Source organism: Triplophysa dalaica, chromosome 3 (assembly GCF_015846415.1).
Source record: "Triplophysa dalaica isolate WHDGS20190420 chromosome 3, ASM1584641v1, whole genome shotgun sequence".
Lineage (NCBI taxonomy): Eukaryota > Metazoa > Chordata > Actinopteri > Cypriniformes > Nemacheilidae > Triplophysa > Triplophysa dalaica.
Window position 1 is genome coordinate 4,143,241 of NC_079544.1, and position 55,127 is coordinate 4,198,367.

The 55,127-nt window shown below is 36.1% G+C and overlaps 5 protein-coding genes across 5 annotated transcripts; 4 read left to right on the forward strand and 1 right to left on the reverse strand.

Annotated features, from left to right (window-relative positions):
• The first annotated feature begins 7,644 nt into the window (after nucleotides 1-7,644).
• LOC130416434 (gastrula zinc finger protein XlCGF7.1-like) lies at nucleotides 7,645-8,541 on the forward strand. Its single transcript, XM_056742271.1, has one exon. The coding sequence runs from the start codon at nucleotides 7,645-7,647 to the stop codon at nucleotides 8,539-8,541; it is 897 nt and encodes a 298-aa protein (XP_056598249.1).
• Nucleotides 8,542-16,551: 8,010 nt separating this feature from the next.
• Nucleotides 16,552-17,791, reverse strand: LOC130416450 (gastrula zinc finger protein XlCGF8.2DB-like). Its single transcript, XM_056742272.1, has 2 exons — nucleotides 17,063-17,791; nucleotides 16,552-16,810 (listed from the first exon to the last, which is right to left on the reverse strand). Exons 1-2 carry the CDS (start codon nucleotides 17,789-17,791, stop codon nucleotides 16,559-16,561), a joined length of 981 nt encoding a protein of 326 aa, XP_056598250.1. The 3' UTR covers nucleotides 16,552-16,558.
• Nucleotides 17,792-23,737: 5,946 nt separating this feature from the next.
• Nucleotides 23,738-24,874, forward strand: LOC130416467 (gastrula zinc finger protein XlCGF8.2DB-like). Its single transcript, XM_056742273.1, has one exon. It carries the CDS (start codon nucleotides 23,738-23,740, stop codon nucleotides 24,872-24,874), a length of 1,137 nt encoding a protein of 378 aa, XP_056598251.1.
• Nucleotides 24,875-30,112: 5,238 nt separating this feature from the next.
• On the forward strand, nucleotides 30,113-33,262 carry LOC130417702 (gastrula zinc finger protein XlCGF57.1-like). Its single transcript, XM_056743419.1, has 3 exons — nucleotides 30,113-30,240; nucleotides 31,549-31,682; nucleotides 31,829-33,262. The coding sequence occupies exons 2-3, from the start codon at nucleotides 31,628-31,630 to the stop codon at nucleotides 33,088-33,090; spliced, it is 1,317 nt and encodes a 438-aa protein (XP_056599397.1). The 5' UTR covers nucleotides 30,113-30,240; nucleotides 31,549-31,627; the 3' UTR covers nucleotides 33,091-33,262.
• Nucleotides 33,263-41,362: 8,100 nt separating this feature from the next.
• Nucleotides 41,363-42,866, forward strand: LOC130416483 (gastrula zinc finger protein XlCGF8.2DB-like). Its single transcript, XM_056742274.1, has 3 exons — nucleotides 41,363-41,417; nucleotides 41,713-41,829; nucleotides 41,914-42,866. Exons 1-3 carry the CDS (start codon nucleotides 41,363-41,365, stop codon nucleotides 42,864-42,866), a joined length of 1,125 nt encoding a protein of 374 aa, XP_056598252.1.
• Nucleotides 42,867-55,127: the final 12,261 nt, after the last annotated feature.

The window sequence follows — 55,127 nt, forward strand, 5'->3', positions numbered from 1 at the left end:
TAATGTCTGTGTGTATTTTATTCTCAAATTCAGAGAAATCTTCAGGACAGACAATAAAACCATTGCAGAACAAATCAAATTTCACTGAAGGAGACTCAGTCATTCTCTCATGCAAATATGAAGGACAAGTAAACAATTTACAATGGTATCGACAATATCCAGGATCCAGACCTGAATTTCTGCTGCTTGTTTTGGAGTCAAACAGTGTCGTACATGCAGATCCTCCTTTCCCAAGACTGAACGCTTCAGTGAAGGACAAACAAGTGGATCTGATCATCTCCTCTGCTTCAGTCACAGATTCAGCATTATACTACTGTTCACTGGTGCCCACAGTGACTGAAAGAGCAGACACACTGTACAAAAACATACAGGACAACATAGAAGAGAGCAGCACATCATCTCTGTGTTTATCTTCTGTATGACTGTAATCTAATATTACTGAAATAACACACAGTTGATCACATAATAACACACTTTTACTTCAGATAAATATTTCAGCAGTGAAACACACAGTCTGTGATATCTCTGATCATTTCTCAGTCTGTAAGCGTTACGGTACATATGGGGTTTATGGGTGGAGCTTTAAAGAATCACATCAACACAAACACACACGTGTCTCCAGCATTCATGTGCTGTATGAGGTTCAGAGATGATGTTTCTGTGCTGTCTGCTTGTGTTAGTAACATACGGTAAGTGATATACTTGAACACCTGATATATTATTTTACTTTATCAACAAGCTTTTATAGTGTATGTAACTTTTTCTTCAACTGTTGTTTGATTGACATTTTAACATCATATGATCTTGACTTCTAATCGAAGACTTTTCTTTTCAATTTGCAGATTCATGTTTTGCTCAGTCAATAAAACAACTACAAACTGATGAACGTGTCATTGAGGGGAAGACTGTCAATCTCTCATGCAGATATGATGGAGACACTGGAGACAGTTTACACTGGTATCGACAGTATCCTGGATCCAAACCTACATTTCTGCTTCTTATCTATGAGTCAAAAACAAGAAATGTAATGTACGCAGATCCTCCTGTCCCCAGACTGGATGTTGAAGTGAATGTGGATGATAAACATGTGTATCTGGAGATCTCCTCTGTTTCTTTATCAGACTCTATTCTGTATTACTGCGCCCTGAAGCCCACAGTGACACAAAACACAACAACACTGTACAAAAACCTCCATGAATATATCAATACACTTTGCAATATATAAGTGTATTACTGTTTTAATCAAACATTCACATCTAAATTGGAGATGTCTTACGTCACAAATGACACTGTTCTAGAGATCAGAGTTACTCAATTTATGTACTTTTTTTTATTGTAAACTCATTAAAACTGTTTTATAGGCTATAAGTGTACTACTATACGACACAAAAAATTAAAATTAAGTCATAATAAATTTCCCAAATATTTAAACGCACTGTATGCCTGAATGATCAAATACTCCACATTATATTTAATATTTACTCTTTAATTTAATGTAATGTTATGAAATGTACAACTGATGAACCAGCATGATAAGAAAGTCTAGATAGTTTGAAATGTTGTGTGTTCTTCTCTCAAAACATTATTCATCCTCATAGTATTGAAAAGGCTTTTTTTCTGAAATTTCTTTTTTACCATCCAAATGGGAAATTACATTTGACACTTTTAATGAAATAGCTGAAACAATCCACAAGAGGTCAGACTTCACCCAAAATGACAAAAATAAAATGAAAATCTTCAGTCATGTATAAGGTGGAGAGAAAGGTTAGTAAGATACAGACTTTTGTTCACTTAGTTCCTTGACAGATATGATTTTGCTGTTTAGTTTGTGGCTTATTTCTCTTACAACAGGTAAGACAAAAAAATAAGATAAACTTGGCTGGTAATGCAACATGTTGTTGATAATAATAATATCTTGTCTTTTGTTAAGTATTTTTTCACTTCTTCACTCATTTTTCCTCTCTCTCTTCTCTCTTTCTTTCTTCTATCAGGTGATGTCTCTAGTGTGGGAATAGCAGCTGTATCTCATGATGAATTTGTCTCAGAAGGAGATTCAGTCACTCTGTCCTGTATTTATAATAGATCAGGTGGTGTAGATACTCTTCTGTGGTACCGTCAGTACTCAACATCCAGACCAGAGTTCATGTTTCTGGTAAATGAAGCTGATTTTAAGCAGCCGGCTGATCCTGTAATTCCTCGAGTGTCTGCTAAAGTAAATGAAGAGAAAACTGGTGTTTCTCTGGAGATCTCCTCCACTGTATTCAGTGATTCTGCTCTTTATTACTGCGCTCTGAGAGCCACAATCACACAAAACAGAAACATGATGCACAAAAACTCATGAACAACAAATAAAACTATAGTGTCTGTCTAATGTCTGTGCAATGAGCACAATGAGTCTTGTTTGTGTATACTTTGATTTGTGACTCAACACAGCCTTTAGAAAGCAAAATAAATCTGCAAGAACCACACATTCTTGTTGTTACGCTTGATGGTGACTATGATCATTGTGCAGTTATGTAGTTAATTGGTAAATAATGTTCTGATTATAAAAACAAGAGTCAATTAGAGCTCAACTAAACCAAACACTGAATATAATGGAGGTTTGATGAAATTTCTACATCTTTTCTACATCAATTGTGGATGCAAAGATATAATAATTCAATGTAATTAACATTGACAAATAAACTAATTTTAACATTGATTCAGTGGTTGTTTGCTATGTGGGAAATGTGTGTGTGTGAGTTAACATTGAGATGTGGGTGGAGCTTGACTGACATTTATTTCTGATACATTCTTTCACTTTGTTTCAGTGTAAACATGATTTCTCTTTGTTATCTACTTGTGCTTTTAGCTGTTCTGGGTAAGTGTGATCATGTCAATACTGGAGTTACTGAACATGTAAGACTGTTATTATATCTATTCTGTGTGCATTCTGTGTTAATGTCTGTTTGTATTTTATTCTCTAATTCAGAGAAATCTTCAGGACAGACAATAAAACCATTGCAGAACAAAACACATTTCACTGAAGGAGACTCAGTCATTCTCTCATGCCAATATGAAGGACAAGTAAACAATTTACAATGGTATCGACAATATCCAGGATCCAGACCTGAATTTCTGCTGCTTGTTTATAAGTCAAACAGTGTCACACATGCAGATCCTCCTTTCCCAAGACTGAATGCTTCAGTGAAGAAGAATCAAGAGGATCTGATCATCTCCTCTGCTTCAGTCACAGATTCAGCATTATACTACTGTTCACTGGAGCCCACAGTGACTGAAAGAGCAGACACACTGTACAAAAACATACAGGACAACATAGAAGAGAGCATCACATCATCTCTGTGTTTATCTTCTGTATGACTGTAATCTTATATTACTGAAATAACACACAGTTGATCATATAATAACACACTTTTACTACAGATAAATATTTCAGCAGTGAAACACACAGTCTGATATCTCTGATCATTTCTCCATCTGTAAGCGTTACAGCACATCATTTTTGCGGGAGCTTTGAACAATCTCTCACACACACAGACTTGTCTCCAGCATTCATGACATTCAGAAATGTTGTTTCTGTCTGCTTGTGACCCTTTCTGAATGTTCCGGAAATGTATTCGACACCAGAACTGACAGGACAAAACTGGACAAAACAGGACAAAACATTTCTAGCAGGGAAATGGCGGTGTGTGTGGGGCAGATCTGGGCCCAGGCATATATTGGATCAGAACTTTATATTGATACCTGGGCTTTAACATCAGTTTCCTCAATCAGTGTAAACAGACGTTGCAAAGGCCATTCACACAGTCTCTGTGTATAGATTGTGATTGTTGTGTGGGTGGAGTTTATGACTCCAGCAGAAGAAAATCAAAGACAGCACAGTAACATTACTTACACCTTCATGAACACAACTACTAGTCCTCGTCTAAAATCCAAACTGGAAATGATGTTACTCATATTTTATGTTTTAATATTTGTCCTAGGCTATGGTAAGTGCTATTATTCATGCTTTATACATCAGAAGGGCAAACTCCAGTTAGAAGTCCTTATTAAGTACATTGCTTTATTTTCACACTCTTTGTTTTATAGGTGAAGCTAATGTGAATCCTATCAGACCAGACAACACATCTGTGTCTATAACTGAAGGACACAACATCACTCTGTCCTGTAAATATGATGGATCACCTTACAGTCTTCACTGGTACCGGCAGACGTCTGGATCAACACCAGAGTTTCTAGTGCTAATAATGGAGTCCAATAAATATATCACCAAATCTACTCCACCTCAAGCATATGAGCATCAGGCTTCATGATAAACACGTATATCTGGAGATCTCCTCTGTTAAAGTCACAGACTCTGCTCTGTATTACTGCGCCCTGCAGCCCACAGTGACACAAAACACAACAACACTATACAAAAACCACATCTACCTCTGCCTTTTAATCTTTAAGCTTCATTCACATTCTTAAGAGAGGCCACCTTTCTCCATACATCAGTCTTTCATTTTCCTTCTTTTTACAGGGCGTTGAGTCACAAGAAATACACTTCAGGCCATATGTGCCAATGGGTACATGGACCAACATACCTTCGTGCTTGAAATAAAGCTTCCAATAAATCCTGACATTCTTTGGAATCTCTAACCAAACAACTCTGTGGATTTGTGGTCTGTGTTTGTTTTATTTGAATAAAATAAAACCTATATATTTAAATACATTTAGATGAAACAGTTAACCCAAAATTGCAATTCTATCATTTATTCATCCTCCTCTGGTTTCATAAACACTTCTAGTGAAGAACAAAAACTACGCCAGTAGGTGTTTAACAAACATTCATCCAGGAGGTGGAGCTGTCAGATTGTTTGTAAAACAAAACACAGTTATAAACTAACACACACACACATAATCATGTAAAGTAGAAACTGTAGATCTTGACAGGTGTTTTGTCAGCTATAGATGCTGCTGCTTTTCCTGATGATAATTTCTCTTTTTAAAGGTTGGTGAATCAACTATAATTTCCAGATAGGAAGAAACGCATGTTCTGTTCATAAGCTTTACATGCTCCTTGACTCACATATTCATACAGTTTTTTACGCAGAATGTTGATGCAGATGAAGGAACACAAATTTAAATAGAAAAATGTGACACTGGCTGGCAACTAACGTACACTACTGGTCAAACTTTTGTGGACACTTAGGGAATTGTAGGAAATTGTAGGAAATATGTTGTAACTTAACATGAAGAATACATTTGAACTATTAGACCTTTTGACAAGAATTTGCAGAAAAGTGTTTTCTTGTGATTTTATCAAGCAGCTTTTTAACCCCATAATAAATGTTTTGTGAAAGTGTGTTAGTATTATTTGTCTATTACGTTGCAGTACTTTCCAATTTTGAAAAATGGAAATTTGCATTAATCGTGAAAGAATTAATCTCATTATTTATTAAAAAAAATACATATCACAAATATTGCTTCTTAAACTTTTTAAATGTAATCCTTTGACAAAGCACAAATGTTCTTATAAAAATACATTGCACGCATTGAATGAGAACATTGAACCGACACAATGAAATCAAGAGTCAAGAGCCCAAATAAAGCAAACACTGATCACAGTAATGAGAGTTTGTTTAAATTCAACATTGATAGCATTAATTAACATTGATAAATCATAAATTTTTAACATTTATTCAATGGTTTATAGCTGTAAGCTTGCTGTCTGGGGGTTCCCTATACATTCAGAGAATGTTCTGTAAAGGTCCACCAAATAACGTCTCCACACCCTTTAAAATACTCCACATCGTGACCATATCGGAACGTTCTGGGAATGTATTCGACACCAGCAGGGACGTTCTAAGAATGTTCTCAAAACATTTCTCAGGGGGCACAAACCTAAACAAATGAAGATAAACTTCGGTAAGTGAAAGTTAAGACAGCAAAAGGCGGGTAAGATATGAAGAAATGTTGCCTGAGGGCGGAGCTTAATGTAAAGATGCAGAAGAATTAAAACTTAGAAAGGATGTGAGAAGGGAAAAGCAGATTCTTGATTCTTCTTCAGAGATAAACCATCAAGATTGCTTTTTCTCTCATCGTTTTTTATTGACACGTGTTGGTAAGATAAAATTGCTTTCACCTCAGAACCAAAGCTGTTCTTTTAGGCCCGCTTTTACAGACAGAGCTTAGCTCAAGCCCGGACTAACGCTTAGTTAAATTAGGATATTTAAGTTACTTTTATCAAAATCACATTGTAAAAACATTACTTGAGACAAAACAATGCGTCTGACATATTTTAAGGTGATTTATTTTCACTAAAGATAGCTCAAACATTCATTTTATTCTGGGACTAGCCTTAAGTCTAATCTAATTAAGTCTAGCCCCGCCCCCGGGGTAAACCAATAAGATTGTTAGTCCCGATCCAGTTAGTGAATATATAATCAGAGGTGTCTGTCTGTTTGTGTTTAAAAGAGAAGACGAACTGATTTAAATCATCAGGACAAACACAACACTAGACACGGACAACGAGACTGTGAGACCTGATGGATAACAAGACCTTCTTTTAAACAGGTTTGTTCACTGTATGTATGTTATGAATGTGATATGATGTGCTCTGAATGTTTCTGTCTCACTTACTTCGGCAATGGGGCGTTTACTAGAAATAACATGAAATACACTTTAACTACACAAACAACAAAACCCATTACCTCATTAGCTTTCCATAAGATGTATAGATTAATTTGATACCAAGCTTAAACCCTTCATAGTGCTACGTAGATATGGCTGAACTTGTGAAGATAAACTTTGTTGGGACAATAAGCTAAGAAGGGCTTGTAAAGAAAGACATTGGACTCTTTTAAGGCGTAGTTCACCCAAAACTAAACATTCTGTCATCATTTACTTATTTACTGGTACCATATCTATATCAATTACTTTGCTCTGCTGAACACAAAATAAGATATTTGAAGTAATGTTAACAAATTTCAGTTCTGGGGCACCATTGACTACCATAGAAGAAAATAGTATTGTTTATGTTATTTGTATAAATTAACTTTTTAAATTTAAAAAAAAAAAAATTGTTAACTGAATTTGACAGATCTGTTTCTCCAAACCACATTGTGATTGGATTACAGAAATAATTCCTGTTATTCTACAAGTGAAGGAGCCACTTCAACATGACTGATACAGACACATCTGGAATGATAAATGAAGATACTGAAGATCACAGAGGTTGGTGTTTGTACTCTAATCTTCATTAATGATTTGTAAGAAACAGTAAAGTAATATCACTACAGTTTTATTAAGATTGTATGCTCTTAATATGTGAATGACAGGAAAAAAACTAACAAGTCGCAAAAATATATGTGTTTCATTTTAGACCTAATGGAACTGGAAGAAACATCAGGATCATCAAGGAAGCAAAAAATACAAGCAAGCAAATGTTTTACTTGCTCTCATTGTGGGAAAAGATTCAACAGCAAAGGACACCTCACGACGCACATGAGAATCCATAACAGAGAAAAGTCTGTCATCTGTCCTCGATGTGAAAAATGCTTCCCAAACAAAGAAACACTTGCAATTCACACTAAAGAGTGTCCACACACATGTCCTCAGTGTGGAAAGAGTTACAAGAGAAAAAATGGTCTTACTGCCCACATGATAATTCACACAGGACAAAGCCCATACACTTGTGTTCAGTGTGGAAAGTGTTTCGGTCAGAAATGCAATCTGGAGAGACACATGAGAATTCACACTGGAGAGCGCCCGTACAGGTGCAGTGAGTGTGGAAAGAGTTTCATATATAACACATCTCATAAACTGCACATGAGAATTCACACAGGAGAGCTACCACTCACATGTCTTCAGTGTGGAAAGACTTTCGGACAGAAATGCAATCTGGAGAGACACATGAGAATTCACACTGGAGAGCGGCCGTACACGTGCAGCGAGTGTGGAAAAAGTTTTTCAGAGAAAGGAAGTTTTAAAGCGCACATGAGAATTCACACAGGAGAGCGTCCGTATATGTGCAGTGTGTGCGGAAAGAGTTTCAGGGAGAAGAAATCTCATAAACTGCACATGAGAATTCACACTGGAGATCGTCCACACACATGTCTTCAGTGCGGAAAGAGTTTCAGGGAGAAGAAATCTCATAAACTGCACATGAGAATTCACACTGGAGATCGTCCACACACATGTCTTCAGTGCGGAAAAAGTTTCAGGGAGAAGAAATCTCATAAACTGCACATGAGGATTCACACTGGAGAGCGCCCATACACTTGTCCTCAGTGTGGAAAGAGTTTTGGACAGAAAGCCAATCTGGAGATTCACATGAGAGTTCACACTGGAGAGCGGCCGTACATATGTGCTGAGTGTGGAAAGAGTTTCAGACACAAATGTAATCTTAAGACCCACATGAGGATTCACACTGAAAAAATCCCACACGCATGTGTTGAGTGTGGACAACAATTCAAAACAGAGGGAAGCCTTAAAATTCACAAGAGACTTCATCTTGAAGAAAGCCCAGACAGCAAGAGAGCAGATGAAAACCATTGAATCATGTTAAAAAAAATCAGATTTTTCAATGGCATCGGAAATATATCGCTTTTGGATCCTTAATTAATGTTGAGAAAATGTTGAAATTTCAACTATCCAGCGGTATTGTGATCAGTGTTTTCTTTAGTTGGGCTCTTGACTCTTTCATTGTTTATTATCATCAATAAAAACACTTTAGCATTGATACAAAAAGAGTTGTTAAGTTTGAGTGGTTTACTTTTGTGTCAAACATTTATGTGCCTTATTCCCTGTAACAGCTATGACAATACAGCGCTTTTCAATGTCAAAATGTTGACAGATCAAAAGAAAAAAACAGTGTTCACAGAGCCAATTAAATTAAACTGAGGCCAAGCTGAAATTCAGCCAATAAAACTAAACTTGCTTTAGGCAAAAATCCCAATTTTACTGTGTAGTGCTTTGTGAGTTTGATGCCGGTTTCACAGACAAGGCTTAAAGGGATAGTTCTCCCAAAAAATTAAGTTCTGTCATCATTTATTTACCCTCATGTCATTTCAGACCTCTATGACATTCTGTTTTCCGTAGAACACAAAAGAAGATATTTTGAAGAATGTTGATAACAGAACAGCGGTGGCGCCCATTGACTTCTATTGTAAGAACACAAAACCAATGGAAGTGAATTGGTGACATCACTGATCGGTCAAAAACATTTATCAAATGATCTTCTTTTGTGTTCTGCAGTAGAAAGAAAGTCATGCAGGTTTGTAATGAAAAGAAGCTTAGTAGATGATGACAGATTTTTCATTCTTTGGTGACTAGTCCTAGACTAAAATGAATGTTTGAGCTGTCTCAACAGAGAGTACCTTGCACAAAACTATCTTAACATTTTTCATTGCCATTGTTTCGTCTCAAGATGTGCACGAGTAACGTTTTTATCTAAAGCATTTTATTAATTTGTGTCCTAATTTAACTAAGGCATAGTCCTGGCTTAAGATAAGCCTTGTTTGTGAAACCAGGAAATGCGGTTTTATGATGAAATGAAAACTTGGTTTGTGTGCTTGAGCCAACATCCTTAACATACTGAAACAGATAGATTTATTGGTTAAATAAGGCGTAAGATAAGACTGTGTGTATATGGTGGGTTTAACATTCAATAGACTGCAGAGCTATTATCACAGGTAATTATATTTTCCAGTCAAATTTCTATTAAATGTAAAGATTTTAAAAGTGTTAAATTATTTAAAGTTATCAAGCCCAATGAGTGATTGTTTTCACCTCTCTTCTCAATTTATCTGTTGTAGTCCGAACATGTCATGGTCAGTAAAGCATAACATTGACATGTTTAGGCAGCCTTTTGTAATTTTGGTTTCTATGTGTTGCTTAGATTGTAGTTGCCTTTACTGTTTATGGTTGTATTGACTTTGAAAGGTGTTCTTACGCTGCATCTGAAATCGCATACTATGACATTATGTACTGAATTTGAATAAGTATCCACCGTTAAAACAGTAAGTTCTTTACTGCATGAGTGGGAGTAGTATGTATACAATTTGGACATACTACATCTGCCATGTTTTATTTTCATTTTATCTGTATATGCTTTTTGACCTATGGCGTATTTACATTAACCTGTACCGAAGCATTGATTAAAACATAATTTATTTTCTGTTTGTGCATACTGAGGTTTCGGAAATACTATTCATGATTCATACTTAATTTCGCCTATTTGAAAGTAGGCGATTTCATACGCAAGGTAAGTGTCATGAAAAGTCCTTTAAACATTTAGGTTTCTGAATTGTGGTGCTAAAGAAGGTTTGTGCAGATTATATTCATTTATTATGAATGTATCATAATATTTGATGTAAACAACAGCAACACAGACTTATATAAGTGACCGAATAAAAAACAGATACATAGCAATGTATTCATACATGTAGCAAGCTATATGTATTAACACACATGATCATTACAGAGAAAAAATATGCATTGCACACAAACATGAAGTTTCATATTTTAAAAGTAAATAAATGTTTCGCCCACAAGAGGTCACCACAAGGATGTGCACACATTGAAGTTTTAATACAGAATAAGTTTTCAACTCCTTTAGTCAGAGGGTGGAGCTTTGCAAATGACAGAAGTTCCAGTTAAATTACATGTGTTTTCAGATGTGAGCTGGACTCTTTTAATATTTGGTTCAACAATCATGTTTACTGTAGTTCTGGTTGTACTTTTACTGATAAAAGGTGAGTAAAACTTGTAATGCTTTGTTCCATTCGTGTCATTGTCAACACATGTTATATTATTAACATTCTGCACTGATAACAGTTGACAGATCTTATCAGGAGTTTAATAAGCTTTGTTCTTCTTTTTCACAGGAAGTGTTCATTCATATACAATAACATCAATCTCAACACAGAAGTCTGTTTTAGTTGGAGAAAGTGCCATTATCTCCTGCAATTACACCGGCCTTGGTCCCAACTTCCAATGGTATCGCCAATATCCCAAATCCAGACCACAATATCTTATCTTTCATACAGAGATAAATGATGCTTCTTAAGCCACTTTACGTCTCAGAGCGATCCCAAACAAACAATCCTCTCGATTGGATCTGGAGATCTCCTCTGTTTCTCTATCAGACTCTGCTGTGTATTACTGCGCACTGGTGCCCAACACACTGCATATCATACAAAAACCTTCTCAATGGTATTTTTTGCAGATTATGATAAACACATCTCATTTAATGGTCATCCATACTTATTTGCCACTGATGAATGTTTCTCTCTTTTACTATCATATTTAAATATCGGAAGTGTGTGTGACCCTGGACCACAAAACCAGTCAAGGTTACATTTTTCGAAATAGAGGTTAATTCCACTGTTGTATGGTTTGTAATGATGTAGGACAACATTTGGCAGAGATTCAACTCAGCCTATTTAAAACTCAGGAACCTGACGTGTATTACTGTGTCCTGTTGCCCACATATAGACCTACACAAACAAATACATAAAGCACATACCACATATTTTGCATCTGCACTAATGGGGTTTAATGTAAAATAAATAAATAAATGTTTTACTCATATTAACTTGACTTCTTTCTTGTTTAGAATAGCAGTTAAATGGACAGTTCAAGCAAAACCGAAAACACTGACCCACATTAAACACAAAAACACTGTACAAAATCTCATAACCAGGATTTAAGATGGAGAATCATAATGTATGATTCATAAACAAATTTACGAACATATATTCAAAATAGAGAAATAGCCTTTTGATGAAACAAAAAGAATGTTTCCTCTTGATGTAAAGCTACACAGGACTCTTAAGTGGGTGGTAACATAGCTAAAGGGAAAGGCAGTGCAGAAGACAAGAACAGCTGTCACTGCTCTAGAAATCTCAACAAACAATGCTGCTGCTTCTCTCTCTGCTCATCTTTCTAGTGTAATCATTCTGGAGCCAATATCCCTGAATGTGATTCACAAAAAAATATCCATAATACCCAGATATACTGTATGAATGATTATTTAATAAGACAGACAAACTGTTCTGTAAAGAACCACTGAACAGATTATAAATTGAATAAAGTATAAATTGACTCATGCACTGAAAAAAAATTACGCTGAAGTTACTTAAAAATATTGTCCATCGTTTTTGCGACCAATTACATTTTTGAGTAACCCTAACCCAGCGAGGGATTTTGCTTAATTTTTTAGGTTGTTGTGACTCAGAATTTTAAGTTGTTTTTACTAACACATTTGTGTTATTTCTACCAAAAAAGTCTAGTTTACCCTCATGATAAAATGTAAGCTCATTTAAATTAATAATTTTATGTTCTTAACGCCTAAAATACAGAAACACTGGACAGCTGTGAAATGCTAAAAGCTTTAATTTTCACTTTAATGAATTAAAACATGAAACATACAGCAAATCAGAAATTTAAATTTCATTGTAAAACAAAAAACAAATAAACAATGGTAACCAACAAATGTAATGACAACATTATAACAACAGTAACCATCGACATGCATAAGGCTAGTGGTTTTTAATGTTTTTTAATATTTGTGGTGTTGTATGCATATGTAGAATTATATGTATGTGCAGAGTTATGTAAAATTATAAAGTTTGTGTGTGATCTTGCATGCTTGCATGTAAAGTGTGGTGTTGAGCTGAATATGGAGATCTGGAGAATCTGAAGATCCCCCTCTGGCGATTAAATTTCTGTGTGCTATGCAAGGTTGATTAACTTCACTATTGTCCTGAAACAAAACAACATGATGTTCATGTATTATATCAAATAAGAAAAGTATAAAATATTTGAAAATACATACTTATAATTAAAAGAATAAATATGAACTGTTATGTTACACACATAGGTCTGCTGCATCATGTGGATTCTGCATAAGTTCTTACCTAGTTCTGTATAAGTTCCTCACTCTGAAAATCAGGTCTCCCAAGATATTTTAAACATTCCTTCTGGAATTGGCTCAACTAAAATATGAAATAATATATAAAAGTCACAAAATTTAACTTTACCAGAACATTCATAAGCCAATACAATTGGTGCTAAGACAAGTGGAAGAACAGATTGAGATGATTGAGATTGTCGGGACAAATATAACACCAGAAACCGAGGAGGCCGTGTGAATTCTTGGATAACAAGGTCTTCTTTAAAACAGGTTAGTGCATTTGCATGTTTTGGGACTTGCTCTGATTGTTTCACTGCATTTTTGCCTACTTTTTGAGCTTGAGAGGTAAACCATAATATCATTGATGTCAGGTTTAATTATTGGTTGGAAATGTGTTGCTTTATTGTGGCCTATACATTGATTTTACAAATGCGGCCCCAGTGTGTTTTTCTTTACAAACGTTTATGAAGCTACACTATTCAGTTGTCCACAGTATAACTCTTACATTAAGTCATTTCGCAGACGCTTTTATCCAAACTCTTTTTTTTTATCCAAACTCTAGTAACAATTGCTATCTTTGATATCAATAATACATTTTCACTAGTAAAAACTCAATTCTTGATATCTATAATTGCATTTTTAATAGTTAAATATCAAAAGTGCCATTCAAATTCAATTTCAAATATCAATAATACATTTCTTACATCTTAAAAATCTTATTTCAGATATCATACAATTCTTACTAGTGAAAACCACAATTCTTGTTTCAAAAATTCATATCCTGAAAATGAATAAAAGCTATTCCAGCTTGTATATAGCCTGGTAGTACACCGACAGTTGCAAAAAATCGGAATTTAGCCCCTTTGGTACCTAAACACAATAAATCGGCTGGCAGCAGACCAAATCAGTCCCGACTCCCTAGTCACCTGGATTTTCCACTCCAGTCCGTGCACGCTGTTATCAAGTCATAAACGTTTAAATACAGCATATATGTAACAATACGGACAATGTATATGAACACAAGCAATCATTACACAGTATAAAGAAGAGGCCATTATCATTTCTTAGTATAACACACATTTTAGACCGCCATTAGTCGCCATGTTAGCTCCCTGAATCTTAGTGCAGAGCAAAACATGATAGGCTGAAGTTAGAACATGGTCTATTGGACAACTAAAACGGTTGTTAACCGATTGGCTTGGGTAGATAGTGGGTGGGGTCCACCTATTTGTGGTGTGTGCCGATTTGACGTTAGAAAAGTTTCAAAATCCACAAATGCATCGAGGGCCATCCACAAATGTGTGCACTGATCCACAAATGCGCGCACTGATCTACAAATACATGCACTGATCCACAAATGCGTGCACTGATCCACAAATGTGTGCACTGATCCTCAAATACGTGCACTGATCCACAAATACGTGCACTCATCCACAAATGCGTGCACTGATACACAAATTTGTGCACTGATCCACAAATGCGTGCACTGATACACAAATACGTGCACTGATACACAAATAAGTGCACTGATCCACAGTGCACTGATCCACAAATACGTGCACTGATCCACAAATGCGTGCACTGATCCACAAATGCGTGCACTGATACACAAATGCGTGCACTGATACACAAATAAGTGCACTGATCCACAGTGCACTGATCCACAAATACGTGCACTGATCCACAAATGCGTGCCCTGATCCACAAATGCATGCACTGATACACAAATTCGTGCACTGATCCACAAATGCGTGCACTGATACACAAATACGTGCACTGATCCACAAATGCGTGCACTGATCCACAAATACGTGCACTGATCCACAAATACGTGCACTGATCCACAAATACGTGCACTGATCCACAAATACGTGCACTGATCCACAAATACGTGCACTGATCCACAAATGCGTGCACTGATCCAAAAATACGTGCACTGATCCAAAAATTTATTTTTGTGGAACGTCTAAGATGTATTTATGGTTCGCTTGTTGTGCATATGTGGATTTGAAAAATGTTTGTGAAATTGTCTAAATTTATTTACGAATCGTAGTTTATTTATTTAGAATAAATAAAAAAATCTGATCCCATATAGAAACCATTGTAATTAATTAAAACAAATATGAACGTCAAGAATTTTTTTGTGTGAAACTCTTTCCACATTTAAACACATGTGAAGTTCATGAATAATCAAAGATGAGAAACAACAACTGTTCACAAGGTACTTTAATGGACGCTGCATTCACACAGGTGACAATGGGCAATACAGAAAGCATTCAGACATTCTGACAAAAACAAAAAGCTTTTCTCATCTTAATTTACACATCTATAAATGTAGTCAGATAGAAAATGTTTTGCTAATAGCAGAAAGTCAATGTTTGTGACAGAGAGACTATTCTGTACTGGATTACTGACTAGAAGTGATAGGAGGATTTTTCTCATCTGACTCAGAATAACTGTATGATGTGTTTAAAGACACTAAAGAAACTAAACTGGAATGGTTCAGAGCTCCAGCTTCTGGAAAATTATAAAACCAATCCAGTGTTTGACAGCACTTTTGGAAAAAATTTGGTGAATCTGTATTTTGGCAAATACATTATAGGAATAATTTAGAACTTCAGATATCAGATTATTTCATTTGTTATGCTCAGAGATGTAAAGTACTGATAATTTCATGAAAACGATCATCTTCATAAAATTTTCATAAAATGAAGTTTTTATATTATTTAAACCGGTCCATCACATTCAGGACCTGTGATATAAGTTTAGTGTTTGGATTCATTGAAACAACAAAACATTTTATCCTGAATTTACCATATACTGTAAATTTATATAAATCCCAAGAGTTTTTTCCCCTTTCTAGACCAATGGGTTGAGCATTTACAGTAAGTGTTTTAGAAAGGAAAACTGCTGTACTAAGAAATGATTTCAAGATTAGAACACAAAGAAAGTGAACATAAACCCGTTTTTTACAGTGTTTGTAAACTATTCAGTGTTGTTGTGTTTTCTTATCATGAAGTCTGATGCTCATATGTGCTTGAGGTGGAGTAGATTTGATGATATATCTAGAGAACCCAATAATAAGTACTGAAACTATGATGTTGATCCAGACGTCTGCTGATATCAGTGAAGACTGTTAGCTGATCCATCATATTTACAGGACAGAGTGATGTTGTGTCCTTCAGTTATAGACATGGAGGCAATTTCTGAATAAGATCTGCATTAGCTTCACCTTTAAATAATAACAGAGGAGTATAAAAATCTAAATAGAGTTTTGCATTTCGGAGCTGCAAAATATGTATAATAGCACTTTAGAATAAATATTAAAACAGAAGAGATGAGTAACATAATTTTACAATTTACATAATATGTGCTGTTAACATGTTTAACTGCATCTTTAGATTCAGTGATGGACAAGAGGAGATCAGGTTTGGATCTCTGAAACTGACGGTAAATAAAACACTCCAACTTAACACGGCTTTTGTATCAATGCAAAAGTGTTTTAATTGATGATAATAAACAACGAAAGAATGAAGAGCCCAACTACAGAAAACACTGATCACAATACTGCTGGATAGTTGAAATTTCAACATTAATTACGGATGCAAAAGTGATATTTTTTTCAAACCATTGACAACTCCATTCTTTTTACATTATTCAATGTTTTTCATCTGCTCTCTTGCTGTCTGGGGTTTCTTCAAGATGAAGTCTCATGTGAATTTTAAGGCTTCCCTCCGTTTTGAATTGTTGTTCACACTGAACACATGCGTGTGGGATTTTTTCAGTGTGAATCTTCATGTGGGTCTTAAGAGTGCATTTCTGTCCGTAACTCTTTCCACACTCAATACATGTGTACGGGCGCTCTCCAGTGTGAACTCTCATGTGATAATCCAGACCGGATTTCTGTCCGTAACTCTTTCCACACTGAACACAAGTGTATGGGCTTTGTCCTGTGTGAATTACCATGTGGGCTGAAAGACCAATTTTGCTCTTGTAACTCTTTCCTCACTGAACACAAGTGTATGGGCTTTGTCCTGTGTGAATTACCATGTGGGCTGAAAGACCACTTTCGCTCGTGTAACTCTTTCCACACTGAGGACATGTGTGCGGACGCTCTCCAGTGTGAATCCTCATGTGCTCTGTGAGATTTTGTTTACGTATGAAACTCTTTCCACACTGAGGACAAGTGTATGGGCGCTCTCCAGTGTGAATCATCATGTGGAAATCATGTGTTTTCTTCTCCCTGAAACTCTTTCCGCACACACTGCACGTATACGGGCGCTCTCCAGTGTGAATTCTCATGTGCACTTTAAAATGTCCTTTCTGTGTGAAACTCTTTCCGCACTGAAGACATGTGTGTGGACGCTCTCCTGTGTGAATTCTCATGTGCAGTTTATGAGATTTCTTCTCCCTGAAACTCTTTCCGCACTCACTGCACGTATACGGACGCTCTCCAGTGTGAATTTTCATGTGCGATTCAAAACTTTCTTTGTATATGAATCTCTTTCCGCACTGAAGACAAGTGTGTGGACGCTCACCAGTGTGAATTATCATGTGCAGCTTAAAATTTTCTTTCCGTGAGAAACTCTTTCCGCACTGAAGACATGTGTGTGGACACTCTCCAGTGTGAATTCTCATATGCAGTTTATGAGATTTCTTCTCCCTGAAACTCTTTCCGCACTCACTGCACGTATACGGACGCTCGCCAGTGTGAATTCTCATGTGCACTTTAAAATTTCCTTTCTGTGTGAAACTCTTTCCGCACTGAAGACATGTGTACGGTCGCTCTACAGTGTGAATTCTCATGTGTTGCTCCAGATTGCATTTCTGTCCGAAACTCTTTCCACACTGAACACAAGTGTATGGGCTTTGTCCTGTGTGAATTACCATGTGGGCTGTAAGACTAATAATGCTCGTGTAACTCTTTCCACACTGAGGACATGTGTGTGGACACTCTTTAGTGTGAATTGCAAGTGTTTCTTTGTTTGGGAAGCATTTTTCACATCGAGGACAGATGACAGACTTTTCTCTGTTATGGATTCTCATGTGTGTTGTAAGGTGTCCTTTGCTGTTGAATCTTTTCTCACAATGAGAGCAAGTAAAACATTTGCTTGCTTGTATTTTTTGCTTCCTTGATGATCCTGATGTTTCTTCCAGTTCCATGAGGTCTAAAATTAAACACATTTTTTTGTGACTGGTTAGATTTTTTTCCTGTGGTTCTCATATTAAGAGCATACAATCTTTATAAAACTGTAGTGATATTATTTTAATGTTTCTTACAAATCATTAATGAAGATTAGAGAACAAACAACAACCTCTGTGTTCCTCAGTATCTTCATTTATCATTCCAGATGTGTCTGTATCAGTCATGTTGAAGTGGCTCCTTCACTTGTAGAATAACAGGAATTATTTCTGTATTCCAATCTCTATGTAGTTTGGAGAAACAGATCTGTCAAATTCAGTAAACAAATGAATATTTATTTGTAGTAATATAAATGATAAATTTATTCAAGAGTTCATAATATGAGATCATGCAAATGACATTTTATGCCCTGTGTAATGCTGCCCTGTGTGAATCTAAGCAGTCTGCCAAGTTGTTAAGCTGAAGGTGAATGAATAACAAAGTTATGGGCTTGGAAAAAAAGGAGTCGACTCTGAACCACGCAAATGAGTCGTGCTCTTGTTCAATTCGCGAACTGCCACGGCATCACTACAGACCCCACCGATGTTTTGCTTGGACTGCCCGAAAAAACACTCTTCTCCAACAAACACTGTATCTTGTGAGCCATATTCATGGTAGACCAATCACAGCAGACTAGACCATCTGACCAATCAGATCAGATTTATTATTATTTAATATAACAATAAACTATATTTATGATTTATTATATTATAATTAATTACTTTGTTCTTTAAACACAGATAAAGATATTTGGAAGAATGTCAGCAATTTTCAGCGCCATTGGCCATTATAGGCTATAGTGTTTAAAATAACAAATATACAATCATATGTTCTACTATGGTAGTCAATGGTGCCCCAGATCTGTAACTTGTTAACATTAATTCAAATTTCTTCTTTTGTGTTGAGCAAAGCAAAGTAATTGATATAGATATTGACCCAGTAAATACGTAAATGATGACAGAATGTTTAGTTTTGGGTAAATTCTCCTTTTAAAATGTCCAATCTCTTTCTTTACAACCCCTTACTTGCTTATTGGCCCAACAAAGTTAATCTTAAAACAAGTTCAGTCATATCTACATAACACTATGAAGAGTTTAAGCTTGGTATCAAATTAATTTATACAGTTTATGGAAATCTATAGAGGTAATGGGTTTTGTTGTTTGTGTAGTTAAAGTGTATTACATTTTATTTAGAGTAAACGCCCCATTGCAGAAGTAAGTTAAACAGAAACATTCAGAACTCATCATATCACATTCATAACATACATACAGTGAACAAACCTGTTTAAAAGAAGGGCTTGTTATCCATCAGGTCTCACAGTCTCGTTGTCCGTGTCTAGTGTTGTGTTTGTCCTGATGATTTAAATCAGTTCGTCTTCTCTTTTAAACACAAACAGACAGACACCTCTGATTATATATTCACTAGCTGGATCGGGACTAACAATCTTATTGGTTTACCCCGGGGGCGGGGCTAGCGGATCAATTTGCACATCGCGATATTTCCACATGTGATCTGCGAGCACCATAGATATATATTATAAGACAATGCTTCGGCAATACATATGTATACAATTTTTCATTCCAATAAATCACGAATCTTCATGTCAGACGAAGGATGTTTAGCTTAGAATATAGCCAGCAATGTATTCAGTGAGATTAAATTTTCATAATTATTTACATGGGCTTATATTCAATTAAATCTAGTGCAAATCTTGCAATTCCCTAGAAACCATTGTTATTAAATAAAACAATAATGGACGTCAAGAATGTTTTTGTGTGAAACTCTTTCCACATTAAAACACATGTGGAGTTCATGAATAATTGAAGATGATAAACAACAACTGTTCACAGGGCACTTTAATGGACGCTGCATTCACACAGGTGACAATGGGCAATACAGAAAGCATTCAGACATTCTGACAATAACAAAAAGCTTTTATCATCTTAATTTACACATCTATAAATGTAGTCAGTTTTGCTAATAGCAGAAAGTCAATGTTTGTGACAGAGAGACTGTTCTGTACTGGATTACTGACTAGAAGTGATAGGAGGATTTTTCTCATCTGACTCAGAATAACTGTATGATGTGTTTAAAGATACTAAAGAAACTAAACTGGAATGGTTCAGAGCTCCAGCTTCTGGAAAATTATAAAACCAATCCAGTGTTTGACAGCACTTTTGAAAAATAGTTGGTGAATCTGAATTTTGGCAAATACATTATAGGAATAATTTTAAAATTCAGATATCAGAGTATTTAATTTGTTATGCCCATTTGTATTGACATTTTTGTCCAAACAATTAATATAAAAGCCTGCCTAACCATTCCATTTTCTACTGCTTTATACCTCGGGTCACGGGGAGCCTGTGCCTATCTCAGGAGTCATCGGGCATCAAGGCCTGCCTAACCATGTCAACGTAATATACAAGGTAAACTATTTCAACTGTATGTAAATGTCACTAAAAGTACTGACATTTTCAGAAAAACAATGAACTCAATAAAATACATTATTATTATCATTAGAAAATGAAGCAGTTATCATTGATAACAATTATTTAAACTTCAACATCACATTCAGGGCCTGTGATGTAAGCTTAGTGTTTGAATTGTGTTTGGATTCATACATATTGAAACAACTAAACATTTTATCCTGAAATTACCATAAAACCCAAAAGTCGTGTTTCTCCATACAGCCCAATGTGTTGACCATTTACAGTAAGTGTTTTAGAAAGGAAAACAGCTGTACTAAGAAATGATGAAAAGATTGGAACACAAAGAAAGTGAACACAAACCCTCGTTGTTAGATGTGAGTCAGTATATCGTTTTTGTAGATTGTTCAGTGTTGTTGTGTTTTCTTATCATGAAGTCTGATGCTCATATGTGCTTGAGGTGGAGTAGATTTGATGATTTATCTAGAGAACCCAATAATAAGAACTGAAACTATGATGTTGATCCAGACGTCTGCTGATATCAGTGAAGACTGTAAGCTGATCCTAGAGGACAGAGTGATGTTGTGTCCTTCTGTAATAGACACAGATGTAATTTCTGAATACGATTTACATTAGCTATAAATATTAACAAAAGACTGTAAAATAAAGCAGCATTTCTGTGCTGCAAAATATGTATAATAGCACTTACCAAAGCTTAAGATACAAATTAAAACAGAAGAGATTGTGAGAGAGAGACATAATTTTTTTATTTCTTTAATATGTGCTCTAAATATGTTTGTTTTTTAAATGGACCGTAAGATCAAATGTGACCCTATGGTGGTGTGTAAATTGTCATGAAGGGGCAAAAGAAATCAGTGATTTTTTCTATCACAATATACACAAATCCATTCACCACTGCATCAGTCAGGCACACAATGGCATAATGACGGCAAGTTTTTATGCAGCAGAAAGTTGTTTCCTGTTACTCTGGGCACCACAGCACAATAATAGTGTGACGTCTGTTACTTTAGCAGAAGAGATTTACAGTTTCACGACTTTTGTGTCTTTTTAACCTTCAGCAGATATCCAGTGTGGCAGTGGATCAGTTTTAACTGCATCTTTAGATTCAGTGATGGACAAGAGGAGATCAGGTTTGGATCTCTGAAACTGATGTTACCACTGTAGATTGTACACAGCATCACTGTACTTACAGAAGAGACTAACATCGTTTCCCTCTTGAACATGTTTTTCTGATTCAAAAGAGGTTATTACATTCACAAGAGTGTATCCTGGCAAACACAACATAATAAAATCATTTTCGATTGTAATGAAGTACATGATGTAACGGTACATGGTTATATTAAAATGAGGTATTATTATAAAACACTCTCACCGACAGGCTGTGAAACCAACAAAAGTAAATAGATCACATGTTTTGCCAACACAACAGAATGAAAGATTGAATGTCAGGCGTCAGTCCTCTTTGATCGCCTCCTCTTGAATGTTTAGAGATTTTATTATGGCACAACAGCTTCTCTGATACACTCTTCATCCTTGTTAGCAAAATAATTGAATAAATAAAAAGGAAAAGGTTATTCATATTCTGGATCAGTAGACACTTTGTTCTGGTACCACCGAAAACCAGGATCCAGTCTAGAGTTTCTATCAATAATTGATGAATCTTCTGAATATGTGACAGAAGCCAATCTCGTAACTCATCCTCGTATGTCAATCAAACTTCATAAAGCACAGAATCGTGTTACACTTGAAATATCTTCAACAGCAGTGAGAGATTCTGCAGTGTATTATTGTGCTCTGAGGCCCACAGAAACAGGAAACACATGTACACTGTATAAAAACCTACGAAACCTTCATGCAGCAATTCCTTTGCAGAGTACAGAATTGCAAAAAGCTGCTCTTTATTTAGTGATGTTTAGTCACTATTTAGTCTGAGCTAAACATTCTTTGTCTGAGATGAAGATTTGTGCTTTATTAGAATGAAAAATATTATACATCTGTATTGCTAAAGTATTGTCTTGTTATATATATATGGTCCTCACAGATCACATGTGGAAATATCGCGATGTGCAAAGAGATCTGCGCGGCCACTCTCTAGCCCCGCCCCCGGGGTAAACCAATAAGATTGTTAGTCCCGATCCAGTTAGTGAATATATAATCAGAGGTGTCTGTCTGTTTGTGTTTAAAAGAGAAGACGAACTGATTTAAATCATCAGGACAAACACGACACTAGACACGGACAACGAGACTGTGGGACCTGATGGATAACAAGACCTTCTTTTAAACAGGTTTGTTCACTGTATGTATGTTATGAATGTGATATGATGAGTTCTGAATGTTTATGTCTCACTTACTTCGGCAATGGGGTGTTTACTAGATATAAAATGTAATACACTTTAACTACACAAACAATAAAACCCATTACCTCTATAGATTTCCATAAACTGTAAAAATTAATTTGATACCAAGCTTAAACCCTTTATAGTGTTATGTAGATATGATATAACTTGTGAAGGTTAACTTTGTTGGGACAACAAGCAAGTAAGGGGTTGTAAAGAAAGACATTGGACTCTTTTAAGGGGTAGTTCATCCAAAAATAAACATTCTGTCATCATTTACATATTTACTGGTACCATATCTATATCTATTACTTTGCTTTGCTGAACATAATATAAGATATTTGAAGTATTGTTAACAAGTTTCAGTTCTGGGGCACCACTGACCACCATAGTAGAAAATAGTATTGTTGAAGTTATTTGTATACTTTTTTATATCATTAAAAAAATTGTTTACTGAATTTGACAGATCTGTTTCTCAAAACCACATAGAGATTGGAATACATAAATAATTCCTGTTATTCTACAAGTGAAGGAGCCACTTCAACATGACTGATACAGACACATCTGGAATGATAAATGAAGATACTGAGGATCACAGAGGTTGGTGTTTGTTCTCTAATCCTCATTATTGATTTGTAAGAAACATTAAAATAATATCACTACCATTTTATAAAGATTGTATGCTCTTAATATGACAATGACAGAATAAAAACTAACCAGTGGCAAAAAAAATATTGATTTCATTTTAGAACTAATGGAACTGGAAGAAACATCAGGATCATCGAGGAAGCAAAAAATACAAGCAAGCAAATGTTTTTCTTGCTCTCATTGTGGAAAAAGATTCGACAGCAAAGGACACCTCACAACACACATGAGAATCCATAACAGAGAAAAGTCTGTCATCTGTCCTCGATGTGAAAAATGCTTCCCAAATAAAGAAACACTTGCAATTCACACTAAAGAGTGTCCACACACATGTCCTCAGTGTGGAAAGAGTTACAAGAGCAAAAATGGTCTTACAGCCCACATGATAATTCACACAGGACAAAGCCCATACACTTGTGTTCAGTGTGGAAAGAGTTTCGGACAGAAATGCAGTCTGGATAATCACATGAGAGTTCACACTGGAGAGCGGCCGTACACATGTATTGAGTGTGGAAAGAGTTTCACATACAAAGGAAATTTTGAAGCGCACATGAGGATTCACACAGGAGAGCGGCCGTACACTTGTCCTCAGTGTGGAAAGAGTTTCACATACAAAGGAAATTTTGAAGCGCACATGATGATTCACACTGGAGAGCGCCCGTACACTTGTCCTCAGTGTGGAAAGAGTTACAAGAGCAAAATTGGTCTTACAGCCCACATGGTAATTCACACAGGACAAAGCCCATACACTTGTGTTCAGTGTGGAAAGAGTTTCACATACAAAGGAAGTTTTGAAGCGCACATGAGGATTCACACAGGAGAGCGTCCGTACACTTGTCCTCAGTGTGGAAAGAGTTTCACGAGGAAACAAAATCTCATAGGGCACATGATAATTCACACTGCAGAGCGTCCACACATATGTCCTCAGTGTGGAAAGAGATACAAGAGAAAAATTGGTCTTACAGCCCATATGGTAATTCACACAGGACAAAGCCACTACACTTGTGTTCAGTGTGGAAAGAGTTTCGGACAGAAATCCAATCTGGAAAATCACATGAGAGGTCACACTGGAGAGCGGCCGTACATTTGTATTGAGTGTGGAAAGAGTTTCAGACAGAAACCCCATCTGGATGATCACATGAGAGCTCACAATGGAGAGCGGCCGTACATATGTGTTGAGTGTGGAAAGAGTTTCACACAGAATAGCAATCTGAAGACCCACATGACGATTCACACTGAAAAAATCCCACACAAATGTGTTGAGTGTGGTAAGTATTTCACAACCAAGGGAAGCCTTAAAATTCACATGAGACTTCATCTTGAAGAAATCCCAGAAACCAGGAGAGCAGAGAAAAAACATTGAATCATATTTAAAAAAATGGCATTGAAAAAATATCACTTTTGCATATGTTGAAATTATTGTGATCAGTGTTTTCTGTAGTTGGGCTCTTGACTCTTTCATTGTTTATTATCATTAATAAAAACACTTCTGCATTTGTACAAAAGTTGAGTTAAGCTGGAGTGGTTTATTTTTTGTGTCAAACATTTCTGTTCCTTATTCCATTATACAGCTGTGGCAGTAAGACATGTTTGTTAAAAGTATTTAAATGTTCTAATTTACCCAAAGGCTAGTCCTGAATAAAACTAAACTCAGTCAGGGAAACCGCACCCCTAAAGATGGAATATGTAGATTCTTCTTAGTATTTTAAAGTAAATGAGCTTTGTTCTAATCACTTACATTTGATTTATCATCACATTAGGGATGTTTTTATTCCATTTGATGTTAAAATAAAAGTGTCACATTTATTTTAGAGGACGCCACATAGGGGGTTGAAGACAAACATAAAAGTATAAATAAATGATAAAAATATGAATAATATTTTCCTTTTTATTTATTTAATTATTTTGCTAACAAGGAAGACGAGTGTATCAGAGAAGCAGTTTTGTCGTGATAAAATCTCTAAACATTCAAGAGGAGGCCATCAAAAAGTTTTTAAAAAACATAATCCTTACGCCAGACATTCAATCTTTCATTCTGTTGTGTTTGCGAAACATGTGGATCTATTTAATTTTGTTGGTTTCACAGCCTGTCGGTGAGAGTGTTTTATAAGAATAACTCATTTTAATATAACCATGTACTGTTACATCATATAATTAATTCGAATCAAAAATGATTTTATCATGTTGTGTTTGCCAGGATACACTCTTGGCAATGTATCAACCTCTCATGAATCAGAAAAACAGAGGGAAACGTGGAAAAATAATCCTTGGTTCAGAGAATTTGTCTCCAATCTTGTTAAGCAAAGAAATATGGCCTGGTCCAAAGCAAAGAAAACAAAAAGTTATTGGGATTGGTCCGCTTATAGATTTTTATGAAAGAATTGTAAAAAACTGATTAAAAGTTTCAAAAGTCAATATTATCCTATTAACGATAACATGCATTATCCTTTTAAATTTTGGAAATTAACAAATCTCTTGTAGGGTCAAATAAATCTTGTTATTGTTAATATGTTTAATAACCATTTTACCTCAGTTAATCTGTTAACAGATGCCAGAATTGATGAGGCAAAGTATAATGAATCAGACTTATTCTCCTTTACCCCTATATTGCCCACCCAAGTGCATGAGAAAATTTAGATTGTAAGAAATAAGAAGGGATTGACAAAATTTAACCAGTTTTTTTAAGTGGCTGCAGATATTATTGCTGAACCTATGGCAGCAATTTTTTATTTGAGTCTATCTACTAATGTTATTCCGACATCTTGGAAATCGGCTATGGTTATGCCTCTATTAAAATTAGGATATACTTGTATTTATTTTCAATAATATATTGTATATATATTTTCAAAAGTGCTGTCAAATATTATCTAGATTGGTCATATAATTTGCCAGAAGCTGGAGCAAAACGCTTGTCCTGCAGGTTTAACAGCCCTGTGGGAACCCAGTCGTGAAACGTTTCATCTGAGGAATGGATTATATACTTTAAGAGAGAGATATGGAGGGTAAATCGGATGTATATCAACGAGACGCTGCTGGTAGGATGGAACTGTTTAAACAAGAAATGCTGATTCATATTCGGATTAGATATGTCCTATTTGTAAATACCATCGTATGGCTTAAGTCATGAAAGAAGTTAATTTATTAATATTGTGTATCATGATTTATAGCAGTGCGTACGGTTCCTGTGTATTATTAAGTATACTTGAAAACGTGCTTATCAGTGACGTGCACAGGAATTTTGAGGGGCAGTTGCTCTGACCTGAAAAAAGGGCACCCCCCCAAAAAAATTGAAAAAAAAAACTCCCGGGCTATATAAAGGACTGAGAAAAACTCTGATTAATTAATCAATTCGCCTACACAGTGTCATGTCATCTTTATCACAGTACAAAGTCTCTGTCTCACCTGATGGTTGGCTTTTTCGCAGCCAACCCTGCAGTGATGTGGTACGAGGGCGTTTTAGTGCAACGTAAAAAATAAATAAAAACATTCTCGTAACATTAATAAAAAGATCTCGTAACATTTCGACTTTAATCTCGTAACATTTCAACTTTATTCTCGTAACATTTCGACTTTATTTTCGTAACATTTCGACTTTATGCTCGTAACATTTCGACTTTATGCTCGTAACATTTCGACTTTATTTTCGTATCATTACGACTTTTTGCTCGTAACATTTCGACTTTATGCTCGTAACATTTCGACTTTATGCTCGTAACATTTCGACTTTATGCTCGTAGCATTTCGACTTTATGCTCGTAACATTTCGACTTTATTTTCGTATCATTTCGACTTTTTGCTCGTAACATTTCGACTTTATGCTCGTAACATTTCGACTTTATTTTCGTATCATTTCGACTTTTTGCTCGTAACATTTCGACTTTATGCTCGTAACATTTCGACTTTATTTTCGTAACATTTCGACTTTATGCTCGTAACATTTCGACTTTATGCTCGTACATTCGACTTTATTCTCGTATCATTTCGACTTTTTGCTCGTAACCTTTCGACTTTTTGCTCGTAACATTTCGACTTTATGCTCGTAACATTTCGAATTTATGCTCGTAACATTTCGACTTTATGCTCGTAACATTTCGACTTTATGCTCGTAACATTTCGACTTTATGCTCGTAGCATTTCGACTTTATGCTCGTAACATTTCGACTTTATTTTCGTATCATTTCGACTTTTTGCTCGTAACATTTCGACTTTATGCTCGTAACATTTCGACTTTATTTTCGTATCATTTCGACTTTTTGCTCGTAACATTTCGACTTTATGCTCGTAACATTTCGACTTTATTTTCGTAACATTTCGACTTTATGCTCGTAACATTTCGACTTTATGCTCGTAACATTTCGACTTTATTCTCGTATCATTTCGACTTTTTGCTCGTAACCTTTCGACTTTTTGCTCGTAACATTTCGACTTTATGCTCGTAACATTTCGAATTTATGCTCGTAACATTTCGACTTTATGCTCGTAGCATTTCGACTTTATGCTCGTAACATTTCGACTTTATTCTCGAAATCTTTTTTTTTTTTACGTGGCAACGCCTTCGTATGTGCTGCTCTTTGCTGCCTCCCTGAGTTTTCTATCCCTCTCCTGAATCCGCCTCTTTAAGTGGGTATCTTGGCTTCAAAAAACACCCAAAATAGTGATAGCATTTAGGCATTTAACCTTTTTGGATAAAGTAATTAATGTGATGCATTACTTCCATCATTCATTCTTCTTGCTAAAACGAAATGTGAGAAACTAGCTATCAGCAAAAAAATAGTAGCCTATGTCTGTCTTATTATTTAGGCTAAACGTGGCAAACTCAGCGTGGATTTAGGAAGATTTTATTTCATTTCACAAAACTTGATGATGATGATGATCGTTCGTTTGTTATACATCACAAGCTTACCTTATCTGACAACGTTGAGTCGTCTCACCCGACAACCGCGACAATCTCCTTCTAGGACCGCTCATGCAGGCTCAGCTCAGGTGGCGGTCGCGTGCAGCGCTGCAGTCATATAAACAGATTTTACACTTCCCCTACTGACTTTCATTTTCGGTGCCCGAATATTGAAGTGAATGAGGCTTTGCGTTGTTTTTTTATCAAGTCCTACGTGAAATTCTGCATCCATCATACGATTTATTTTTATATTTTTTCCACCTCGGAAGGGCAACGTGAGTCGAGAAGGGCATTTGGGCAGTTGCCCGGGCAACCTGAGCAACCCCCCTGTGCACGTCCCTGGTGCTTATTGTGTATCCATGGTAATGCATGGGATGTTCAAGGTTCGGAAATATAAAAAATTCAATTATGTTTTCAATTCAACCTAATTGGAATTTATTATGTATTTGAAATGAATTATTGTTACTGAAAGACAGATTAATGTGACAATTTTAATCAAGCTGCGATAACCTGTTGGGAAGCTTCACAAATCACATGTGAAATGGAAGGATGGTAACAAACTGCAAACCAGTGAAAATTGTAACAAGTTTATTCAAGATTCAAAGTAAAGCCATTTTGAGATGATCCTTGTGTCCGTTGTTGACTAAATGCTCCTTTCGGACAGGTACAGTACCGTCTCTCTGTCCCAACCATTCACAAACATTTTCTATCTGACTTCATTTATAGATGTGTAAATTAAGATGATAAAAGGGTTTTTTTTCGTTAGAATACCTGAATGCTTTCTCTATTGCCCATTGCCAACTCTGTTAATGCAGCGTCCATCAACACTGATAAAGCACCTTGTGAACAGTTGTTGTTTCTCATTTTGAATCATTCATGATATTCACATGTCTTTTAATGTGGAAAGAGTTTCACACAAAAACATTCCAGACCTCCATACTTGTTTTATTTAATAACAATGGTGCCTATGGATTTACAATGTGCAAAATATTTATTTATTAAAATATTATTTTAGTGTGCTTTATTGGCATGACAAAATGTAGTGGGGCTACATACAGATTATGTACAAAAATAGTAAGTAAGATATAGTAGGCATATTAAGTGCAAACTTTAAGAAGGTAAATGAGATGGCATGATACATCTTTATCTACCTTTCTGTATTCACTGTTTGCTCTTCTGATGTTGCAGGCAGACAAAAATATCGTAGAAATTTATTTTCATCCACTTATTAATTAAAACGGACAAATGTAGCCCTCAACGTAGATATAAAATCTAGATTCAGGATCTGAATGGGCCGCTGTACGTAGGTCGTCCGTCATGGAATGGTGCGAGCATGTCCGTTAACACTCGAGCAAGTTTACTTTGTGTGATTATTAAAAAAAATATTTATTATTGTGTAAACTCAATCATTATATCTGATTAACTAACACGTGACAGGAACGGAAGCATTTTAATTTTTTCGGAAATTTCAATCCCGTGGTTTTAGCAGCAATGGATGCGTATTGCGCGGGAAATTATAGCAAACTGTGACTGACGTCAGTGGAGCGTTCCAATCTGGCGGATACGTCTACTTGCCTATATATATATGGTCCTCGCAGATCACATGTGGAAATATCGCGATGTGCAAAGAGATCCGCGCGACCCTAGCCCCGCCCCCGAGGTAAACCAATAAGATTGTTGTCCCGATCCAGCTAGTGAATATATAATCAGAGGTGTCTGTCTGTTTGTGTTTAAAGAGAAGACGAACTGATTTAAATCATCAGGACAAACACGACACTAGACACGGACAACGAGACTGTGAGACCTGATGGATAACAAGACCTTCTTTTAAACAGGTTTGTTCACTGTATGTATGTTATGAATGTGATATGATGAGTTCTGAATGTTTCTGTTTAACTTACTTCGGCAATGGGGCGTTTACTCGAAATAAAATGTTATACACTTTAACTAAACAAACAACAAAACCCATTACCTCTATAGATTTCCATAAACTGTATTTAGTTGAAAAAATTTAGTTGATACTGATGGATTTAAATTGTCCCGCGTGTTCAAAAAGTGGAGAGAAAGGCAGCTCAAATAACTGTTGAAGTTTATTGATCAGAAACAGCGCTCGGTTGGGTTAAAACATATTTATAGTGTGTAAGAGAGAGGGTGCGTCTTCTTTCTTTTTCTTGGTCCACCTTGGTTTTGTCCAATCAATTTCTTCTTATTTGTCTGCAACTGATCTGCAAAACATCACATCATACGACACTGCCACACCCAACTTTTGCATAGCTAAGTACTCAGATAATGGTTTGTGTGTGCGTGCACCTTTTTGTTCCACCTTTGGTTTGACCCATTAATTTATTATCTGAACTCGCATACCTAGAGGCACCAACTGCCTTCTGCTGCTTCCCCCAAACTTTGTACGCAAGGCTACACACACACACACATATTATGTTCATCAAAACTGTAATAAAGAATAAAGATTTAAACGTAGTTCTCCCCGTGCCTCGGGGGTTTCCTCCGGGTACTCCGGTTTCCTCCCCTGGTCCAAAGACATGCATGGTAGGTTGATTGGCATCTCTGGAAAAATTGTCCGTAGGGTGTGAGTGCGTGAGTGAATGAGTGTGTGTGTGTGTGCCCTGCGATGGGTTGGCACTCCATCCAGGGTGTATCCTGCCTTGATGCCCGATGACTCCTGAGATAGGGGCAGGCTCCCCGTGACCTGATGTAGTTTGGATAAGCGGTAGAAAATGGATGGATGGATGGATTGAAACGTAATAAAACTTATTAAAAAACTCCTTCAATACCAAGCTTAAACCCTTCATAGTGTTATGTAGATATGGTTGAATTGTGAAGATAAACTTTGTTGGGACAATAAGCAAAGTAGGGGTTGTAAAGAAAGTGATTGGACTCTTGTAAGGGCTAGTTCACCCCAAAATAAAAACTCTGCCAGCATTTACTTATAGACTGGGTCCATATCTATATCAATTACTTTGCTATGCTGAACACAAAAGAAGAAATTTGAAGTAATGTTAACAATTTCAGTTGTGGGGCACCATTGACTACCATAGTAGAAAATAGTATTGTTTATGTTATTTGTATATGTGATGTTTTTATAATTTTATAAAAAATATCGATTTGTTTACTGAATTTGACAGATCTGTTTCTCAAAACCACATAGAGATTGGAATACAGAAATAATTCCTCTTATTCTACAAGTGAAGGAGCCACTTCAACATGACTGATACAGACACATCTGGAATGATAAATGAAGATACTGAGGAACACAGAGGTTGGTGTTTGTATTCTAATCTTCATTAATGATTTGTAAGAAACATTAAAATAATATCACTACAGTTTTATAAAGATTGTATGCTCTTAATATGTAAATGACAGGAAAAAAACTAACCAGTCGCAAAAATATTGATTTCATTTTAGAACTAATGGAACTGGAAGAAACATCAGGATCATCAAGGAAGCAAAAAATACAAGCAAGGAAATGTTTTACTTGCTCTCATTGTGCAAAAAGATTCAACAGCAAAGGACACCTCACAACGCACATGAGAATCCATAACAGAGAAAAGTCTGTCATCTGTCCTCGATGTGAAAAATGCTTCCCAAATATAAAGACACTTGCAATTCACACTAAAGAGTGTCCACACACATATCCTCAGTGTGGAAAGAGTTTTGCACACAAAGGAAATTTTGAAGCGCACATGAGAATTCACACTGGAGAGCGCACGTATATGTGCAGTGAGTGTGGAAAGAGTTTCAAACATAAGAAATCTCATAAAGTGCACATGAGAATTCACACAGGAGAGCGTCCATACACTTGTCTTCAGTGTGGAAAGAGATTCATATACAAAGAAAGTTTTGAACTGCACATGCGGATTCACACAGGAGAGCGTCCGTACACTTGTCCTCAGTGTGGAAAGTGTTTCATACAGAAACCAAATTTTACACAGCACATGAGAATTCACACTGGAGAGCGCCCGTATAATTGTCCTCAGTGTGGAAAGTGTTTCACACAGAAACCAAATTTTACACAGCACATGAGAATTCACACTGGAGAGCGCCCGTATAATTGTCCTCAGTGTGGAAAGTGTTTCATACAGAAACAAAATCTCACAGAGCACATGAGGATTCACTCTGGAGATCGCCCGTACACTTGTCCTCAGTGTGGAAAGGGTTTCACATACAAACAAAGTCTCACAGAGCACATGAGGATTCACACTGGAGAGCGCCCGTACACTTGTCCTCAGTGTGGAAATGGTTTCACACACAAACAAAATCTCACAAAGCACATGAGGATTCACACAGGACAGCGTCCTTACAATTGTCCTCAGTGTGGAAAGGGTTTCATACAGAAACAAAATCTCACAGCCCACATGGTAATTCACACAGGACAAAGCCCATACACTTGTGTTCAGTGTGGAAAGAGTTACGGACAGAAATCCGGTCTGGATAATCACATGAGAGTTCACACTGGAGAGCGGCCGTACACATGTATTGAGTGTGGAAAGAGTTTCATACAGAAATGCACTCTTAAGACCCACATGAAGATTCACACTGAAAAAATTCCACACGCATGTGTTGAGTGTGGAAAGAAATTCAAAACGAAGGGAAGCCTTAAAATTCACATGAGACTTCATCTTGAAGAAACCCCAGACAGCAAGAGAGCAGATGAAACCATTGAATAATGTAAAAAAATGGATTTGTCAATGGTTTGAAAAAATATCACATTTGCATCCGTAATTAATGTTGAAATTTCAACTATCCAGCAGTATTGTGATCAGTGTTTTCTGTAGTTGGGCTCTTGACTCTTTCATTGTTTATTATCATCAATAAAAACAATTTTGCATTGATACAGAAGTTGAGTTAAGTTGGAGTGGTTTATTTTTGTGTAAAACATTTCTGTTCCTTATTCTAAGCTGTAGCATTAGGGCATGTTTGTTAAAAGTATTTAAAGTCCTAATCTACCTAAAGCCTAGTCCTGATTTAACTAAACTCAGTCAGGGAAACTGAGTTTAGTTGTTTTAATTCCGTTCGATGTTAAAATAATAAATTCACACTGGAATTATTTATAAAAATACCTCATTTTAATATAACCATGTACTGTGACATTGTGTAATTCATTAAAATCTAAAATGATTTTATCATGTTGTGTTTGCCAGGATACACTATTCAGAATGTTAAACCTCTCATGAATCAGAAAAACATGTTCAAGAGGGAAACGATGTTAGTCTCTTCTGTAACTACAGTGATGCTGTGTACAATCTACAGTGGTACCGTCAGTATCAGAGATCCAAACCTGATCTCCTTTTGTCCATCGCTGAATCTGAAGATGTTACTCATCTCTTCTGTTTTAATATTTATTCTAAAGTGATATTATACATAGTTTGCAGCACAGAAATGCAAAACTCCATTTTCAGTCCCAATTTTAATTGATTATTGTTTGATTCTTTCACACTTCTTATTATTTATAGGTGAAGCTAATCTGGAGATGGTGGTCTTGTGGGTTAAACCACTGAACTGGTAAATCAAAGGTTGCTGGTTTGATCCCAGCAGCCACCACCAGTGTGTCCTTGAGCAAGACACTTTACTCCGTTGCTTCAGGGGGATTGTTCCTGTAATGAGTGAACTGTAAGTCGGTTTGGATAAAAGCGTCTGCCAAATGACTAAATGTAAATGGAATGTAAATCTTATTCAGACATTGCATCCGTGTATATAACAGAAGGACACGACATCACTCTGTCTTGTGGGATCAGATAACAGTCTTCACTGGTATCCGCAGACGTCTGGATCAACATCATAGTTTCAGTTCTTATTATTGGGTTCTCTAGATATATCATCAAATCTACTCCACCTCAAGCACATATGAGCATCAGACTTCATGATAAGAAAACACAACAACACTGAACACTCTACAAAAACGATATACTGACTCACATCTAACAAGGAGGGTTTATGTTCACTTGCTTTGTGTTCTAAACTTTTTACCATTTCTTAGCGCAGCTGTTTTCTTTTCTAATACACTTACTGTAAATGCTCAACACATTGGGATAGAAAGGAGAAAAATGACTCTTGGGATTTATATAAACCTACAGTATATGGTAAATTCAGGATAAAATGTTTGGTTGTTTAAATGAATCCAAACACTAAGCTTAAATCACAGGTCCTGAATGGGATGATGAAGTTTAAATAATTAAAAAACTTCATTTTATGAAGTTAATTGTTTTCTTGAAAATGTCAGTTAATAATCTATGCACAACAAATTTAATTATCTGATATCTGAAGTTCAAAATTAATCCAACAATTATAACAAGACTTTCTTTGAAACAGGTTTATTCACTGTATGCATGTTATGAATGTGATATGATGTGCTCGGATTGTTCCTCTGTCTAACTTATTTCGGCAATGGGGCGTTTACTCAAAATAAAATGTTAAACACTTTAACTACACAAACAACAAAACCCATTACCTCTTTAGAATTCCATAAACTTTATAATTTAATTTGATATCAAGCTTAAACCCTTCATAGTGTTATGTAGATATGACTGAACTTGTGAAGATAAACTTTGTTGGGACGACAAGCAAAGAAGGGGTTGTAAAGAAAGAGATTGGACTCTTTTAAGGGGTAATTCACCCAAAAAAAAATTTCTGTCATCATTTACATATTTACTGGTACCATACCTATCAATTGCTTTGCTATGCTGAACACAAAAGAAGATATTTTAAGTAATGGTAACAAGTTTCAGTTCTGGGGCACCATTGACTACAATAGAAAAAAACAGTATTGTATATGTTATTTGTATAAATATATATAAATTTTATATTTTAAAAAATTTGGCAGATCTGATTCTCCATACCATATAGAGATTGGATTACAGAAATAATTCCTGTTATTCTACAAGTGGAGGAGCCACTTCAACATGACTGATACAGACACATCTGGAATGATAAATGAAGATACTGAGGATCACAGAGGTTGATGTTTGTTCTCTTATCTTCATTAATGATTTGTAAGAAACATAAAAGTAATATCACTACAGTTTTATAAAGATTGTATGCTCTTAACATGAGAATCACAGGAAAAAAATCTAACCAGTCGCAAAAATATAAGTGTTTCATTTTAGACCTAATGGAACTGGCAGAAACATCAGGATCATCAAGGAAGCAAAAAATACAAGCAAGCAAATGTTTTTCTTGCTCTCATTGTGGGAAAAGATTCGAGAACAAAGGACACCTCACAACACACATGAGAATCCATAACAGAGAAAAGTCTGTCATCTGTCCTCGATGTGAAAAATGCTTCCCAAACAAAGAAACACTTGCAATTCACACTAAAGAATGTCCACAAACATGTTCACAGTGTGGAAAGAGTCTTACACAAAGGAAATTTTGAAGTGCACATGAGAATTCACACTGGGGAGCACCCATACACTTTTCCTCAGTGTGGCAAGAGTTTTAGAAACAAAATCTCACAGGGCAAATGATAATTCACACTGCGGAGGTTCCACACACTTGTCTTAAGTGTGGAAAGAGATTCACATACAAAGAAAGTTTTGAAGTGCACATGAGTATTCACACTGGAGAGCGCCCGTACACTTGCAGTGTGTGCGGAAAGAGTTTCAGGGAGAAGAAAACTCATAAACTGCACAATGTGCTTTATTTGTCTCACAAGTAAGGTTAGTAAAATTTCCTAATTTGTATTGACGAAAATGACTTTAAAATAAAATCTACTACCAAGTCGTCAAAGCAGTTTTAAGACTTAAACCAATAGAACTTCAATTTTCAAGATAAGTGAAAATGGTCTTTTTGTTCCACAAACGTGTGGGAAAGTTTCACATTCGGGATTTTTCATAACAACTTGTAACAAAACTTGATGTATCAAAACCATGTAGACCAATTTCAAACGCTTATTCCTGTTTTCAACAGAACTTGGCACAATGCGTTGTCTGTCAATCTAAATCATGAGGAGTTTGTTTCTAAGTGATAGTAATTTGCAGGACAACTTGCACACATCGAGTTCAAGAGCAGCTTTTGAAAGGCCTCAAATGTGTTCTTCAGTTTTTTCCGGTAGGTGAGGTTTAGTGCATGTGAGGCCAAGAAGAACAGCACAGGCTCTAGCCATATTGCCCAAGCCAGTCATGGTCATTGAACCCCCTCTAAGATGATGCTGATGTCCTCCTGATGATCTCCTTTGCAGATGCAGATTGTCTGCAAATTGTTGTATATTAAAATTTGTAGCAGTTATCCCTATTTTATTATATGCTTTTGCATTTTATGCACACATCATGAACAGGTGTGCTATTGCTAATATGCTGGTATATAGTAAATCTAACATGAACCTAACGTGATGCTAAATATTCAGTTTTTAATTATGTATGTCAAGGATGTATAAATAGATTGACTATTTTGCTTGACAAAAACACTAAAGGGTTGTCATTCTCTTCTAATTATTTTTTTCATAGCACATGGCATTTTGTGATGAAAGATGATGCATAACAATTAAAATATATATATTTTCTTATCAAAGAGGAAAAGTGAATCAATTAAACGTTTTGTAACAATATTTAACAAACAAACAGTACAATCAAGCATATAAAAGAGATCGTATATTATGTATGAAACGTAAATACTGGTAAAAATATATAGCAGAAACTAAAGATTATTAGAAGTCATATAAAATAACTTGATGAGTGTTCTCGCCGGTGTTGGTTGACTGGGTGCACCCACAATCTTCATTGTCTCCTTTTTCGTAATCTCCTCAGCAGCAAATACATCGCAATTTCCTTTCTTCTATCTACAATACTTCCTTCACGCAATCAAAGAAATCCAGTTTAATCTAAGAAATGCAGTTTTATTAACTTCTATTAGAAAACCTACACAAAATATTTTGTAAAATAAGATGGGATGCAAACTTACCCATGCTGTAAACAAGACGCGGTTCAGATGCGCACTGTAAACGCTTCAGGTGTGAAAGGAAAATGGCAACGCGCTTTTCCTGCTCTGCCAACGTACGGCTCACGCTCTGCTTACGCGTGCGGTGTGAAACCGGCGTAACTCCTGGTAATAGTCTTTTTGAGACTTATGGCGACTGATAAAAAACAGACTGTCGCTTTAATTGAGCGTTAGCAGCGAAGCAAAAATTGACTCGGCGCCAAAATGATCGCTGCACTGCTTCTGCTCCGCGAGCACGCGCTGCTTACGCGTGCGGTATGAAACGGGAGAGAGCGGTTCATCCTGCGCCATTCTGCTTTCACACACTCGTTTATTGCGCGCTAGGGATCCTCGCGTCTTCTGTATATAAATAAACAAACACCTGGGTCACGTTTCTTAATAAATACACAAACAACTGAACATCTTGAACTTCCATAGTATATCCATATTAAAAAACAAGACTTTGAATTAAGTCTGGGACAACACAGAAATACATTTATAATCATTTTCAGGACTAAACACAATAACTGAAAAGAACAAACTACTGATATTTTATCAGTAGCAGGGGCGTAGCAAGCTTTTCAAAAGTGCGGGGGATGGATGTGTTTTGTTTGTTAACAATGAAAACGTTGAATGTAATGACAGAACGGTACAAAATGTATAACATACAACATATAAAAAGCTTCCCATTTAAATGTGTGATACTAGTAAAGTATAAAAACACATTCGGAACACACAGAAAATAAGTCAAAAATCTGTTGTGAAAATACACTACAATAGACTTGCTAATGAATCAGAAATACTCTAATAATCCCAGGGGGGAAAGACAGTGGAAAGCTTGATAGTGACATGGGTCTGACAGCACTGTGACCGCTAAAGTTTGCTTACATGCACCTTGAAAAGTTGAGATATAAAAAAACTTTTTCTCTGGTGGTATAAATAATGTAACAATTTTCTGTTTTTAAACATTAAAATAATATACACTTTTCGTTCATAGTTCTTCAACAGGTACAATCAAACATAATAGGTAAGTATCCACATAGGTATTTAGCTAAACAAAAAAAGCAAAGCTCAAAATATCAAAATCAATAAACTCATAAATACACTGCTTAACAAGGACAATTTTTTCCTCCTCCTCGTCAATTCCCTGCCTTCATCATCACAGTTACTTTATACATTGCATGCCACATAAATAACCGAATTTAGCTATTTCTGAACAATATCCCAATTTGCAATTTGCATTAGTCTAAAAACAAAATATAATTCAGAAAACACTCGACATATCAACAAAACATAAACAGAATATCTCCCCAAACACATATCAAGGTTATTTGTATGGTGTGTACTATGAACAATATATACAGAAGGATATATACTGTGAACAATAATGTACAGGTGGTTATGAACAGATAAAAATATAGACTATACAATAGTGCAAGTGACTTGAGTGTGCATTAGTTACAGACATTAGCTATTAAAGTTAAAGTGCAGTAGATGAGTTGATGTGGTTATTGAACTTATAGTGCGATACATGAGTAGATGCAGATAATACAGTTACAGTGCAGTCGATGAGTTAGTGCAGTTATTGAAGGCAATGGGAAGAGCTCCACAACACATTTTCATTGCTTGTGATTGTATTGCCTTTACTTTTAAAAGTTGTGTTTTACATACAGAGCTATATTCCATACTGCCATAATCAATGTCCGATCTTATCAGAGCACATTTTAAGGGTCTACAAGCTTGAGATTGATGATCAAGGTGCTTCCGGAAAACAGGAAGTAACCAATGACGTTTGAGGTTACACCAAACAGCAAGTCCCGCCCCTCGACTGCCAAAAATAAAAATGTTCGCGCGAGCAAAATCAGCAGGCGAGAGCAGAAGTCTGTATATTCGCGTCCTTCGCGCGCGAGTGCTTGTAATTGCGCGCACAGATGATGTAATGCGCGCGCGAGGGCTTGTATTGCGCGCATATTGGATGCCATGCGCGCGCGAATGTTTCAACGAGCTCGCGGGATCCCGTTTCCTCGCGTGTAGATCCGTTGTCCTCTCGCGGAAGTTATGTGCCGCGCGCAGCAAGCATCAGCAGTGCGCTCGTTTCTTTTTGGCATTGTAATACCTTCATATTTAAAACACCCACATCCCCCACGGTTGCGACGCCCGTGATCAGTAGCTTTGATGTTAGGATGGTAGCCCCTTCAAAACACTTAACACTGGGCTCCTCAACCTCCGATGCCGTTCAATTTCAAAAGGTGTCCAAATAAATAAGTAATTGAACCAGTTCTCTTAAAAGAAATATGTGGCTTATTTCAGCTTATAATATCTTGTTTTTATTAGTGAAATCTCCTCAATATTATTTATCATACACTAAACCACAGTTTCATTAATGAAATATACACACTATTATTAATCATCACATTAACTTTTTTAATAGAATATACAAGACCCATGATTCATTTTTAAAGTGTACAGTATATGGTAATTTCAGGATAAAATGGTTGGTTGTTTTTATGAATCAAAACACTGAATGTGATGGTGAAGTTTAAATAATTAAAAAACTTCATTTCATGAAAATAATAATATATTTTATGAAGTTGTTTTCATGAAAATGTCAGTACTTTACATCTATGAGTATCAGAAAATAAAATACCAGTTTAGTTTTACTTCAGGATCTCTAAACACATCATACAGTTATTCTGAGTCAGGTGAGAAAAATCCTCCTTTCACTTCTAGTCAGTAATCCAGTACAGAACAGTCTCTCTGTCACAAACATTGACTTTCTGCTATTAGCAAAACATTTTCTATCTGACTACATTTATAGATGTGTAAATTAAGATGATAAAAGCTTTTTGTTTTTGTCAGAATGTCTGAATGCTTTCTGTATTGCCCATTGTCACCTGTGTGAATGCAGCGTCCATTAAAGTACCTTGTGAACAGTTGTTGTTTATCATCTTCAATTATTCATGAACTTCACATGTGTTTAAATGTGGAAAGAGTTTCACACAAAAACATTCTTGACGTTCATAATTGTTTTATTTAATAACAATGGTTTCTAGGGACTTAGAACAACATTTCTGAGTAATTTAATGTTAGAGTTAATTTAATACAAGCCCACGTAAATGAATAATTAAGTTTTAATCTCACTGAATACATTGCTGGCTATATGTGGAAGAGGGGATTGGTCGCAGATCACATGTGGAAATATCCCGATGTGCAAAGAGATCCGCGCGACCCTAGCCCCGCCCCCGGGGTAAACCAATAAGATTGTTGTCCCGATCCAGCTAGTGAATATATAATCAGAGGTGTCTGTCTGTTTGTGTTTTAAAGAGAAGATGAACTGATTTAAATCATCAGGACAAACACGACACTAGACACGGACAACTAGACTGTGAGACCTGATGGATAACAAGACCTTCTTTTAAACAGGTTTGTTCACTGTATGTATGTTATGAATGTGATATGATGTGATCTGAATGTTTCTGTCTCAGTTACTTCGGCAATGGAGCGTTTACTCGAAATAAAATGTAATACACTTTAACTACACAAACAATAAAACCCATTACCTCTATAGATTTCCATAAACTGTATAAATTATTATTATTTGATACCAAGCTTAAACCCTTTATAGTGTTATGTAGATATGACTGAACTTGTGAAGGTTAACTTTGTTTGGATAATAAGCAAGTACGGGGTTTTAAAGAAAGAGATTGGACTCTTTTAAGGGATAGTTCATCCAAAAATAAAAACTCTGTCATCATTTACATATTTACTGGTTCCATATCTATATCAATTACTTTGCTCTGCTGAACACAAAATAAGATATTTGAAGTAATGTTAACAAGTTTCAGTTCTGGGGCACCATTATTGACCACCATAGTAGAAAATAGTATTGTTTATATGTACTTTTTTTTTAATTTTTAAAAAAAATATTAATTGTTTACTGAATTTGACAGATCTGTTTATCCAAACCACATAGAGATTGGAATACAGAAATAATTCCTGTTGTTCTACAAGTGAAGGAGCCACTTCAACATGACTGATACAGACACATCTGGAATGATAAATGAAGATACTGAGGATCACAGAGGTTGGTGTTTGTATTCTAATCTTCATTAATGATTTGTAAGAAACAGTAAAGTAATATCACTACAATTTTACAAACCAGTAGCAAAATTATATGTGTTTCATTTTAGACCTTATGGAACTGGAAGAAACATCAGGATCATCAAGGAAGCAAAAAATACAAGCAAGCAAATGTTTTACTTGCTCTACTTGTGCGAAAAGATTTGACAGCAAAGGACACCTCACAACGCACATTAGAATCCATAACACAGAAAAGTCTGTCATCTGTCCTCGATGTGAAAAATGCTTCCCAAATAAAGGAACACTTGCAATTCACAGTAAAGAGTGTCCACACACATGTCCTCAGTGTGGAAAGAGTTTCACACACAAAGGACATTTTAATGTGCACATGAGAATTCACACTGGAGAGCGTCCGTATATGTGCAGTGAATGCGGAAATAGTTTCAGAGAGAAGAAAAATCATAAACTGCACATGAGAATTCACACAGGAGAGCGTCCACACACATGTCTTCAGTGCGGAAAGAGTTTCACATACAAAGGAAATTTTGAAGTGCACATGAGAATTCACACCGGAGAGCGCCCGCACACTTGTCCTCAGTGTGGAAAGAGTTATGGACAGAAATCCGGTCTGGATAATCACATGAGAGCTCACACTGGAGAGCGTCCGTACAGGTGCAGTGAGTGCGGAAAGAGTTTTATGAGGAAGACATCTCATACACTGCATATGAGAATTCACACTGGTGAGCGTCCATACACATGTCTTCAGTGTGGAAAGAGATTCAGATACAAAGGAAATTTTGAAGCGCACATGAGAATTCACACTGGAAAGCGTCCGTATGTGTGCAGTGAGTGCGGAAAGAGTTTCATAGAGAAGAGATCTCACACACTGCACATGAGATTTCACACAGGAGAGCGTCCATACACTTGTCTTCAGTGCGGAAATGGTTTCATACAGAAACAAAATCTCAAAAAGCACATGATGATTCACACTGGAGAGCGTCCACACACTTGTCTTCAGTGTGGTAAGAGTTACACGAGCAAAATTAGTCTTTCAGCCCACATGGTAATTCACACAGGACAAAGCCCATACACTTGTGTTCAGTGTGGAAAGAGTTACAAGAGCAAAATTGGTCTTTCAGCCCACATGGTAATTCACACAGGACAAAGCCCATACACTTGTGTTCAGTGTGGAAAGAGTTACGGACAGAAATCCGGTCTGGATTATCACATGAGAGTTCACACTGGAGAGCGGCCGTACATATGTATTGATTGTGGAAAGAGTTTCACACAGAAATGCACTCTTAAGACCCACATGACGATTCACACTAAAAAAATCCCACACGCATGTGTTGAGTGTGGAAAACAATTTAAAACGGAGGGAAGCCTTAAAATTCACATGAGACTTCATCTTGAAGAAACCCCAGACAGCAAGAGAGCATATGAAAAACATTGAATAATGTAAAAAAATGGATTTGTCAATGCCATTGAAAAATATAACGTTTGCATCCGTTCAAATTTCAACTACATAGCGGTATTGTGATCAGTGTTTTCTGTAGTTGGGCTCTTGACTCTTTCTTTTTTGCTTATAATCATTAATAAAAACACTTTTGCATTGGTCAAAGGCGGAGATAAGTTGGAGTGTTTTATTTTCGTGTCAAAAAATTCTGTGCCTTATTCCCTGATACATCTGTGGCAGTAAGGCATGTTTGTTAAAAGTATTTAAAGTCTAATTTAACCTAAAGCCTTGTCCTGATTTAACTAAACCGAGTCTGGGAAACTGCACCCCTAAAGATGGAATATTTTGATTCTTCCTAGTGTTTTAAAGTAAATGAGCTTTGTTCTAATCACTCACATTTGATCAACCTTAAATTATATCACATTAGGGATGTTTTAATTCCAATCGCTGTTAAAATAATAATTTCACACCAGAATTATTTATAATACCTAGTTCAAGATAACCATGTACTGTCACACCATGTTATCTAAAATGATTTTATCATGTTGTGTTTGCCAGAATACACTATTCAGAATGTTAAACCTCTCATGAATCAGAAAAAAACATGTTCAAGAGGCAAACGATATTAGTCTCTTCTGTAACTACAGTGATGCTGTGTACAATTGGTAGCATCAGTTTTAGAGATCCGAACATCACAGAATCTTAAGGTGCAGTTAAACATGTTTAGAGCACATATATAGGAAATTGAAAAATGATGTTACTCATCTCTTCTGTTTTAATATTTATCCTAAAGTGATATTATACATATTTTGAAGTACAGAAATGCCAAGCTCTATTTTCAGTCCCAATTTTAATTGATTAATGTTTGATTTTTATACTCCTCTGTTATTATTTACAGGTGAAGCTAATGTAAATCCTATTCAGAAATGGCATCTGTGTCTATAACTGAAGGACACAACATCACTCTGTCCTGTAAATATGATGGATCAGCTAACAGTCTTCACTGGTATCAGCAGACGTCTGGATCAACATCATAGTTTCAGTTCTTATTATTTGGTTCTCTAGATATATCATCAAATCTACTCCACCTAAAGCACATATGAGCATCAGACTTCAGGATAAGAAAACACAACAACACTGAACACTCTACAAAAACGATATACTGACTCACATCTAACAATGAGGGTTTGTGTTCACTTCCTTTGTGTTCCAATCTGTTTATCATTTCTTAGTACAGCCGTTTTCCTTTCTAAAACACTTACTGTAAATGCTCAACACATTGGGATAGAAAGCAGAAAAAAAAACTCTTGGGATTTATATAAATTTACAGTATATGGTAATTTCAGGATAAAATGTTTGGTTGGTTCAATGAATCCAAACACTAAGCTTAAATCACAGGTCCTGAATGTGATGGTGATGTTTATATAATTAAAAAGACTTCATGATAATAATAATTATACAACTAAGAAGTTAAATGTTTTCATGAAAATGTCAGTTCTTTTACATCTATGAGCACAAATAAAATACACTGATATCTGAAGTTCTAAATTATTCCTATAATGTATTGACCAAAATACAGATTCAGTAAGTATTTCTCAAATTTTTTGCTCTCAAACACTATCTAGAGTGGCTTAGTTTTAATATTTGTCCGAAGCTGGAGCTCTGAACCATTCCAGTTTAGTTTCTTTAGTATCTTTAAACACATCATACAGTTATTCTGAGTCAGATGAGAAAAATCCTCCTATCACTTCTAGTCAGTAATCCAGTACAGAACAGTCTCTCTGTCACAACCATTGACTTTCTGCTATTAGCAAAACATTTTCTATCTGACTACATTTATAGATGTGTAAATTAAGATGATAAAAGCTTTTTGTTTTTGTCAGAATGCCTGAATGCTTTCTGTATTGCCCATTGTCACCTGTGTGAATGCAGCGTCCATTAAAGTACCTTGTGAACAGTTGTTGTTTATCATCTTCAATTATTCATGAAGTTCACATGTGTTTAAATGTGGAAAGAGTTTCACACAAATATATTCTTGACGTTCATAATTGTTGTATTTAATAACAATGGTTTCTAGGGACTTGGAACAACTTTCTGAGTAATTTAATGTTAGAGTTAATTGAATACAAGCCCACGTAAATGAATAATTAAGTTTTAATCTCACTGAATACATTGCTGGCTATATGTGGAAGAGGGGATTGGTCGCAGATCACGTGTGGAAATATCGCGATGTGCAAAGAGATCCGCGCGGCCATTCCCTAGCCCCGCCCCCGAGGTAAACCAATAAGATTGTTAGTCCCGATCCAGCTAGTGAATATATAATCAGAGGTGTCTGTCTGTTTGTGTTTAAAAGAGAAGACGAACTGATTTAAATCATCAGGACAAACACAACACTAGACACGGACAACGAGACTGTGAGACCTGATGGATAACAAGACCTTCTTTTAAACAGGTTTGTTCACTGTATGTATGTTATGAATGTGATATGATGAGTTCTGAATGTTTCTGTTTAACTTACTTCTACAATGGGGCGTTTACTCTAAATAACATGAAATACACTTTAACTACACAAACAACAAAACCCATTACCTCTATAGATTTCCATAAACTGTATAAATTAATTTGATACCAAGCTTAAACCCTTCATGTGTTATGTAGATATGACTGAACTTGTGAAGATAAACTTTGTTTGGACAACAAGCAAGTAAGGGGTTGTAAAGAAAGAGATTGGACTCTTTTAAGGGATAGTTCATCCAAAAATAAACATTCTGTCATCATTTACATATTTACTGGTACCATATCTATATCAATTACTTTGCTCTCCTGAACACAAAATAAGATATTTGAAGTTATATCAACAAGTTACAGTGCTGGGGCACCATTGACCACCATAGTAGAAAATAGTATTGTTTATATGTACTTTTTTTTTTTTTAATATTAATTTGTTTACTGAATTTGACAGATCTGTTTCTCCAAACCACATTGTGATTGGAATACAGAAATAATTTCTGTTATTCTACAAGTGAAGGAGCCACTTCAACATGACTGATACAGACACATCTGGAATGATAAATGAAGATACTGAGGATCACAGAGGTTGGTGTTTGTTCTCTAATCTTCATTAATGATTTGTAAGAAACAGTAAAGTAATATCACTACAGTTTTTTAGACCTAATGGAACTGGAAGAAACATCAGGATCATCAAGGAAGCAAAAAATACAAGCAAGCAAATGTTTTACTTGCTCTCATTGTGGGAAAAGATTCGACAACAAAGAATCTCTCGCGATACACATGAGAATCCATAACAGAGAAAAGTCTGTCATCTGTCCTCAATGTGAAAAATGCTTCCCAAACAAAAAGACACTTGCAATTCACACTAAAGAGTGTCCACACACATGTCATCAGTGTGGAAAGAGTTATAAGAGCAAAAATGGTCTTACAGCCCACATGATAATTCACACAGGACAAAGCCCATACACTTGTGTTCAGTGTGGAAAGAGTTTAGGACAGAAATGCAGTCTGGATAATCACATGAGAGTTCACACTGGAGAGCGGCCGTACACATGTATTGAGTGTGGAAACAGTTTCACATACAAAGGAAATTTTAAAGTCCACATGAGAATTCACACTGGATAGCGGCCGTACACCTGCAGTGAGTGCGGAAAGAGTTTCATAGAGAAGAAATCTCATAAACTGCACATGATGATTCACACTGGAGATCGCCCGTACACTTGTCCTCAGTGTGGAAACGGTTTCATAAGTAAACAAAATCTCACAGAGCACATGATGATTCACACTGGAGCGCGTCCAAACGCATGTCCTCAGTGTGGAAAGAGTTACAAGAGCAAAATTGGTCTTACAGCCCATATGGTAATTCACACAGGACAAAGCCCATACACTTGTGTTCAGTGTGGAAAGAGTTACAAGAGTAAAAATGGTCTTACAGCCCACATGATAATTCACACAGGACAAAGCCCATACACTTGTCTTCAGTGTGGAAAGAGTTTTGGACGGAAATCCAATCTGGATTATCACATGAGAGTTCACACCGGAGAGCGGCCGTACACATGTATTAAGTATGGAAAGAGTTTCACACACAAAGGAAATCTTAAGACCCACATGAGACTTCATCCTGGAGAAAACCTAGAAAGCAAGAGAGCAGATGAAAAACATTGAATCATGTTAAAACAATTGCTGATTTTCCAATAGCATCGGAGATATATATTGCTTTTGCATCCTTAATTAATGTTGAGAAAATGTTGAAATTTCAACTATCCAGCGGTATTGTGATCAGTGTTTTCTGTAGTTGGGCTCTTGACTATTTCATTGTTTATTATCATCAATAAAAACACTTTTGCATTGATACAAAAAGAGTTGTTAAGTTTGAGTGGTTTACATTTTGTGTCAAACATTTTTGTGCCTTATTCCCTGTAACAGCTGTGACAATACAGCGCTTTTCAATGTCAAAATGTTGACAGATCGAAAGAAAAAAACAGTGTTCACATAGCCAATTAAATTAAACACAGGCCAAGCTGAATTTCAGCCAATAAAACCAAACTTAGCTGTAGGCAGATGGGAACTAAACAGAAACCATGCTTGAATCCCAATTTTAATGTGTAGTGCTTTGTTAGTTTAATGCCCGGTTTCACAGACAAGGCTTAAAGGGATAGTTCTCCCAAAAAATTCTGTCATCATTTATTTACCCTCATGTCATTTCAAACCTGTATGACATTATTATTTCCGCAGAGCACAAAAGAAGATATTTTGAAGAATGTTGATAACAGAACAGCGGTGGCACCCATTGACTTCTATTGAAATAACACAAAACCAATGCAAGTGAATGGGTGCCATAACTGTTCGGTCAACAACATTGTTCAAATCAGATCTTCTTTTGTGTTCTGCAGTAGAAAGAAAGTCATGCAGGTTTGAAATGAAGAGAAGGTTAGTAAATGATGAAAGATTTCTCATTCTTTGGTGACTAGTCCTTGACTAAAACTAATGTTTGAGCTGTCTCAACTGAGAGTACCTTGCACAAAACTATCTTAACAATTATCATTGCCATTGTTTTGTCTCAAGATGTACACCAGTAATGTTTTTATCAAAAGGATTTTATTAATTTGTGTCCTAATTTAACGAAGGCATAGTCCTGGCTGAAGCTAAGCCTTGTCTGTAAAACCAGGTTTTAAATGAAAACTTGGTTTGTGAGCTTGAGCTAACATCCTTGACATACTGAAACAGATGTTGTCATTTTACCTGTATATGCTCCTTGACCTATGGCGTTTTTACATCAACCTGTACCTAAGCATTGATTTAAACATTATTGATTCATGAGAAATTCATTTATAGGTACTTACGTTTTAAAACAGACATCCGCATTTAAAGTTTTTGGCTATTTTCATATGATTGACTTTAGAAATTTGACCATTACTCGGTTCCCGTGGCATCATGGTATAGAGAAGTGTCCATCTGATGTACTCTCACAAATCCCTGCGGAAAGAATTAGACCATCCAGGTATATCTGTTTGTGAATACTGAGGTTTAGGAAATACTATTCATTAATCATACTTAATTTCGCCTATTTGAAAGTAAGCAAATTCAGAGGCAAGGTTGGTGTCATGAAAAGTCCTTAAAACATTTATGGAATTGTGGTGCTATAGAAGGTGTGTGCATCAATGAGCGGGTGTGTTATGTTATGTTGTGTTGCAAACTGGTTGTTTGGGGACATTTTTTAATCCCAGTTCATCGTGTTTCTTTTTTTCATGTTATGACAATTTACCCGCCATAGGGTCACATTTAATCTTATCGGACTTTTCCAAAACAAACATGCCTTGATGCCCGATGACTCCTGTGATAGGCACAGGCTCCCCGTGACCCGAGGTAGTTCGGATAAGCGGTAGAAAATGGAATGGAATGGAATGACAGCCAACAGCCCAAATAAAAGAAGCACTGCGCCCTGATGGTGACTTGCAAAAAAAAACATTTCAACCTCAATAAGAGCTTTTGTAGAGGTGTAAATGCCCACTTGGGATATCCGATAGCCCACCCTTTTGCACCTGGCAGGAACCGGGCCTGTTATGAGTCATGAGACTTTTTGCTTGGGTCTTGCGAGATGTTGCAGAAAGCTTTCCAGCCTACGTTATACTACTACTTTTTAAAGTTTATCTCTATTTAATCTACGTTTGGCTAACATGTGTTTTGTTTTTTGGGTACAGCTGCTTTGACACAATACAAATAAAGCACTATAAAAATAAATCTGACTTGACTTCACTATATAATTAGACATTACATATAATTTCGTTGTAAAACGTAGTGTAACATATTTTTCTGGTGAATTCTCCAGAGTTTTTAAAACTGCTTTTTATCTCATAATTAGAAACACCACATTAGTTGACGTTATATGTTTACACTTGCTAAGTCCCATCGGGTTTGAAATACTTCATGCTTACTTGGGATCTTGACACCCACTAGAACACTAGGGTCAAAACAGCAAATACGTCATGAAAGTAGTCAAGTGGTCAAGTGCAAAGACTGCAAGTGGGGGTATTTGGACGCTGGGTTAGTGTCATAAAAAGTGCTTAAAAACATTGTGGTGCTATAGAACAGGGGTTTTCAACCGGTGGTCCGCGGCCCCCTGGTGGTCCGCGGCGGCATTGTATGTGGTCCGTGACATGCATTCCAGCCTTCCTAATTTCACTATTAAAATCACTTTTTTCCATAATTTATTTTTCCAAACATTTCCAGAATATTTGCGCATTGGTGTGAATACTAAATTTAATGAAAATATTTAAAATAATTTGAGTTTGAGTTGAGATTCAAACTGACACAGGATAGACTTGCTTTGCACCTATCAGGTCTATCTTATGCTTTGCTAACATTGTGTTTTGCTTCCCCAACGTCGTATACGAACATATACGTACATACCAGTGTTGCCAGGGTTGCGATTTTCCCGCACAATATGGCTATTTTGAGAATGCAGTTTCGGGAAAAATTATGGAGCCGCGGGTTGCGAGTTTTTAGGCTACTTTCATAATGTACTGCGGCCGCCAAAATGTTTATTTATATTCTAAGGATAAATGATAATTGACGCGTTTCTTATTGTGTATTCAAACTCCGAATGAATACCTGGCAACTCCAGGACCAGCCCGATCACAAAAGTGTGGAGAACGAGTCTGACAGACAGGCTACAGTACAGGGAGGAACGCGGGAGCTCATCTCAACCAAAGAGGAGAAATTAGCGGTGGTATTAGACACAGTGCATCCGAATGATGTTTTTACCAATGTTTCATCAGGTGAATGTCACGTTGCACAATGAAAGAAATCACTCGTGACATGAGTGTACAACACTTGATTCTTCCGGCTGCCAAATATCACGTTTGATCAGCGCTATACGCAGTCTAGAACAACTAAATCATTGACGTGCTTGTACACATTATATATTATGCAGTAAATGTAACCATCCTTATTTCTTAACCAAGTTTCTGCATGTCTTACGAAGAATGTTTCTCGTTCATTTGCGTGCGTGGCAGATGTGGGATATTTTTAAAGGGACACTCCACCCAAAAATTAAAATTCTGTTATGAATTACTCTAGTTGTTTCAAACCTGTATACATTTATTTGTTCGGTTGAACACAAAGATATTTGGTAGAATGTTTGCTGCTGAAAATTCTTTGGCATCATTGACTACCATAGCAGAAAAAAAATAATGGTAGTCAAACATGACCCAGAATTGTTTGCTTTCCTAAATATCCCAAAACGTATTTTGTGTTCAACAGAACAAAACGATATATACAATACCCAGAAAACCATTCAGATAAAAATATGGCAATAGAAACGTTTTTAGGGAGTTGTTAACTTTGATTCGACAAAGGGAAAAAATTGGGCTAGTTTTCAGTCCTTTTGGGCGGGTTTTGAAGGGTTATGGGCATATAATTAAATATTTCTTGGACCTGGCAACCCTGGTAAATACACACACACAATAGTGGGCCACCGATTACTTGGTAGTCAGAATGGTGGTCCCTGTCACAGAACCAGTTGAAAACCCCTGCTATAGAAGGTTTGTGCAGCTTTTATTTATTTATTTATTTAAAAGTAACATTATATTTTGTATAAACAACAGCAACACAGACTTATATAATTACCGAATAAAAAAACAGATACATAGCAATGTATTAATACATGTATCAAGCTATATGTATTAAAACATATGATCATTACAGAGAAAGAATATGCATTGCACACAAACATGAAGTTTCTTGTTTTAAAAGTAAAGAAATGTTCGCCCACAAGAGGTCGTCACAAGAATGCACACATTGAAGTTTAATACAGAATAAGTTTTCAACTCCTTTAGTCAAAGGGCGGAGCTTTTTGTAAATGACAGAAGCTCCAGTTAAATTACATGTGTTTTCAGATGTGAGCAGGACTCTTTCAACATTTGGTTCAACAATCATGTTTACTGTAGTTCTGGTTGTATTTTTACTGATAAAAGGTGAGTAACACTTGTAATGCTTTGTGTTCCATTCGTGTCATTGTCAACAGATGTTATATTATTAACATTCTGCACTGATAACAGTTGACAGATCTTATCAGGAGTTTAATAACCTCTGTTCTTCTTTTTCACAGAAAGCGTTCATTCATATACAATAACATCAATCTCACCTCAGATGTCTGTTTCAACTGGAGAAAGTGCAGTTATCTCCTGCGATTACACCGGCCTTGGTCCCAACTTCCAATGGTATCGCCAATATCCCAAATCCAGACCACAATATCTTATCTTTCATACAGAGACAAATGATGCTTCTGAAGCCACTTTACGTCTCAGAGCGATCCCAAACAAACAATCCTCTCGAGTGGATCTGGAGATCTCCTCTGTTTCTCTATCAGACTCTGCTGTGTATTACTGCGCACTGGTGCCCACAGTGACACAAAACACACTGCAACACTGTACAAAAACCTTCTCAATGGTATTTTTTGCAGATTATGATTAAACACATCTCATTTAATGGTCATCCATACTTATTTGCCATAGATGAATGTCTCTCTCTTTTACTATCATTTTTAAATATCAGAGGTGTGTGTGACCCTGGACCACAAAACCAGTCAAAGGTTCTCATTTTTCGAAATAGAGATTCATTCCACTGTTGTATCGTTTTGTAAGGGTATAGGACAACATTTGGCCGAGATTCAACTCAGCCTTTTTAAAACTCAGGAATCTGACGTGTATTACTGTGTCCTGTTGCCCACATATAGACCTACACATACAAATACATAAAGCACACACCACGTATATTGCATCTGCACTAATGGGGTTTAATGTAAAATAAATAAATAAATGTTTTACTTATATTAACTTGACTTTTTTCTTGTTTAGAATAGCAGTTAAATGGACAGTTCAAGCAAAACTGAAAACACTGACCCACATTAAACACAAAAACACTGTACAAAATCTCATAACCAGGATTTAAGATGGAGAATCATAATGTATGATTCATAAACAACTTTACAAAAATATTGATAATATAGAAATAGCCTTTTGATGAAACAAAAATAACGTTTCCTCTTGATGTAAAGCTACACAGGACTCTTAAGTGGGTGGTAACATAGCTAAAGGGAAAGGCAGTGCAGAAGACAAGAACAGCTGTCACTGCTCTAGAAATCTCAACAAACAATGCTGCTGCTTCTCTCTCTGTTCATCTTTTGGGACTATTTTGGTAAGAAATGCACTTGATTTAGTTTTTGTTATTTTACCTAGATGACAAATTATTCATTTTATTTAGAGAATGTTGTTCATTAATTTGGTTGTTGTTTATATTTTAAATGAAATACAAATTTAACATTGTTACAGGTGAAACTTCACCGAATGCCATTGAAGCAGATAACAGCACCATGTTTTTAATGGAGGATGATTATGTTACTTTATCATGTAAATATTCTGGATCAGTAGACAGTTTGCTCTGGTACCACCAAACACCAGGATCCAGTCTAGAGTTTCTATCAATGATTGATGAATCTTCCGAATATGTGACAGAAGCCAATCCACCTCATCCACGTATGTCAATCAAACTTCATAAAGGACAGAATCGTGTTACACTTGAAATATCTTCCACAGCAGTGAGAGATTCTGCAGTGTATTATTGTGCTCTGAGGCCCACAGTAACAGGAAACACATGTACACTGTACAAAAACCTATGAAACCTTCATGCAGCAATTCCTTTGCAGAGTACAGAATTGCAAAAAGCTGCTCTTTATTTAGTAATGCTGTCTTGAGTTTTTTTTCAGTTTGCTACCGCCCTCCCACATTCAGTTACATAAATTTGTATCATTTTAAAGATGAATCAGAAACCAACCACCTAGCAAAATTTGGTCATGTGACAAGATTCAACTTGCCAATATAGACAATCTAAATGAAAATGGAGACAAAGATGATCACAGCATGATTAAATCTAGTAGAAGTGTTATTGCAACGTATTCTCAGTCCATATAATCAATATATTCTTTGTTTTCACCTCCTTGTCTCAACGGCTATCGTGGCCCATGGTTACGACAGTCACCAGGGCCCAGTTTTTCAAAAGTAATCCAGTGGGATTTCGGATGGCGGATTGGATCAAATCTTGAAAATGGGTTTTTCAAAAATAAAAGAGATATTCCGAACTAAGATCAGATCGTGATCGATTTGACATGTGATCTAGATCAAACCTGCCTTCTGAGTTTTTCAAAACTTAAAACTCAGTTTGGGATCTATTTGATAAAAAAACAGGATTATCCTGATCCCATCAGAAGGATGGATTCAGTTGTGATTTTTCTAACAAAATAACATCAGAGGGATTATTTTGAAGTGAATGATCACAAAATCAATGTTTACTGATGATATATAAATCATATAACGATCATCAGCTACAAACCTGGATGGTGAAAGATATGAGTTGCTTCTGAAACGGGAAACCGAAGGGGCAAAAGTACAAATTAAACTGGGTAAAGAACAAATCATGCTTACCCACCTGCAGCAGAAAAAAACTGCAGACGGAGATACATCTCCTAAAGGCAGAGATGGAAAGAGCTGCTTTCTTTCCTGTAAATCATTTTTGACTATTGGATAGTATTATTTTTGTTTTGTTATTTACATTTTTTACAAAAAAAGGAATGTAAAATGTTTCTGTTTATTACAATTAAAAAAACAATTGCTATTTGGGGCCACCGGTATTTTGCCTACATGTTGTTCTTTGCTAAACCAGTAGGCTACACTGTTGGTTTCATTTAAGACTCTGGTAAACAGGATTTGGTAATCCTGAAATTTGGTATTTAGATCACAGTGATGCAATCCAATGTTTCTTTAAAAAACTGGCATGAAAGTAAAATGGATCACATGATCCTGGATAGCAAAACATAGGATTTCCAAATCCGGATCAATTTGATCCAAATTACATTTTTTGAAAAACTTGAAAAAAAAATTCTTGGTACCCCTCAGAAAAGATACTACATTATTGGATTATAGTGATATTTCAAACTAATTTGTTTCTTTAATTAGTGTCAAACATTTCCAATTTTGTTATCTGTTATTCTGCCTATTTAAACAGAGAAAAGAAGTCACTGTGCTGTTTGGTATCATTGTGTGCACCACACTGAAGATGGACCAGAGAAAGCAAAGGATAGAGTCGTCTGAAAAGCTCAGAAAAAAATAATAAAAAAACATGGTCAATGTGAAGGGTCAAAGACCATCACCAAGCAGCTTGATGTTCCTGTGACAACAGCTGCAAATATTATTAAGTTTAAGGTCCATGGAATTGTAAAATCGACCCCAGATTGAACAGAAGGATAGTGCGAATGGAAGAAAAAGAAACAAGGATAACTGCCAAACAGATACAAGCTGATATCCAACGTGATGGTATGTCAGTTTCTGATGGTACCATCCGTCTCTTTTTGAGCACTGCAAGTACGCTCCATGGAAGAACACCTAGGAAAGAAAAACATAAAAACGCCAGACTTGAATTTGCTCATATTCACATTGACAAGCCACAATCCTTCTGGGAGAATTTCCTTTGGACAGATGAGTCCAAACTGGAGCTTTTTGGCACGTCACATCAGCTCTATGTTCACACACACTATAAAGGTTTTGTTTTAGGGCTGCTTTGCTGCTTATGGCCATGAATCAGTGCAGGGCACAATGACATCTAAGACTATCAAGGCATTCTGGAGCCAAACTTACTGCCCAGTGTCAGAAATTTCTGTCTCAGTCGCAGGTCATGGATCCTCCAGCAGGATAA

What these genes read in the sequence shown, in the direction of transcription:
- LOC130416483 (XM_056742274.1), top strand. Translation starts at nt 41,363, where the DNA reads ATGACTGATACAGACACATCTGGAATGATAAATGAAGATACTGAGGAT. An exon ending in AGATACTGAGGATCACAGAG is followed by an intron (nt 41,418 to 41,712) that starts GTTGGTGTTTGT and finishes TCCCAAATAAAG; the next exon opens with GAACACTTGCAATTCACAGT. An exon ending in TCACACTGGAGAGCGTCCGT is followed by an intron (nt 41,830 to 41,913) that starts ATATGTGCAGTG and finishes GAGAGCGTCCAC; the next exon opens with ACACATGTCTTCAGTGCGGA.
- LOC130416434 (XM_056742271.1), top strand. Translation starts at nt 7,645, where the DNA reads ATGATAATTCACACAGGACAAAGCCCATACACTTGTGTTCAGTGTGGA.
- LOC130416450 (XM_056742272.1), bottom strand. Translation starts at nt 17,791, where the DNA reads ATGGTAATTCACACAGGACAAAGCCCATACACTTGTGTTCAGTGTGGA. An exon ending in CTCAGTGTGGAAAGAGTTTC is followed by an intron (nt 16,811 to 17,062) that starts ATACGTAAACAA and finishes GGAAAGAGTTAC; the next exon opens with GGACAGAAATCCGGTCTGGA.
- LOC130416467 (XM_056742273.1), top strand. Translation starts at nt 23,738, where the DNA reads ATGAGAATCCATAACAGAGAAAAGTCTGTCATCTGTCCTCGATGTGAA.
- LOC130417702 (XM_056743419.1), top strand. Translation starts at nt 31,628, where the DNA reads ATGACTGATACAGACACATCTGGAATGATAAATGAAGATACTGAGGAA. An exon ending in AGATACTGAGGAACACAGAG is followed by an intron (nt 31,683 to 31,828) that starts GTTGGTGTTTGT and finishes ATTTCATTTTAG; the next exon opens with AACTAATGGAACTGGAAGAA.